Source organism: Lactuca sativa, chromosome 8, assembly GCF_002870075.4.
Source record: "Lactuca sativa cultivar Salinas chromosome 8, Lsat_Salinas_v11, whole genome shotgun sequence".
Taxonomy (NCBI): Eukaryota; Viridiplantae; Streptophyta; class Magnoliopsida; order Asterales; family Asteraceae; genus Lactuca; species Lactuca sativa.
This window is the reverse complement of record NC_056630.2, coordinates 44,811,504-44,883,592: the sequence shown is the minus strand read 5'-3', so window position 1 is coordinate 44,883,592 and position 72,089 is coordinate 44,811,504. Positions and strand designations below refer to the sequence as shown.

Here is a 72,089-nt window from a genome sequence, read left to right as displayed (position 1 = left end):
TCGGCAACGGGTAACGGTTCTTGACCGTCAGCTTGTTCAACTCCCGGTAATCAATACACATCCGGTGTGAACCATCCTTCTTCTTGACAAACAGAATAGGCGCTCCCCACGGCGAGCTGCTCGGCCGAATAAATCCCTTCCCCAGCAACTCCTGAAGCTGCGAGGATAACTCTTGCATCTCTGGAGGTGCAAGACGATAAGGCACCTTAGCTATAGGCGCAGCCCCCGGAACTAAATCAATACCAAACTCTACTTGCCTCACAGGAGGTAATCCCGGCAGCTCCTCGGGAAAGACGTCTGGAAACTCACATACCACCGGTACTTCCCCAACTGAACTCGGTCTCTCGGAAGTCGCTCGCGTATCCATCACATACGCCACAAAACCCTCACAGCCCTGCTGAAGACACTGTCTCGCCCTGGCGGCCGAACAAAAGGCTGATCCCGAACGGGTACCCTCACCGTACACCGAAAGAACTCCCCCACTAGGGTCTCGTATAGTCACCAGCTGACGCTCACAGTCGATAATCGCGCCGAATCGGCTCAACCAGTCCATGCCCACAATGACACAAACATCGCCCATCGCAATAGGAATCAGATCAATCGGAAACTCAACCCCGAAGATCTCTAACACACATCCCCGGAAAACCTCTGTGGCACAAATCACTCTATCATCAGCTATGGAGACTCTCAGAGGCCGACTCAGTGCCTCACGACTAGCACTGATATACTGGCTAAAGGCCAAAGATACAAAAGACCGACTCGCACCCGAGTCAAATAACACTAAAGCAGGTACGGAATTCACAAGAAAAGTACCTACACATAACATAATATAAGCATAACATCATATATCAAAATAAATACACGAAAGGAAACATACCAGCCACAACATCGGGCGCGGCGCGGACCTCCTCCGCAGTCAACTGGAAAGCTCTCCCTCGAGCTCTCGGCGTCTCGGCCTTCACAGGCCGACTCTCTGTAACTCTGGTGGCGGCAGGAGCAGACCCCTGAGATGCTCCGCGCAACTGCGGACACTCGGCCTTCCGGTGTCCAGTCTGGTTGCAGTGAAAGCACACTGCAAACCCCTTGGGGCAGTCCTTGGCCATGTGCCCCTCCTTGCCACATTTGTAGCAAGACCCTGCTCGGCAGACTCCGTCATGACCCTTGCCGCACCTTCCGCAAGTGCGACCCTTCAGGCTCCCTGGTCGGGGATCAGCAGGCTTGGCCCGCTTGGCGGCCGGCTGCGACAATGCCGGTCGCCGATCCCTCCCCTGAGACTCCGCCTCCTCCCTGGCCTGAGTCTCAAGCTCAATCTCCCTCTTCCGGGCATTTGCCTGAAGCTCGGCAAATGTCCGGTACGAGGAGTTTGCAGCGAACTCCCGAATATCCCTCCTCAAGATGCTCAAGTAGCGGCTCATACGTGCCTGCTCCGTGGACACGTGCTCAGGGCAGAACATCGCCCTCTCGTGGAACATCCTCGTGATCGCTGTAACAGACTCAGTACCCTGCTTGAGGGTCAGAAACTCCTGTGCTAAACGCTCCCTCTCCACCTGGGGAACGTACTCATCACGAAACATAGTGGTGAACCTCTCCCAGGTCACCGCAGAAAGCTCAGCAGGCGAATAATGCGCTGTCACAAACTTCCACCAGTCCTTCGCTCCCAAGCGAAGCTGGTTCAGCGCGAACCGTACCTTCAAATGCTCAGGAGACGAGCAAGTGAAGAAACACCCCTCAATATCAGATATCCACCTCATAGCTGCCACCGGATCCTGAGTACCATCGAACTCCGGTGGTTTCGTGTTGCTGAACTCACGGAACAGCAACGCATCCCCACCCTGCGGCCTCGCAGCAGCAATCGCTGCGGTAGCCGCTGCAGCAGCGGCCTCAGAAAGAGCGGCATAGCGCTCATCAAACGTCTCAATCAAGGTGGTCTTTATAGACCCAAACATCTCTGGTATCTCTGCCCTGATGGCCGCAGCCACCTCCTCCTGAATGATCCGGCGGATCTCCTCCTCACTGGTACCACTGCTCTCGGGCATCAAACGTGTCCTCACCATGATCTACCTCTGAAATACAACATACGATAAATTAGAATCCACACGAGTATGCTCTCACTCGACAACTCTTTCTCCTTGATTCTTGGCATTCCAAAGATTCTGACTTGGGCTGCACACCGCTCCGGTGCTTCCAGTAGTACGGAAATTACCGACTGAGTCTGTTAGTCATAACACCGAGCATGTGGCACATAAAAACATCGGATGCTCTGATACCAACTTGTAACACCGAAAATTCTAAAAATTTATTTTTCACAATTCATAAAAACATTACTCTTTTAATTTAATAAAACATCAATTTCAATTTCCAATATGTATCATACAAATCCCAAGATCACATAATTATATCAAATTCCTCCACGTGTGTACAGATCAAGCCGGCGCCTTCCCACGGTCATCGCTAGTACCTGAAACAACAACACTAACACTGTAAGCACAAAGCTTAGTGAGTTCCCCAAAATACCACACATAAAACACATATTAGCCACTCGAGGCCATAACTCTATGGGTCCGTGCACCCAACTCTGTGAACCCTCAGGTTCTAACTCTATGAACCTTCCGGTTCCAACTCTATAAACATGCACAGCATAGATCACATAGAAATAATGCAGTACAACACATAACATACACATAACACACATACACTAACACATAACTCTGATTACCGACTCAAGGTAAAGTATAGTGAGAAGACTCACCTCGTGTGTCTCGGTATCTCACAATCCCTGGAAATCCCTCGTGCTCGATCCTCCGAGCTCTAATCCTCCTATAACATCACAAGGCTCTAATTAACACTTTTTATCTATAAGGTTGACTACCCCTAAAAAGTCAACACAGGTCAACGGTCAACGGTCAACTTTGACCGGACTCGGCGAGTGCATACGGCAACTCGGCGAGTCTAGACGTTCTCACCAACTCTCTAGGATTCCCTTTCTACACGTCGAGTACTCCCCCCCCCTGACTCGACGAGTTACACCTGGAAGAATCGCGGGGCCACCCCGACTCAACTCGCCGAGTCTCAAGAACGACTCGGCGAGTCCCAGCTCGATTCAGACCTCATGACAATCCTTTCCAACTCGCCCTGACTCACTGGGTCAACTCCTGACTCGTCTGGACCACTCACTGGCCGGTCCAAGGCAATCTTCAAACTACTCGCCGAGTCTGCTCATCGGACTCGGCGAGTCCATTCCATGCAATCACTCAAACTTGCTTCTAAGGTCAGATCTACTCTAACAATTCATAGATCTGGCCCTCCTAGACTGATTCATCACGTAAAGTCCCAGTCTTGATGCATGAACAACCTTTATATGACTAATTATGAAGAATCTTCAACAAATCTCACTATACAAGGTCATGACCTCCATTGCTCTCTAAAAAGCTTGAAGGATGAGGCTCTCTGGACCTCTATGGATCCAGATCCGAAGTCTCATCACTAGCATGGGACTATTTGGCCATCAAATCAACTCAACAAAGCCACAAGAAACCCTAAAATCGATTATACTTCACAAAACAGGAGATGGGTCGAAATTATACCTTTAGATTGAAGGGTCGAGCTTCCAATCCACCAAATAGCAGTCCCCTTTGCCTCTTCTTGGCTAGAGCCTCTTTCTCCTTTGCTAAACAACACACAAATGTCAAGAAATGCCTCCTTTCACTCTCAAATCGCTAAAGCACTTTTAGGGTATCTCTCTATGAAATGATGGATGCAAAAGACGGCCATAAGGCCATTTAAATAGGTCCCAAACCCGAAAAATTAGGGTTTCATTAAACAGCGTGGACTCGCCGAGTCCATATCCTGGACTCGCCGAGTCCGAACGAATCCCGCGTCCAGAATCGCGACCCTACTCGGCGAGTCTGAGCTCCAACTCGCCGAGTCCCTTCTCAAAACTCAAAATATTAAAACAATAAAATACCTGGAGATCCGGGCTGTTACAATTCTCCCCCACTAGGATTAGACTTCGCCCTCGAAGTCTCGCTCTAAAATAACTCCGGGTGCTGAGCCCGCATCTCGCGCTCCGGCTCCCAGGTCATCTCTGATCCCTTCCGGTGTTGCCACTGAACCAACACCAAAGGTACCTCCTTGTTCCTCAGAACCTTGATCTTCCGATCTCTGATGGCTACTGGTCTCTCGGCATAATTCAGGCTCGCATCCACCTGAATATCCCCCAATGGAACTACTGCCGACTCATCGGCAATACATTTCCTCAATTGCGACACATGAAAAGTGTCATGGATTTGCCCCAACTCCGCTGGCAACTCCAAACGATAGGCCACCCGGCCTACCCTCGCAATCACGCGAAATGGCCCAATATACCGGGGCCCCAACTTGCCCCTCTTCCTGAATCGTATCACTCCTTTCCAAGGAGAGACCTTCAGGAGAACGAAGTCGCCGACCTGAAACTCAAGCTCGGACCGGCGTCTGTCTGCATAACTCTTCTGTCGACTCTGGGCGGTCAATAACCTCTGTCTGACCTGCTGAATCTGCTCTGTCGTACGAAGCACAATCTCGGTACTGCCCATCACTCTCTGCCCAACTTCTCCCCAGCAAATGGGGGTCCGACACCTCCTACCATACAACAGCTCAAAGGGTGGCATACCAATGCTCGAATGATGGCTGTTGTTGTAGGAAAACTCTGCCAAGGGTAGATACGCATCCCAGCTACCCCCAAAATCCAACACACATGCTCGAAGCATGTCCTCAAGCGTCTGAATCGTCCGCTCACTCTGACCGTCTGTCTGGGGATGATATGCGGTACTAAAATGCAATCTAGTACCCAACTCCTCATGAAATTTCTTCCAGAATCTGGAAGTAAAGCGCACATCACGGTCTGAAACAATCGAGATCGGCACCCCATGCCGAGATACCACTTCTCTCACATATAACTCTGCCAACTTCTCTGCTGAAGAACTCTCACTGATGGCAAGGAAGTGAGCGCTCTTCGTCAGCCTATCCACAATCACCCAAATTGCATCAACTCCTCTGGCAGTTCTCGGCAATTTGGTGATGAAATCCATAGTGATCTGTTCCCATTTCCATTCGGGAACCTCCAATGGCTGCAACTTGCCATGCGGTCTCTGGTGCTCGGCCTTAACCCTACGACAGGTCAAGCACCTCTCAACAAACCATGCGACGTCCCTCTTCATACAGGGCCACCAATACTCTCTCCTCAAATCCAAATACATCTTCGTAGCCCCCGGATGGATCGAAAATTTCGACCGATGTGCCTCCTCCATCAAGGAAGTGCGCGAACCACCCACAAACGGTACCCAAATCCGACCCTGAAAAGTCATAAGCCCTCGCCCATCCGTAACGAATCTCGAAACCAAACCAACGACCCGTTCTCTCTTCTGCATCTCCGGCTGCACAGCCTCGGCCTGTGCCCCACGGATGGCATCCAATACCGGAGCTATCAGGGTCAACCTCAAACATACATCTCGTAATGGAGTGCTCTCCGCCCTGCGGCTCAACGCATCGGCCACCACGTTGGCCTTGCCCGGGTGGTACCGGATCTCACAATCATAATCCTTGACCACATCTAACCACCTCCTTTGACGCATGTTTAGATTGTGCTGATCCATCAAGTACTTCAGGCTCTTATGGTCCGTGTATATCGTACACCGAACCCCATATAAGTAGTGGCGCCAAATCTTGAGGGCAAACACTACTGCCCCCAACTCTAGATCATGCGTGGGATATCTCGTCTCATGAGGCTTCAGCTGCCTCGATGCATATGCTATCACATGACCCCTCTGCATCAACACCGCACCCAACCCTAAAATCGATGCATCACAATATACTACAAAATCCTCCATCCCTTCCGGGAGAGCTAATACTGGGGCTTCGCACAACCTCTGGCGAAGTGTCTCAAAGGAGGTCTGCTGCTCGGGACCCCAAGAGAATGCAACACCCTTCCGGGTCAACCTGGTGAGCGGCACTGCGATCTTGGAGAAATCCTTGATAAATCTCCGATAATACCCTGCTAATCCAAGGAAGCTCCTGATCTCAGAGGGTGATTTTGGCACCTCCCAACCCATCACCGCCTCAACCTTGGCCGGATCGACCAGAATCCCTTCCTGGTTAACGAGATGTCCTAGGAACTGGACCTCCCGTAACCAGAAATCACACTTGGAGGACTTTGCATAAAGCTTCTCCGATCTCAGTACCCCAAGGACCTCCCTCAAATGTTCCTCATGCTGCTCCCTAGATCTCGAATACACTAGAATATCATCGATAAATACAATCACCGACCGATCCAACATCGGCCTACATACCCTGTTCATGAGATCCATGAACACTGCCGGGGCATTGGTGAGCCCAAAAGGCATCACCACAAACTCATAATGCCCATAACGCGTCCTGAACGCTGTCTTCTGAACGTCCTCATCTCGCACCCTCACCTGATGATATCCCGACCTCAAATCGATCTTGGAAAACCAAGATGCTCCCTGCAACTGATCAAATAAATCGTCGATCCTCGGCAACGGGTAACGGTTCTTGACCGTCAGCTTGTTCAACTCCCGGTAATCAATACACATCCGGTGTGAACCATCCTTCTTCTTGACAAACAGAATAGGCGCTCCCCACGGCGAGCTGCTCGGCCGAATAAATCCCTTCCCCAGCAACTCCTGAAGCTGCGAGGATAACTCTTGCATCTCTGGAGGTGCAAGACGATAAGGCACCTTAGCTATAGGCGCAGCCCCCGGAACTAAATCAATACCAAACTCTACTTGCCTCACAGGAGGTAATCCCGGCAGCTCCTCGGGAAAGACGTCTGGAAACTCACATACCACCGGTACTTCCCCAACTGAACTCGGTCTCTCGGAAGTCGCTCGCGTATCCATCACATACGCCACAAAACCCTCACAGCCCTGCTGAAGACACTGTCTCGCCCTGGCGGCCGAACAAAAGGCTGATCCCGAACGGGTACCCTCACCGTACACCGAAAGAACTCCCCCACTAGGGTCTCGTATAGTCACCAGCTGACGCTCACAGTCGATAATCGCGCCGAATCGGCTCAACCAGTCCATGCCCACAATGACACAAACATCGCCCATCGCAATAGGAATCAGATCAATCGGAAACTCAACCCCGAAGATCTCTAACACACATCCCCGGAAAACCTCTGTGGCACAAATCACTCTATCATCAGCTATGGAGACTCTCAGAGGCCGACTCAGTGCCTCACGACTAGCACTGATATACTGGCTAAAGGCCAAAGATACAAAAGACCGACTCGCACCCGAGTCAAATAACACTAAAGCAGGTACGGAATTCACAAGAAAAGTACCTACACATAACATAATATAAGCATAACATCATATATCAAAATAAATACACGAAAGGAAACATACCAGCCACAACATCGGGCGCGGCGCGGACCTCCTCCGCAGTCAACTGGAAAGCTCTCCCTCGAGCTCTCGGCGTCTCGGCCTTCACAGGCCGACTCTCTGTAACTCTGGTGGCGGCAGGAGCAGACCCCTGAGATGCTCCGCGCAACTGCGGACACTCGGCCTTCCGGTGTCCAGTCTGGTTGCAGTGAAAGCACACTGCAAACCCCTTGGGGCAGTCCTTGGCCATGTGCCCCTCCTTGCCACATTTGTAGCAAGACCCTGCTCGGCAGACTCCGTCATGACCCTTGCCGCACCTTCCGCAAGTGCGACCCTTCAGGCTCCCTGGTCGGGGATCAGCAGGCTTGGCCCGCTTGGCGGCCGGCTGCGACAATGCCGGTCGCCGATCCCTCCCCTGAGACTCCGCCTCCTCCCTGGCCTGAGTCTCAAGCTCAATCTCCCTCTTCCGGGCATTTGCCTGAAGCTCGGCAAATGTCCGGTACGAGGAGTTTGCAGCGAACTCCCGAATATCCCTCCTCAAGATGCTCAAGTAGCGGCTCATACGTGCCTGCTCCGTGGACACGTGCTCAGGGCAGAACATCGCCCTCTCGTGGAACATCCTCGTGATCGCTGTAACAGACTCAGTACCCTGCTTGAGGGTCAGAAACTCCTGTGCTAAACGCTCCCTCTCCACCTGGGGAACGTACTCATCACGAAACATAGTGGTGAACCTCTCCCAGGTCACCGCAGAAAGCTCAGCAGGCGAATAATGCGCTGTCACAAACTTCCACCAGTCCTTCGCTCCCAAGCGAAGCTGGTTCAGCGCGAACCGTACCTTCAAATGCTCAGGAGACGAGCAAGTGAAGAAACACCCCTCAATATCAGATATCCACCTCATAGCTGCCACCGGATCCTGAGTACCATCGAACTCCGGTGGTTTCGTGTTGCTGAACTCACGGAACAGCAACGCATCCCCACCCTGCGGCCTCGCAGCAGCAATCGCTGCGGTAGCCGCTGCAGCAGCGGCCTCAGAAAGAGCGGCATAGCGCTCATCAAACGTCTCAATCAAGGTGGTCTTTATAGACCCAAACATCTCTGGTATCTCTGCCCTGATGGCCGCAGCCACCTCCTCCTGAATGATCCGGCGGATCTCCTCCTCACTGGTACCACTGCTCTCGGGCATCAAACGTGTCCTCACCATGATCTACCTCTGAAATACAACATACGATAAATTAGAATCCACACGAGTATGCTCTCACTCGACATGCTTCGAGCATGTGTGTTGGATTTTGGGGGTAGCTGGGATGCGTATCTACCCTTGGCAGAGTTTTCCTACAACAACAGCCATCATTCGAGCATTGGTATGCCACCCTTTGAGCTGTTGTATGGTAGGAGGTGTCGGACCCCCATTTGCTGGGGAGAAGTTGGGCAGAGAGTGATGGGCAGTACCGAGATTGTGCTTCGTACGACAGAGCAGATTCAGCAGGTCAGACAGAGGTTATTGACCGCCCAGAGTCGACAGAAGAGTTATGCAGACAGACGCCGGTCCGAGCTTGAGTTTCAGGTCGGCGACTTCGTTCTCCTGAAGGTCTCTCCTTGGAAAGGAGTGATACGATTCAGGAAGAGGGGCAAGTTGGGGCCCCGGTATATTGGGCCATTTCGCGTGATTGCGAGGGTAGGCCGGGTGGCCTATCGTTTGGAGTTGCCAGCGGAGTTGGGGCAAATCCATGACACTTTTCATGTGTCGCAATTGAGGAAATGTATTGCCGATGAGTCGGCAGTAGTTCCATTGGGGGATATTCAGGTGGATGCGAGCCTGAATTATGCCGAGAGACCAGTAGCCATCAGAGATCGGAAGATCAAGGTTCTGAGGAACAAGGAGGTACCTTTGGTGTTGGTTCAGTGGCAACACCGGAAGGGATCAGAGATGACCTGGGAGCCGGAGCGCGAGATGCGGGCTCAGCACCCGGAGTTATTTTAGAGCGAGACTTCGAGGGCGAAGTCTAATCCTAGTGGGGGAGAATTGTAACAGCCCGGATCTCCAGGTATTTTATTGTTTTAATATTTTGAGTTTTGAGAAGGGACTCGGCGAGTTGGAGCTCAGACTCGCCGAGTAGGGTCGCGATTCTGGACGCGGGATTCGTTCGGACTCGGCGAGTCCAGGATATGGACTCGGCGAGTCCACGCTGTTTAATGAAACCCTAATTTTTCGGGTTTGGGACCTATTTAAATGGCCTTATGGCCGTCTTTTGCATCCATCATTTCATAGAGAGATACCCTAAAAGTGCTTTAGCGATTTGAGAGTGAAAGGAGGCATTTCTTGACATTTGTGTGTTGTTTAGCAAAGGAGAAAGAGGCTCTAGCCAAGAAGAGGCAAAGGGGACTGCTATTTGGTGGATTGGAAGCTCGACCCTTCAATCTAAAGGTATAATTTCGACCCATCTCCTGTTTTGTGAAGTATAATCGATTTTAGGGTTTCTTGTGGCTTTGTTGAGTTGATTTGATGGCCAAATAGTCCCATGCTAGTGATGAGACTTCGGATCTGGATCCATAGAGGTCCAGAGAGCCTCATCCTTCAAGATTTTTAGAGAGCAATGGAGGTCATGACCTTGTATAGTGAGATTTGTTGAAGATTCTTCATAATTAGTCATATAAAGGTTGTTCATGCATCAAGACTGGGACTTTACGTGATGAATCAGTCTAGGAGGGCCAGATCTATGAATTGTTAGAGTAGATCTGACCTTAGAAGCAAGTTTGAGTGATTGCATGGAATGGACTCGCCGAGTCCGATGAGCAGACTCGGCGAGTAGTTTGAAGATTGCCTTGGACCGGCCAGTGAGTGGTCCAGACGAGTCAGGAGTTGACCCAGTGAGTCAGGGCGAGTTGGAAAGGATTGTCATGAGGTCTGAATCGAGCTGGGACTCGCCGAGTCGTTCTTGAGACTCGGCGAGTTGAGTCGGGGTGGCCCCGCGATTCTTCCAGGTGTAACTCGTCGAGTCAGGGGGGGGGAGTACTCGACGTGTAGAAAGGGAATCCTAGAGAGTTGGTGAGAACGTCTAGACTCGCCGAGTTGCCGTATGCACTCGCCGAGTCCGGTCAAAGTTGACCGTTGACCGTTGACCTGTGTTGACTTTTTAGGGGTAGTCAACCTTATAGATAAAAAGTGTTAATTAGAGCCTTGTGATGTTATAGGAGGATTAGAGCTCGGAGGATCGAGCACGAGGGATTTCCAGGGATTGTGAGATACCGAGACACACGAGGTGAGTCTTCTCACTATACTTTACCTTGAGTCGGTAATCAGAGTTATGTGTTAGTGTATGTGTGTTATGTGTATGTTATGTGTTGTACTGCATTATTTCTATGTGATCTATGCTGTGCATGTTTATAGAGTTGGAACCGGAAGGTTCATAGAGTTAGAACCTGAGGGTTCACAGAGTTGGGTGCACGGACCCATAGAGTTATGGCCTCGAGTGGCTAATATGTGTTTTATGTGTGGTATTTTGGGGAACTCACTAAGCTTTGTGCTTACAGTGTTAGTGTTGTTGTTTCAGGTACTAGCGATGACCGTGGGAAGGCGCCGGCTTGATCTGTACACACGTGGAGGAATTTGATATAATTATGTGATCTTGGGATTTGTATGATACATATTGGAAATTGAAATTGATGTTTTATTAAATTAAAAGAGTAATGTTTTTATGAATTGTGAAAAATAAATTTTTAGAATTTTCGGTGTTACAAGTTGGTAATCAATACACATCCGGTGTGAACCATCCTTCTTCTTGACAAACAGAATAGGCGCTCCCCACGGCGAGCTGCTCGGCCGAATAAATCCCTTCCCCAGCAACTCCTGAAGCTGCGAGGATAACTCTTGCATCTCTGGAGGTGCAAGACGATAAGGCACCTTAGCTATAGGCGCAGCCCCCGGAACTAAATCAATACCAAACTCTACTTGCCTCACAGGAGGTAATCCCGGCAGCTCCTCGGGAAAGACGTCTGGAAACTCACATACCACCGGTACTTCCCCAACTGAACTCGGTCTCTCGGAAGGGATGGAGGATTTTGTAGTATATTGTGATGCATCGATTTTAGGGTTGGGTGCGGTGTTGATGCAGAGGGGTCATGTGATAGCATATGCATCGAGGCAGCTGAAGCCTCATGAGACGAGATATCCCACGCATGATCTAGAGTTGGGGGCAGTAGTGTTTGCCCTCAAGATTTGGCGCCACTACTTATATGGGGTTCGGTGTACGATATACACGGACCATAAGAGCCTGAAGTACTTGATGGATCAGCACAATCTAAACATGCGTCAAAGGAGGTGGTTAGATGTGGTCAAGGATTATGATTGTGAGATCCGGTACCACCCGGGCAAGGCCAACGTGGTGGCCGATGCGTTGAGCCGCAGGGCGGAGAGCACTCCATTACGAGATGTATGTTTGAGGTTGACCCTGATAGCTCCGGTATTGGATGCCATCCGTGGGGCACAGGCCGAGGCTGTGCAGCCGGAGATGCAGAAGAGAGAACGGGTCGTTGGTTTGGTTTCGAGATTCGTTACGGATGGGCGAGGGCTTATGACTTTTCAGGGTCGGATTTGGGTACCGTTTGTGGGTGGTTCGCGCACTTCCTTGATGGAGGAGGCACATCGGTCGAAATTTTCGATCCATCCGGGGGCTACGAAGATGTATTTGGATTTGAGGAGAGAGTATTGGTGGCCCTGTATGAAGAGGGACGTCGCATGGTTTGTTGAGAGGTGCTTGACCTGTCGTAGGGTTAAGGCCGAGCACCAGAGACCGCATGGCAAGTTGCAGCCATTGGAGGTTCCCGAATGGAAATGGGAACAGATCACTATGGATTTCATCACCAAATTGCCGAGAACTGCCAGAGGAGTTGATGCAATTTGGGTGATTGTGGATAGGCTGACGAAGAGCGCTCACTTCCTTGCCATCAGTGAGAGTTCTTCAGCAGAGAAGTTGGCAGAGTTATATGTGAGAGAAGTGGTATCTCGGCATGGGGTGCCGATCTCGATTGTTTCAGACCGTGATGTGCGCTTTACTTCCAGATTCTGGAAGAAATTTCATGAGGAGTTGGGTACTAGATTGCATTTTAGTACCGCATATCATCCCCAGACAGACGGTCAGAGTGAGCGGACGATTCAGACGCTTGAGGACATGCTTCGAGCATGTGTGTTGGATTTTGGGGGTAGCTGGGATGCGTATCTACCCTTGGCAGAGTTTTCCTACAACAACAGCCATCATTCGAGCATTGGTATGCCACCCTTTGAGCTGTTGTATGGTAGGAGGTGTCGGACCCCCATTTGCTGGGGAGAAGTTGGGCAGAGAGTGATGGGCAGTACCGAGATTGTGCTTCGTACGACAGAGCAGATTCAGCAGGTCAGACAGAGGTTATTGACCGCCCAGAGTCGACAGAAGAGTTATGCAGACAGACGCCGGTCCGAGCTTGAGTTTCAGGTCGGCGACTTCGTTCTCCTGAAGGTCTCTCCTTGGAAAGGAGTGATACGATTCAGGAAGAGGGGCAAGTTGGGGCCCCGGTATATTGGGCCATTTCGCGTGATTGCGAGGGTAGGCCGGGTGGCCTATCGTTTGGAGTTGCCAGCGGAGTTGGGGCAAATCCATGACACTTTTCATGTGTCGCAATTGAGGAAATGTATTGCCGATGAGTCGGCAGTAGTTCCATTGGGGGATATTCAGGTGGATGCGAGCCTGAATTATGCCGAGAGACCAGTAGCCATCAGAGATCGGAAGATCAAGGTTCTGAGGAACAAGGAGGTACCTTTGGTGTTGGTTCAGTGGCAACTCCGGAAGGGATCAGAGATGACCTGGGAGCCGGAGCGCGAGATGCGGGCTCAGCACCCGGAGTTATTTTAGAGCGAGACTTCGAGGGCGAAGTCTAATCCTAGTGGGGGAGAATTGTAACAGCCCGGATCTCCAGGTATTTTATTGTTTTAATATTTTGAGTTTTGAGAAGGGACTCGGCGAGTTGGAGCTCAGACTCGCCGAGTAGGGTCGCGATTCTGGACGCGGGATTCGTTCGGACTCGGCGAGTCCAGGATATGGACTCGGCGAGTCCACGCTGTTTAATGAAACCCTAATTTTTCGGGTTTGGGACCTATTTAAATGGCCTTATGGCCGTCTTTTGCATCCATCATTTCATAGAGAGATACCCTAAAAGTGCTTTAGCGATTTGAGAGTGAAGGGAGGCATTTCTTGACATTTGTGTGTTGTTTAGCAAAGGAGAAAGAGGCTCTAGCCAAGAAGAGGCAAAGGGGACTGCTATTTGGTGGATTGGAAGCTCGACCCTTCAATCTAAAGGTATAATTTCGACCCATCTCCTGTTTTGTGAAGTATAATCGATTTTAGGGTTTCTTGTGGCTTTGTTGAGTTGATTTGATGGCCAAATAGTCCCATGCTAGTGATGAGACTTCGGATCTGGATCCATAGAGGTCCAGAGAGCCTCATCCTTCAAGCTTTTTAGAGAGCAATGGAGGTCATGACCTTGTATAGTGAGATTTGTTGAAGATTCTTCATAATTAGTCATATAAAGGTTGTTCATGCATCAAGACTGGGACTTTACGTGATGAATCAGTCTAGGAGGGCCAGATCTATGAATTGTTAGAGTAGATCTGACCTTAGAAGCAAGTTTGAGTGATTGCATGGAATGGACTCGCCGAGTCCGATGAGCAGACTCGGCGAGTAGTTTGAAGATTGCCTTGGACCGGCCAGTGAGTGGTCCAGACGAGTCAGGAGTTGACCCAGTGAGTCAGGGCGAGTTGGAAAGGATTGTCATGAGGTCTGAATCGAGCTGGGACTCGCCGAGTCGTTCTTGAGACTCGGCGAGTTGAGTCGGGGTGGCCCCGCGATTCTTCCAGGTGTAACTCGTCGAGTCAGGGGGGGGGAGTACTCGACGTGTAGAAAGGGAATCCTAGAGAGTTGGTGAGAACGTCTAGACTCGCCGAGTTGCCGTATGCACTCGCCGAGTCCGGTCAAAGTTGACCGTTGACCGTTGACCTGTGTTGACTTTTTAGGGGTAGTCAACCTTATAGATAAAAAGTGTTAATTAGAGCCTTGTGATGTTATAGGAGGATTAGAGCTCGGAGGATCGAGCACGAGGGATTTCCAGGGATTGTGAGATACCGAGACACACGAGGTGAGTCTTCTCACTATACTTTACCTTGAGTCGGTAATCAGAGTTATGTGTTAGTGTATGTGTGTTATGTGTATGTTATGTGTTGTACTGCATTATTTCTATGTGATCTATGCTGTGCATGTTTATAGAGATGGAACCGGAAGGTTCATAGAGTTAGAACCTGAGGGTTCACAGAGTTGGGTGCACGGACCCATAGAGTTATGGCCTCGAGTGGCTAATATGTGTTTTATGTGTGGTATTTTGGGGAACTCACTAAGCTTTGTGCTTACAGTGTTAGTGTTGTTGTTTCAGGTACTAGCGATGACCGTGGGAAGGCGCCGGCTTGATCTGTACACACGTGGAGGAATTTGATATAATTATGTGATCTTGGGATTTGTATGATACATATTGGAAATTGAAATTGATGTTTTATTAAATTAAAAGAGTAATGTTTTTATGAATTGTGAAAAATAAATTTTTAGAATTTTCGGTGTTACATCTGAGGTTGGGGAGGCTCATATGGGAGCTAAGGATGAAACCATTATGTCCTTTATATAGTGCTCAATCCAAAATTAGGGTTTCATAACTTTTTGCGTACGCCTTGGACATCCGCTACCAAGTTGCTCCATTACGCTGGGCATAACCCAGCTTACGTTGGGCGTACCCACGCGTGTTCCAAACATGCATGCATGACCTTCCATGCAAAGTTTTCTCCATAAGGGCTATTATGTGAATATCTTCAAAGTGTCATAACTCCTTCATTCTAAATCCGTTTCTGATGAACTTTATATCCACAAAAAGGTGGAGAGAAGCCCTACGCTTTTAGCAGCACAACTCAGCCCCACAAACTTCTCAAAATAAACTCCCACCCAAAAATGACCAAAACGCCCCTAGCTTTGGTTTTTGAAATCCGCGAACGAATACTTTTAGAGCAGGGCGTTACAACTCTCCCCCACTTAAACTAAACTTCGTCCTCGAAGTTTCTCTACTGCTAACCGCCCTGAATCTGCTTCCAACACTCTGCTTAATAGACTTAACACCCGTTGATTTCCTTTGTTGGCCTTCCGCCCGGTCATTCTGACTATCATTAACCCTTGCGATTAATATTCTCGGGTTCATCCTAACCCTGACCATCCTAGGAACCCAACCTACTCAACTGACAATCCTTTTGGTACTCCCCGAGTACTTATGCTAGACATCCTAGGGGTTCACCCCTTTTTACCCTTCGTTGCCATTGGCCTTCCCGACGTGTCGTTCCAAGATCATCAAACCTTTCCATACTTCATCAGGGATAAATCTCCCGCTGAAACTGCAATCCTGACCACTCCTTATGCCGAACACGTCACTAACCGAAAATCTGTTGTCCCTTATCTGCCTTCCAGATGAATCGGGACCACCATGGTCCCTACTAATCTATCAACATCAGGGTTACCGGCTCCGACCGGTCGCTAGCCCCAACACAAACTCTTAGTCGCTCCCAGCGACTTTCGGAAAAACTTAGGCTACCTAATACTGCCCCCTCTACTCTGCCATTCTGACGCTACAATCCTGGGATCCTCGATCCCCTATCTTGACCCTAAGGTCCTTACTAGGTCTCACCTATGCTACTAAACTCACGGGCCTCGCCCATGGGTCTCACCTGACTATACTACCAAGCAACCCTGGCCTCACCTATACTGCTACTCACATACGGACCTCGCCCATGGGTCTCACCCAACTACATCCTGGAGTGGCCTCTCCCAAGGTCTCACCTCTCTAGGGCTATGCAGGCAAGCCCCATACTATTCTCATCAACTACCCATTCCTGATCTTTACCTTGATCACTAGGAGATAAGGCCCTCGCCCAAATTCCGCTAACTAAGAGATACGGGCCTCCGCCCACTCTCCACTAACTAAGCTACTAGGGAATGCTACGGCTTACCCACAGTCTTACAACACTTTCCACCTCTGATTGCTGCCGAAGAAAGCTGCGGCTTTCCTGCCGCTCTACCATGCTCTACCTGCTGTCTTTGCTACTGATTACTAACATGAAAGCACCTCGTGCTAACCGTTCTCAAGATTCTCATTCCAACTGTCTCGAGTCCTACATGCGATCCTCCAACCCGAATTCCATACCAGATACTAACCATCTCGATTACATGAACTAACTGTTGGGAAGTTTCTCAAACTCCCAACGCTGAACTTCTCAATCCATCAATCACTATGCTACTCCCTTTCCTTCTCATAGGCCGCGTACTCATTCTGGATCTGCGTGCTCTTACCTTTGTACACTCGGAGAGTTCTCCCTCACTTTGACCCTGCTTATACCTCACTGCTCCATTCTTGAGAAGTATTCCCAATCTTCTCTACTATACCACAATCAATCTGCTGAAGAATCCAAGCTCGCCACAGCTAGAAATCTAACCAACCCATTTCCCAATAACACCTTCCTGAATCAAGCGGGACACTACTGAGTCCCACATAAGCATGTTATAGTTACTGCATCCTAAGTAACCTGCTTCCATAGGGCATGACCGCTAACTACCATTTTAATATCCAAGGTATGTAGATGGCATATAACTAAATCACAAGCAAACCACACAATTCTAAAATACTTATACCAATAATGATGCAGAATCATAACCATATAATCATGAATAAAGAAAACAAAACAAAAGTCGTATACCTGCAACGTCCGGTGCTGCTCGCGTCTCCATGGTAGTCATCTAAAAAGCCCTGCCTCCTAGCGTAGGCGCCTCTGCTCGACCCTGACGGCCGTCTGTGATCCTTAAAGTTGTAGGGGCAGGTGTCATCACCCGTCCTGCCGAAAGCAAACTGGGACACTGGGCCTTCTTGTGGCCCCGCTGACTGCAGTGAAAACATATCAAGTCTGACCCCTGAGTGGTGGTAGCAGTACAATCCCTGCTGAAATGACCAGTCCGACCGCACTTGAAGCGGCCCGAATCTCCACCACTACCACTCCTGCACGCACCCTCGTGCATCCTACCGCACTTCCCGCATCGGCCGCGACTTTGGTAATCCCTCGATCTCGAATCTGACCCCTTGGGCCTTTTGCCTGAACCCGTGGCTACTTGAACCTCGTCCGACTTCCTCTTCCGGACCTACTCCAAATCAATCGCCCTCTCTCTAGCCCGAGCGATCATATCCTCCAACGTTTTACAGTCGGACCTGCTCACAAACTCCCTGATGTCAGCCCTCAGCATCTCCTGATATCGAGACTTCTTCATTTCCTCATCCGCGACATACTGCAGAACAAGGAGGGCCCTCTCTCTGAACTTGGCGGTGATCTCCGTCACCGTCTCAGTCGTCTGCTGCTCCTCAATAATCGGTGAAAACTCAGCCCTGAACCTGGCCGACAAATCGCTCCATGTCATCGCGTCCAACGCGGCATCATCACCAATAGCATGACCAATCTCCTCCTACCAATCCCTCGCTCTGTCCTTCAGAAGACAGGAGGCGAGTATGACCTTGTCCCCCTCAGGACACCGGCTCGTAAGGAATGCGTTGGCGACATCGGCCAACCACCTGCTGCTGGCGATGGGGTCCCTAGCCCTATGATAATCTGGTGCTTCACAAGCTCTAAAGTCTCGGAATGTCATAGTACGCGCTCCCATCAAAGCCATTATCTCGGTACGGAAGGCTCCCAGCCTCTCATCCAAGATCTCCAGTATACCCTCCTTGACCGTGCCAAAGATCACAGGAGTCTGATCTAGGATACTGCGCATAACCTCAGCTGATATCAACTCCCTCATCCGTTCCTCGAGCTGCTCGGCCCCTGAATCCGAGCCTGATCCCTCTCCGGCGCTTGATCCGCCCGTTGGCCTCTCTCGCAATGTCACCATACTGAAAACATAATACAACGACTATCAGAATACTCATCACTGCTGAGGGATCATGCACACACACTACAAGTTTCCCGGTCTCATCTCGGCCTTTCCCAAATCGAGTACGGATCCTCTGCTTTCAGTAGTACGAGCCCATACTACCTTCCACATCTATCCGTACTTTCCTCAAGAACTGCTTCGACTCCACCAGATCTTTTTTTTTCTACTACTACTGCTCCCAACACTACCTCATCCTAGGCTTACCCTAGGGAAACCTCTGACTCAACCCAAATCAGTCCTTAGCTGCTGAAGGCCTCCTTGTAATGCCAATTAGCCATCACCTGAATACCATCACATGTGACGAGGCTCAGATAATCCTTCGAGTAAAAGACTCGTCCCTACAACGGTTAGACTCAAACAAGAGTTGCGCAATATGGCCAAATCCATCACTCTGAGATTATTCAACCCTGATCACATGTGACGTGACGTATTCACCTAATAGCTAACTCCCATCACTCAGAATCCCACAATGCACAAAGCAAGCAGCATTCAGACAAGGGAAATTCTAACCATCACATACTCAAGCAATCATAATCTCATATCAAGAATTTGTACTAGAATGCAGCATAATCTCACATACTCAGACATAACCTAAACGGACTACCCTACTACTGTCTAACCAGTGCTATCATGCAGCTCAAAAGCACATAGAACATGCACATAAGGCATCCTCCTTAGATCCTTAGTCCTAATCTAGCATGTTGTTCTACTAACTAATAATCATAGTATAAACTTGTATGGGTATATTGGGGTACTTACTTGAGCTTGGATGATTGCATGCACCACACCCTTTTCTCTTATCAAAATTCTTTTCTTTTTGAATTCTTTTTGCTTTTCTAAAACTGTTTTCTTTCCCAAATTCTTTTTACAAAATTGTATTTTAAAAAAATTTTGTACCAATCCCTTAGTTTGAGTCCAGACACACCCGAGGGTATGTCCGAATCCCTCAAACCAAGGCTCTGATACCAACTTGTAACGTCCCGAAAATCACGATTAATTTTTTTTCTTTAAATCATTACTAAAACCATATTCATAAAAACATATCATAAACCATAACATAATTCAGAGTATTAGTTTCCAAAACATACTTTTATTATCAGAGTAAAACATCTCAGGCTGACTAATCAATGATGTGTGCCATGCAATCACCCCGAACTCTCCCTCCGCTACCGGAAGTACCTGAAACCAAAACTGAAAATCGTAAGCACGAAGCTTAGTGAGTTCCCCAACCTACCACATACCATACACATACACATACTGAAAATACTAGGCCTCGCCCACTACTCCGGGCCTCGTCCGCTACAACAGGCCCCGCCTTGCTTCAAGCCCCACTCGGTGTACAGATCTGTTTCCCTTAGGCCTCGCCTGTCTCTGGGCCCCGCCGCTAGCATATACTAACATACAATAATATCATAACACATAAACTGGACATATACTACTGCATTCCTGTCCTTAGGCCTCGCCTATCTTGGGCCCCGCCCATGTCCTGTTACTGATGAGTCATGGAACCCCGTCCACGCTCCTACTGATAGTGAGATATGGGCCTAACCCACACTCACTCCCTTCCTACCTTGGGCCTCACCCCTGCGTTGCTGTTAATGAGATGTGGAACACCGTCCACACTCTGCAATTAGTGAGATACGGGACCTCACCCACACTCACCTCCCTACCAAGCACATACATGTATCACACAGACAACAAGTATAAACTATCATACAAATCATTCCTTGGGCACCCGACCGACATCGGACCTTGGTCCTGAATATCATACTAGCAAACAATGCCTAGGGCTAACCCCCGGGTCTTCCTACTCATAACTACATGGGTCGGCATTGTGGCCGTAAGCCCATTCACACAAAGGGAAACTCACCTGCGCTGCTGAACTTTGCTGATAACCCTCCGGTTGCTGACTGGAATTTCCCGATTGCTGCTTCTTCGGCTCCCCGAATTACCAAGATCACAATATCACTTAGCCCAATATCATAATCGCTCTCAGGGTAAAATTACCATTTTACCCCTACCCTATAATGGTCCACAACTAGAGCCCAAAACATACTATAAAAAGATCCAACATTAAGTAGGCTTCCCAAGCCCACCATTGACCCATAAATGGCCCAATTTGCTACATTGGGCCCAATCCCATTATTGGGCCTTAACTTATGCCCAATACATATACTTGGCCCCTAAACACTGACTCCTGATGGCCCACTAAGGCCTAAAGACCTATAGTCCAAAACACAACCCACACCGAGGCCCAAAAGCTCAAGGCCCAAATCTGACAACGTACGCGGGGCGTACTCCTAGGTACGCTGAGCGTACTGGCTGATGGCTTGTACGTCGTGCGTACCTCCTTGTACGCCCAGCGTACAGCCTCATTAAGTCAACTTTCCAAGAAGTGCTTAATACCTTGATTCAGAAGCTACAAACTCAGATCCAAGTCTTATTCCATGTATTAAGCCATAAAGTCACTGACTTGGTGACTTTATATGGCCCAAACCAACCCAAACTCTCAAAACACTTCTACTTCCATAAAGGGGCCTAGATCTCATGCATGGACTTAATAGGACCATAAAGGTTGGAACTTTACTGCTCGCGCGACTCATATGACTCTAAGGAAGGCAACCCTGGTCTTAGAAACGTGCTTAGGGCTCAAAGACCCAATCTTGGGACCAAAAAGTCCATAAACTTGAACTAAAGGAGATCTAAGAGATTAATCATCAAGCTCAAAACTTTTTACCTTGAAGAGGTCCGAAATGAGGCACTTATCCCAGATCTACAAGCTCTAGCTTCCAAGGTTCCTCCTTGCCAACCTTCTTCTTTTCTCTTCCAAGCTTTAAACCACCAAAGTGGGTTCTCCAAGGTCAAGATCTCACCAAATGAGGGTATGAACGTTCTAGGGTTTCTTCTGAGGTTGGGGAGGCTCATATGGGGGCTAAGGATGAAACCATTATGTCCTTTATATAGTGCTCAATCCATAACTTTTAGCGTACATTGGGCGTACCTCCACGTACGCTGGGGTATACCTTGGACATCGCGACCAAGTTGCCCCATTACGTCGGGCGTAACCCAGCTTACGCTGGGCATACCCACGCGTGTTCCAAACATGCATGCATGGCCTTCCATGCAAACTTTTCTCCATAAGGGCTATTATGTCAATATCTTCAAGCTGTCATAACTCCTTCATTCTAAATCCGTTTCTGATGAACTTTATATCCACGGAAAGGTGGCGAGAAGCCCTACGCTTCTAGCAGCACAACTAAGACCCACAACCTTCTCAAAATAAACTCCCACCCAAAAATGACCAAAACGCCCCTAGCTTTGGTTTCTGAAATCCGCGAACGAATACTTTTAGAGCAGGGTGTTACACCAAATCTCAGATCCATCGACCAAATATGCCATGGGACCGTAAAGTTCCAGACCTTATCACTTTGGACATCTAGAAGGTCCTTACTCATGGTCTTAACCCATTAAGACCTTCTCATTTCATGCATGGGACAAACCTAACTGTTGGGAACTTATTTTTATCACTCAAGACCTCTCCTAAGGTCTAAAAGGACAACTCATTTCGTCTAAGGCATCACATGCACCATCTTGGGGATTATTGGGACAATAAGACTTTCATAAAGTTAAATGTCTAGATCTATAACTAATAATCACAAAGCTTCAAGCTTTTTTACCTTCTGGAGCTTCAATGGCACAATATAACCTCAGATCTATGGCCTAGCTTTCCTTCTCTAGCTCTTTGGTGCAAGTCTTCACTTTCCAAGGTTCAAAATGCACACCAACTCACACTTTACACACACACACTAGGGTTTGGGACATTTTTCTGAGGTATGGAGGCTGAGGGTAAGCAAAAGAATGATCCACAAGGATGCTTATATAGTCCCTAACCCCAAATATTAGGGTTTCCATCGGACATAAGTACGCCCAGCGAACATGAGTGTAGGCCCAGCGTACTAGGGTGCGCCTAGTATGCTTAGCGTACCCTTATGTACGCTTAGCGTACTCTTCCTAGTCCCAAAGTTGCAACTTTAGTCCTTATACTTCTCGCGACCCAACACAACCAACTCCAAGGACCAACAATGACAACTTATAAAAGGAAGAAGGGTTTTCAAGATATACCTGCAAGGTTCGGGGCATTACAACAAACCTCTGCTTTTTCACGAGGATCTGCAAGCTTAGAAATGTACTTCCATTTATCATGAGGGGAGGATCATCATGCCGGACCCTTCCATTTTGTACTGGAAGAACCTGAAACCATAAACAAATCCGCAAGCACAAGACTTAGTGGGTTTCCCTAAAAAATCACATACATCATACATATAATATTACAACATGTGACTGTGTGTCAGGTCCGTATCAACCGCAAATGACAGCAAATGGTTGTGTCGGGTCTGTATCAACCCCCCGAGTCCATAATGACTCTGAGCCTAGATTGTATATATGCATATATCATTTAATCACATCAGTAAAAGTCATACAATAGCATACATTCTACACAAACAATATAGTAGGTCGACGTTGGTGCCTTCGACCCACTAAGATGGTAAGAAAACTCACCTTACAACCTGAAAAGATAGCAGAAAAGAATGTTGCACCAACTGTCACCTCTACATGTCACAAGAGTCCAGAAGATGTACAACAAGATGATAAGAAGAGTTGCTAGATGAATCCAAGACCAAAAGTCACCTTCTTTTTCGTCTCGGGATCCGGATGTTACATCTCCAATAAAATCTCAATATTTTGGATTTGTTTACGGTTTAATCCTAAATTTTATTTTTTTGAACAAATTCCTGATTATTTTAAATTTTGTCCTAATTAATGAAACAATACTTTTTTTTCAACATAAAATGACAGATTATCGTATAAAATTAGATAATCGGGACTTTTCTGTTCAAAATATAAATGTTGGGAGTAAATTGTAAACTGACCCAAAATATTGAATTTTTTTTGGAGATTTCCCTAAATATTTATGGTAAGTGTTATATATATATATATATATATATATATATATATATATATATGTGTGTGTGTGTGTGTGTGCGCTATATGTAATGTATTAACTTTTGATGGTTATATTCAATGATGTGCAATATACCATATACGGTGCCTTTGGTATTATCTATGTATAAGGTGCAAAAGAGATTGGATATTTCTTAAGTGTAATGTATTTTATGGCGTAATACATGATATTCATTTTATGCTATTAATTGGTGAAAAGTTTACGTCACATAGGGGTATCATGTGACTAATTTGGGTGTATTAGTGAGCCTTATAACAAGTGTCTCAAGGCAATATCTATTTAGTGTATGAGTTTCATTGATGCTAACTAATATTAATATTGGATTGTTGATAAATAGTTAGTGAAGTTATTTAATAATTTGGTGTAGTAGACAATTGTGTCTAATTGATACTAGATTAACAAGCAGTAGTGTTTGATATACTAAGGCTTAATAGACCATAGAGTCTAATAGCTACCGGTGCGATGAATATTTGTATTTATCATATTGATTTGTTGGAAATTAATGATGATAGATAGATTGGGTGTTAGTATTCAGTATTGAGACGATAGAACGGGAAACATATATGTGATTTTTATTGCGATATCCAATGCAGGTGGCAACGAATATTTATTTGGTGATTTGTCGGTGTGATATTCAATGCACATAGTAACATATATCTCTTTGGTATATATCTCTTTGGTGATTTGTCGGTACGATTCCAATGCATGTGAATATATATATATATATATATATATATATATATATATATATATATATATATATGGTTATTTAATAATGGCAATGCCCATGTGGTGTCTGTATCTTAGCCATATGTTATTTACTCTTGCATTATGGGTGAATCATAAGTTGAGTACCTGGTGATAGTTAAGCATATTAATTATAGAGTAGGTTACTAACTACATTCTTTGTAGCTTACCATTTTGTTCTTATATACCTTTTAGGTAAACTTACTAAAGAAGCAAGGAACTACAGAAGAGAAGGAAAAAAAAGTAGTAATGCCTAGCTCGGCTCTTTATCGTGATTTACTGTATTTGATCTTTGATGATAACAAGTTGTATTTAAGGTGGTGTTTGTTTTTTGTCCGCAGATCTTCCTAGGCTCTTCTGCCTATGAGGCGCAGACCACGCGTAGACATTAGCCTTCGCAGACTGTTTGTTTTTTTGAAGACTGCAGACCTAAAAATATCTGTGCGTCCTCTTCTTGGCGCGGATGTGGACCAAAATCTTCTAACATCTTCAGACATCTTCTAGCCTAAAAAAACACATATACTTTATTTTTTTCTTTAATTTTTTTGAATTTATATTTATTCCAACTTTATTAGTGATAAAAAATTTGAAAAAAAAATTACAATACTTAAAAAAAAGTTCAACGACACAAACATTATATTTTTTTGACAAATTTATAAATAAATGTTTATTACAATAACGGTCGTTGAAGTATAAATATGAAAATATATATATATATATATATATATATATATATATATATATATATATATATATATATATATATATATATATATATATATATATTCTTATATTTTTATGCCAAATTTTATAAAACATTGTTTAATAAAACACCATCAATTTCTTAGAAAAAATATTTATGACACGTTTTTAATTAATTTAATTGAAAAAATTGAAGTTTATTTCCATTCATTTATATATCAAATTTTTTGATTCTTAATTACAATGCATAACTTACCGACCAAAATTATTGGCTTTTATCAAATATATACGTTAATTTATACCATTTTTATTTTCATTTTTTATACAATAATACATAAATTTTGATTTAGATTTGTTAATTATTTATAACAAAGTCATAAATATATTAAAAATCACTTTGTAGTTTAAAAAACTAAGTTTATTTAGATTTTAGTTTATTTTAGTAGCCTGCAAATTTTAAAAAAACAAACAATCTTTTTTTTTTTTTTTTTTCAGAATGCAGACGTTTGGTCCACCTCTTCTGCTGCAGAGGTCTACAGATGTGGTCCACAGACTGCAGACATTTTGCATCAGAAAAAACAAACAACCAGCACCTAACTGTTTTATAAATTAGCAAGTAAACCAAAATCCAAAATCAATTCCTTCTTGTATTGAATGAGTTCGATTTCAAGGCAAAATATAAATAATACACAAATCAAGAAAACAAACAAAAATTTTGCAAATCACACTCAAGCCCAAAATCTCAACTTACAATAAATAATATGTTTATACAACAATTTTTTACATCAAGATTCCCTTTTATTGAAATAAATATAGCAAACAACTCAAAAAAAAAACACTCTCACACTGCATGATAATGACAACTATGAAACACCTGGGAAGGATAGTCTATCCCTGAGAGTATCAAAAAGTGATGAAGCTGTTGAATCTTGTAATGTGTTTCTCAGACGCCCCAACAACTCCCCATCTTTACTCTGTGATGCAGCATCTGCAGCTTCCTTTCCCATGCCTATTCGAGCATACGCCTGCCATTTGTCAACAACACACACAAACATATTTTATTTTTTTTAACTCCAAATCCACATATTTGAATTATATTCCAAAAATATAAAGAAATATATACAAACCTCTGCTTTTTCACGAGGATCTGCAAGCTTAGAAATGTACTTCACAGCTTCACCTTTTTCCTCAGCATCAATGCATGCCTCCACAAACGGCCTAAAACCTATCTCACCAAATATTATAAAATTCAATTACTTCCCATACAAAATTTATATATAAAAAAAATAAAAAAATAAAAAACTTTGACAAAATGATTATATACCAACTGGAGGCCTTTTTTCCTTTGAAAATTTTTCTAAGGCATCCCAGTCTCTGATTGTTGCCAAGGCAAAAACTTTGAGCCAATACCATCTTTTCTCTGAAACCTGATTCAAGATTTTGGAATTATACCATAATATAAGTCCATTGCTTAAATTAAATCAAACATTCATAAAATTCAGTTAGTGAGTGACTCATCTTTGACCTTGAATTCTGTTTTGACTCTGAGTGCAGCCCGATGATTGCCCAATACTATGCATGTCCTGATTGTGTCACTGATACTTGAATCAACAAATATTGGTTGTTTTGTGCTTACTTCTAGCTCATGTTGCATCCTGCAATAAATTTATTATTATTATAAATTATAAATTATAATACTCCAAAATCCAGTTCTTTAAATTTTCAAAACATGTCATAATCATAATACCTTAATAATCTAGCATGTTCTTCAGCAGCCTTGGACTCAAAAACATGCTCCTTAGTTTCAGCAAAAAGGTTTTGAGCTTTTTCAATGAGTTTCATACGTGGAGTATGAAGTGGAGATCCTCTACTTGCCATTGGATTCTTTGCTAATTCCCATGATTCTTTCCACAACAAGTAGGCAACATCCTACATACAACATTCAACAACACTTAACTTCTACTTTTGTTTTACCAAATCAAAAATATCAGTGTTTATCCCAAAACATAACCAATTACATGAAGTTGACCAGTAGAAAGAAAGAAATCCTTGAGAAACTCATGCTTATAGCACCTGAAATAATAGACACATCCATCAAAAAAAAAAAAATCTTCATATTCTCATATGAAATTAAATAGAAAAAACTTATGACAATCTCCTTTTACCTTGCATAACGTATGAATAGATCACGTGCAATAGGTCTAGCTTGTATCATTCCAAATAACTCCAATGCTGGTCTCTATACAAGTCAATAATTTGAGAAATTAATTTTAGTATTATATTTATAATTAATCAAATAAAAAAACAATAAATACCTTCTGCCATATATGAAAGAGAACAAGATAAACAAGATCAGTATCGCCACTTTCAGTTGCCTTAGTCAGAGCTGTATCTTCTTCCCCAATGCCTAGTAACAGAGGAACCTGAAAAGTTGATATGGATCATATCATATATCATTCATTAAATTTTTCATATCTTGTATTTTTGAACTAAGTAATAAACCCTAAACCTGCTTTGAGGAGAGAGGTTCATGTTCAACAAGCATAGCAGCTAATTTCCTCCTGCCACTCTGATCTGCATGAGCAGCAACTGCAGCATAAGAAATGCTTCTGCACAATTTTAACTGAAATTTCCCAAAAAGTCAGTAATCATTGAAATTGTAACAAAATTATAAACCATATAATAAAACTTAGCAGTTAGCACAACCTTATCAAGTAAAATTTCAAGGAGAGTAACATCAGGAACTGCTGATGATACTGTAAGCTTTGAACAAGCCCAGTGCATGATAACCACTTCCTGGATAAAAAAACCTCAAAAAGAATCAATCCACCAATCAAAACTGAACAAGTCATATCATATATTATACATCATAATGATTGGTGAAGAACAATACATAAAACTTACTTGGTTCATTCCAAGGTAATCTGATATCCTGAGTGCCAGGAGATGTTGGTGGGCATTAACCAATCGACCAATCAGAACTGATGGTGTAAGCAACTAAAGTACAGATTAAAAGCATTAATGTAATAAAGAATAATTGTGAAAGTGAATTATGTTTAGGTGTTAAAAAAAAAAGACCTTGTATTGATGTATGCTTAGTGGAATCCCTGTTTCTGGGCTTCTAACAGCATTTAGAACACGCAATGTTTTACTCATCTCCTGAATGCTCTCACGTTGAAATTGGCTGCCAAAGCCAACTGGATATCACTATCGTTAACAAAAATCAGAAAAACTTAAAACTTAAAACCACCACCACCATTTATAAGCTTAACATTATCAGCTTCTCTCATTTCTTAAAGAAAGCTTAACATTATGGCAAAAGGATGATTACTAGTTTTAGACCAACATACGTTACATGAAAGACTTCACTTGCATTCAATAAAGTTATTCCAAGCCTTCAAACATCAAGTGGACAAATCAAATATATATAGATGATTGTTCACCATATCCACTATTATCACAATATATATATATATATATATATATATATATATATATATATATATATATATATATCTTCTACCAACAGATGAAAAACTTACCTACAAAACGCTTGCCCATAGCTTGCAGCTCTCAGTAGTGTCTGTTGTAGTGAAGGATCAAACTCATGTCCTGCAGCATCTACACAGGCTTCAACAGCCTCAGGCAACGATGTTTTTATCAGCCTCAAATTTTCATCAGCCTGGAATGGAATAAATCAACATTACAACTTAGAAAGAAAGAAAGAAATGTAAAGTCTAATTCAAATTTCAAAGATCAAAATGACACCCTACCTTTGCACTCCTCCTGTCAAAATGATCCAAAGCATCATACAATAAAGCTGCTGGTTCTGTGCTCCCAATCTTGAAGATAGATTCAGTAGAAGCTGGGACCCGTTGAAGAAACTCCATGTTTAAGTTAGACAATATCCTAGCTCCATCACACTCTGGGATAAGGATAATGGGTTCATCATAAAGATAGCGAACTGGATCTCCATATGGGCCCACCATCAGAAGCATATCATCCCAATACAGCAACACACTGTCCATTCCACACCAAACAAGTTGCTCTGGAGCTAGGGTAGACTGTACATAACAGGATGTTAATGGCATCCCATACATAATACAAGATAAATATGGTTTTTTGTATCAACAAGAGTGTCATAAAACCAACCTCACAACTGTACTCAAAGATGATGCTTGAGAAGTCAGTGGGCATCACAAGAAGCTGACCATCGTGAGTGAATGACGCCATTAACTTGCCATTATGTGAGATAACCATCTTCTGCAGAGTTCCTAATCCATCACCTACAGTCTGAACTCCATCTTCCTCTACCAACAACACATGATCTCCAACTCCGAGCAACACCTCCACATTCCCGGACATAGTATACTGCGGCTCAATCACCGCCATACAAAGGGGGAATTCCTCTAACCCCGTATCAGCGAGCTTACAGGGTTTAGGGTTTTTCAAATCAGGAATACAGAACAACTGAAAAGCCTCATTGATACACACAACCCCATTGCCCCAAAACACACACTCAACCACACTGTGTTCGAAACACTCCGTACCCATGCTAACATTTGATTCAATTATCTTACAGTGGATGTCATACCTATAAACGGTGCCATCTTGTGTCACACAGACTAATACTTGCTCCTCGGTCCACGACAATCCGATCAAACGTCCGCCGGGGTTTCTCCAGACAGTTTCGGAGATTTGGCGGCCGCAGGAGTTGAATATTCGGAGTTTACGAAGGGCGGATTCGGCGTAGAGCTGGACGATCTTGGATTCGTCTCGAATGACGGCAATTGGACCACCGAATGGGGCGCAGGCGACCTTGTTTCGAGCAAGATCGATGTTTTTCCATCGTAATTGGTAGAGCTCTGGTTTTCGGTAGTACTTGTCGCCGAGAAGTTGCCATTCTGCGGCGATGGAGACGCCTGCCATGTAGTGATCGGCGGTGACCTTCAACCGATTGGTTGTGAGATGAACTGTCCTATAATGAAAAACCAAATTATTTTCTTTATGAATTGTGACATCTTAAAATAATTGGAAAATATATTGAAATTTATCCAAAAATAGTTATAGTTTATCTATGTTCTATCCATATTAACATCAAAATTATTATTATTACATGATTATTTAGGAACAAAAATATAAATATGATTAAAATTTTACGAATAACGCAATATGAAAACTTGTTATTGCTTTGAATAGAGATAATAATGTTTTGCATGAGATGATGCGAGACATGTTAAGCAATGTTTTTAGTAAGGTATGGTGTTTGGTCCTTCTTTAAAATAATCAAAATTAAAATAGTTATAAGTTTTAAACTATAAATACATTTTTATTTATCGGTTTACAAGTTGTATAAAAAGTTGGTAACATGGAACATGGTGATAAGCTTTAAGTAATGCATAATATTTAAATCTAACTATCAAATATAATTATACATTGACAAATGATATACTATTAATATCATTGTCCCCTTCTATGGTACACTTATTTTCTTTTATAAAGTTTTATACAAGGTGCAATGAAAACAAAAGACAACGTATAAAAAAGTTGTCATCCATCATATAACTAGGGACGTGTAAAAAAACGATCCAATTCAAACCGACTGACACATATTAGATATCCAATCACAGTTGAATTTAATATTAGACGCATATTGGATCAGTTTCGAAATTTCAATATCCCATTGAATCGGTTCAGTTATTGTATGGCAATGAAAATCCATTTACTATAATATTCATCCGATTATAATACAATTAATATCTAATATCAATTATTAAAATTATTAATAAAGATAAATTTGATAATTTATAAATCGGCTAAAATTTGGATGGATCCAATTGGATAAAACTGGATAGATTCCAATTTCATGAGATATCAAATAGATAAAACTAATCCATTCCAATTTGCAATTTCTAATTTGATCGGATCGGCCAAATTTGTCTGTCGATTAGAATGGTTGTCATTATCCAATATCCAACAGAATGATTAGATTGAATCGATTGTGTAAATAACCATTGGATATCCAAAGATGAACACCCCCATATAAATGAGACAACTCACCGAGTTTTGAGGCCTTCATCCAGTACGTGATGTCGAGCTCAATGGACAAAACTTTAGACGCGATTTCGAGTAGATATGAGAAATGTTGAAGACTACATGTTGGATAATTGAACTAACATGTGAGATTAAGTTTCTAGTATTAGTAAAAACATTTAGAGTTTACAAATATAGGCACTACAAAACCCCAAAAAAAAAGGTGAGATCCATCTTAAGTCCAAATCTTGCTACATAACCGATAATATTTTTATCCACATTGTTTTTGGCTTGTAGGATCGTAGGATCAATCCTAAAATCAAAATCCTGATTTTGACAATAACCCTCCTCGATTGGTTAATTTTTATGGCAAAAAAGCAGGCCGGCATTAAGGAGGTATAAACATTTCCTTTTCCATCACTGAAACAAATGTTAACCGATGAAAGCCACTATACAAAATTGAGTATTCAACTCTTCCCACGTCCCATACATAACAATACGTTTTCACTATGCACAAAAACGTATAGGCAATAACATCCATCATGGTATGACCTACAAAATAATTGAATTATGTACTCCTCCTATATATACCCTTTGCTTTCAAGGCCGATATATTTTAATTGTCTTTGAAACTTGCAACCGACAAAACGGACACCGAGAAACCGCAGACGAGCATCGACGACATAACACGTGTCCACATGGAACCAATGTGATATCAATCTCATTACTCAAACATATTCTACATAGCCATGCTGCTTTCGCTGTGTCTGCTTCTTTTATCGCCATATCCGATTTTTCCTATAAATATTCCCCACAAAAACACTTATTTACACATCAGCGTTTGACCGGTCAACACAATGCAATGCGGCTATTTAATTTATATAGTAAAACACATATGCATACCTGTTCCAGCAAAAGTGTGGCTTGAGATTCCTTCAACCGTTCTTGGAGTGACAACGTTGTTTGGAGCAGCGACTGCTTCTCTGTGTCCATTCGGATTCCGGCGGCTGACAGCATTTCTTGTACCGCTTGTACCAACTCTTCAGGCGACACACGCCCGTGTTCCAGTTCTTTAATCGGTTGTTTCTGTTTCTTTAAAAAAATCAAAAAAATAATATAAACTTTATATAATTCTATAACTTTGGGTAACAAACTAATTTCACAAACCTGATTCCTCGAACTAGAACTCTCTGGTTTCTCAACATGCTTATGTGTAGTATCAACCACATTGTTACTATTATCTTCATGGATCATATTATTATTATTGTTCCCGATTGATAAACTTCTGAAAGAGAAGACATGTGAAGAAAGAACAGCTTCCAATTTCCCTGGAGACATTTCAAGATTGAATCTATAAAGTGCTTGTCCTGCTGAAGGCCTTACATCTTCCGGAATCTTCCCGTATTTCAACTTTTCTCCATTTTGACTCCTCCACGCCACTATCTCCCCTTTGTAAAAAGGTCTTAATGGGTGCAGCTGCACTTGCATTGCATCTTGTGGAAGTATCTCCCGCCCAAGAAACCCACCAACGCCACCTGTCACCCTTACATCGGACGAAAGTTTAAGGATGTTCACAAGTGCGGTTTCGGAACCTTCCGGAGAGAGAAACAAGGAAGCGATCGGAAGCGGGACCGGTGACCTTAAAACATGGCTCACGACAATTGAAACGAGGTCAAGGACTGAAATGTAACTTGGTGGGTCCGCGATTAGTAACCGGGTGTTTGACCGGTCAACATAGTAAAGTGATCGATGACTGGATCTGGATCCGGATTCCCATTCTGGGATTATGGAATCTTTTGATGAACGTGTGATGTCTTGGGATTTTGTAAGGAGCCAAAAACGTGTGTAGATGGATTGAACAAATTGTAGTTTTTTAGCAATGGATTCGAGTGATTGTTGTAAAGTCTGCAAATCTGGAGTTTTGGAAGTGGTTAAAGGTACACTGCTGAGAACACTTAATATGGCAACCTGAAATGATGTGCTTAACAGCTTTATCCTGATGGATGCCAATGAAATGGACCCGATTTCTTCAAGGGTATGCAAGTTTTCAACTTGATCAAGCTCCTGGAAAATAAATGAACCATGTTTATATATAAACAAAAAAAGAAATAGAGAAAAAAGATAAAGTTTGATTGGTTTTAGACTTTTAGTAGTTTAGTACTACCTCAACAACAACATCTGAAAGCTTTCGAATGCTGAATGCTAAACATAACTTTTCTGAAACATCGTGGTGAACGAATCTAAGCCTTGAAGAATCGATATACTTCACATACCGGGACCCGTATGGATCGATGTAAACGCATGAATTTGCATGAACAAGTCTGCAGCCATCATCAGGGACAATCAGCTCTGATTCCCATTTAGATCTATCTGATTTCTGGAGCTCTAAGGTTTCATTACAGAGGAAATGTAGTATTTCCATCACTGCACGGAGTTCATTTGGATTCAGACGTTGATATCCACAAGATTTTTGAAGATCTGAAAGAAGATCCATTGCACAAGAGATTGATAACGTGTCTTGAAGTCCAAGTTCTTTTAGAATCTTCACAAATGGGAGGTAACGTGAAGGAAGTTCGAACGCAAATGGTGAAAGGTTTATTGTCAAACGGGCAAAAAGAGAACTTGAAGTCACTAAACGGGTCCCGTTAGCAGCTGGAATGAATGCCACTCGCTTCAACTCTGATAAATCTGACAACATTCAAGAAGAAAAGATAATAAAGTTATTCTCTTGTTTCTTTTTGACTTAATGGAGACATGACTTATTACCTGAGGAAGACAGTGTCCCCCAAATCTTGTCAAGATACTTAAAAACCTCAAAAGAAGCTTCCTCAACAGTTATTAATCCTGATTCATTAGGCCAATGAGCCAGAGTGTCTTCGCCAAAATTTCTTCCAATAGCCTGTTATGATATCATCATTGCTTCATTAGCTTGATTGATTAATAATATCTTAATCCATTAAACCCTATAATATCAAAAAGAAAGAGAAGATTCATAACCTGAAGGTGTTTTAAAACTGTAGTAAAAGGAGGAGGGGTTTTCAGCTGAAGAGATCCCCACGCATACTCTGGTGGAACCACACTTTGTTTGGAAAGAATGGGAGCAACACTCCATCCAAGGGGCCAATCTTTCAACACAAGGGCTTCACTGTAAGAACACAGCACTCTTTTACCACCTTTCTTTCCACTTATAGAAGGGAACCCTTTTTCTGCAGGAATGCATGCAATCTTTCCAAGTGTATTGCAGAAATTGTTGCCATAAAGAACAGCAAAATTAGCAAATATTGCACTCACTAGAGTCTCAGCTAATGACCAAATCTCTAAAGAAACTTCCATTCTCGTGTCTGAAAAATCCTCCTCAAAATCATCAACAAATCCAGAAGGTTTCATACTTTCAGCTCCAAGAAACTCGACTCTTCTAGCACATTCTAGAACAATATCCGGATCACTCGTGTTTTGAAGCCCGGTTTTTCTTAACACATTAAGCCATCCATCTGAAACAAATCTCTCCCCTGGAAACTTCTGAACCTCACTGGAAAAAACCGATTTTAGCAACGAATCACCAGGGTCAAATAAGTCTTTTGGTTTGTGTAAATCTCCCGATTGTTCATCAGCACTTCTTACAAATTTGGTCTCTTTTAATGCTTCAATGACTAAAGAATCTTGTTGGAGTTCTTGCCAATTCATGTAAAGATATATCAATATATCTTCCTGTTCTGAATGAGGCTTCTCTTCAAAACCGGGTAACCCGAATCTAACCAATATCTGTTTATCTTGCAACTCGGATACTCCAAGAGCTCGAAGCAATCCACTCTCGAAAGCCTCCGAGTTGTACCACATGCAATGTTCGTTGTACGGTTTGAGAAACGTATTTGATCCGATCATACATGTTTCCTGGATATTCAGCTTTCTGTATGTTCCAATAACAGTTTTGTAAATCGGTAGATCACGAAGAACTTCAAGATCTTGTTGTGTGTATTCGGATCCATTTGATGAAAAATCAGAAGCCAAAAGGGAGAACAGGCTGTTGCAATCGGAAGGTGGAAAGGAGGTGAGCTCCGGGAGATAACCGGCGGCTTTTCCGGCAACAAGCTTGGCGGCTATGGCTTGGCCCAATGAGATTCCAGCCACCGGAAAATAGTTGCGTGGAGGAGCAAATTCCATGAAAGCAGTGTCCACTATCGGTATGTTGCATTGGTTAAGCAAAGAGTACAACCACGGGTGTTTTTTATCAGTGACTTTATATGCTAACATATATGGCCGAATCTCTTCAGGCAACGAATCCAAACATGCCACATCATCATCTTCAAGACCCGGATTTTCCAATTCTGAATCGGGTAACTGGGGCGGGATGAATACCAGATTACAATGTTTGACCCGGCATAAAACGGGTCGACCCAAAAATACAGGAACTAGTGGCCATTGAGAGAAGAGAGGTAGATCTTCCGAATTACTAAAACTTCTCCAAAAGAGTTTTATCCAATCAGGAGATGGCCCACCTTCACGTGTATTTTCCCATGAAAACCAAGGAGCTACACTCGAGTTGATAACATGATTCACCCAATTTTCATGAAAAAGTGACCTCATGTTATCAGCTAGCAAACGAGGCGAAAAGATTTTCAGTTTAAGTAATGATAATAAATTATCATTTGTAAAGATTTGGGCCAAAATCGGTCTTTCCAAAATATTCGGATGAACAAATTTCGAACCCAAACGGGCCATTAACGATTGCTGCTGTTTGTTTCCAACCCAAAGCTCGGTTACACCCAATTTAGAAAGATGACTTATTGCAGTAGGACATGGTAACCCTTTAAGCTCAGATGCTACTTTTACAAACCTACGGTCCAGGCCTCTAATGGGCCCACCAAGGCCCAGGCCCGTGTTGTACCTTTCCGTTCCCCGACCCATGTCTTCAACAACCCCTCGCCCGAAATCAAACAAAGCCTTTCCTAAACTCGCGAGTGTTTCTATCGGGTCACCTGGGTTAGGTGAAGTAGAACCCGATGGGCCCGGAGCCCGACCCAGATCCAGTCCGGGTCCTGAATTGTGATCCGGATCCTCAGATGGGTCAAGAAGCTGAATATCTGACAAACAATACTCAAGAACATCCACGTAAGTATCGATTGATGGAATAGCAATTGGTGTTGAAGACATTCTAAGAAGATCACGAACCATTTTCGGTTTGATTTCTCGTATATTGAACCCGATTGCTTGAATTTCAGACACGAGTTTCCATGGGACTGAAAAAACCGGATGGTGTTCTTTAACAAAAGAACAAACAGTTGCAGGTAATATGTTTCCACCCATTCGACTTCCAGGCTGTGAAAGAAACATCCCCTCTTCAGCTTTGACTAAATTCCCAGAGTAAAGCTGCCAAACAGGAAGGTCAACAAGGCGAGAGTAAAACGGTCTGATGACTTGGTCAACCACACAAGTCCAGTCAGCTTTTAGGGTTTTTGACTTTGTCCCATTTGCATCTTCAGTGTCAATAGAAGTAGGCCAAAACGAATATATCTGAGTGCCACATGCGTTCAATGCCATGTGAATCGCGTGTGTTGCTCTTGATTCCAATGTTGAAGTGGATGGATCTCTTCTTATTTTAAACATTTCCAACACTAATCTAACATAGGAATCACGGACGCATGTCATGAGTTCCCGATTCCAGGCTTCAATCAGCTGATTCCCTGCATCTGGTTGTGATTCTGAATCTTGATACATGAAAAGGTAACGACCTCGGTTGTGGCGTACTAGGAAACAACCTAGGACAGTTACAGGCATGGTGATGCTATCAGAGAGAGGGAGAGGGGACATGATGGAGTAAAATGATTGTGCTTCAGAAAGATGTCCGTTTCTTAAAATGTGTATAGCTACTCCAGCGACAGGTGTCAGATTATAAGCTAGGTATCGCCTATCAAGAGCCATGTTTCTTGTTTGTCCAGAACCTAAGCTAAGTACAACAAGCCACCTGTCCACCACCATTGTTCCATTTTGATGCAAATTTATGTCTACAACATGTAATTTGACTGCAGAACTTGAGGTACCAAATAAATTTGATAGCTGGAACTTCTTCCATTTCTTTTCTGAGAACGGATTCCTTAATGCTGCATGTGATGAGTCCACATAGATTAAAAAATCTTGTGAAGATTGTGGTTCCTTTTCTTCCCATGTTGATAAAGACACCTGATTCAAAGAAAATGTTAAATTTTATAAGCAATAACTAGATGTCTGAAATATAAGTTCTTGTTACCTCAGAAACAGACTTCAGAAATACAAGTGTTCTAGAGGCATGCTTAATGAAATTTTCAAATATCAGTTTTATTTCTGTCCACTCAGACTCACTTCCATCTTCAATGAACTTTGATGAAATAGGCATTCGTATAACTGTAGAGTCTGATGACCATGGAACTTTTTGACCAATAAACATGGGACTAAACTGATCACGGAATCGCTCAGTCAAATTGGTACCTGTAATTAACAGAATCATAACAGAATACTAACCTGATTAACAGAAAGATAACGGAATTATTACTAATATAATATATACCTGTCAAAGTAAACATCTTTGCAGCTGGAGAATGACTTGATGAAGGTAGAGTAAAAGCTTTACCACAAGGATCAAACATATATAAAAAGCCACCAGAGACAACTGAAGGAAGATCAGTTATAGAATAACAGCTCATTAACCCTAATCCATAATTAAGCATGTCACCCCTTAAACCCCATGGAGGAAGAAACTGGAGGCTAGATATTTCCTCTCTACTCAAACTTGCTCCTTCCAATACAGCAACAATGGCAGGCCCTTGAAAATCTCCTGTAAAAAAATTTATTTTAAATTTTTTAAATTCAATTGGCTATTAAGTAAAAGTAAATAGCCTGATAACTTTGTACCTAAATTTTGTTGCAGCAATGATTGTGATGGATGTTGGCGTTTGTCAAAAATTATATGAAGCTTTTTGGCTTTACAGCAGTCTGCAAGCTCAATAAGATCATATAACAAGAAATCTTTCCCTCCATATAATTCAAGAAGATCATGGATTTTTGCATAGTCCATACAGGGTAAATCTTTTGTCATTTCCTCACTGACTAAAGAGATGGAACGAAGGGATTGAATCCCTAGCCTGTTAGCCAGATCATGACTGATACTCGAGTGTATGATATGTTTTCCCAGAGGGGTATTATTGTCCAACCAAGGTGCATCATTATACATCACATCCCTTGCAGCCATGAGAAGCCCTCGAGAATCAGGCACCAACAATGGAGTGTTGGAAGACTCAAACATTGATCTCTCTGATTGACAATCTGAAACAGCTTCTAGAACGCAAAGGACAAAACTCAACTGATCTTCTGAAAGTGGTGACCCTTTCACATCTTTTTGTAACCGAAGTAGAACATGAGCATAGTCAAAAAGGTCAAAAGAAAGCCGGACTCCAAGAGCAAGAAGCAAATCTCTGAAAACAGATAATTCAGATGGGACAACATACAAGTATGGACTGTATTTTACAGGTGAATCAAAAGCAAGAGCTTCAACAGTTACAAAATCATCTCCAATCCAAACCCATGGAACATTATTGAGAGAAGCTTTAAGAAGGTCAAACTCATCAGTGCCAACGTATTCTTGCAGATTTGAGTAAAGAACTGGCATATGCTCTTGTAGAGAAGCTTCAAATTCAGGGTCTGACTTAACTTCAGCATAGGATTTAGATAGACCAATGAGTTGACTGGTCAAAGTTTTTATATGTAACCGATCTGTCCACCCAAGCTTACGTTGTAAAAACATGGAGTTACATTCACCATCAAGTACATGCATCATGGATGAAGCGAGCCACATCTGTGATTTAGGTCTGACAGTATCCGGTGCTGCAATTTGCTGAGCTGGCATTAACCATGGAAGTCCGGTCAAAGGTGGGTCAACAGAAACAGGACACCATCTGATGGCTTTTAGTTCAGACCAAAACTCGTCCCCTGGCATTTCATCGAACAGCTTGCCTACATAATCTTCATGAAACGCCTCAGGAGTGTTTCTTGAGTAGTTATCTGCTTCATCATCTGGCCCAAACTCATTAAAACTGAATTCCACTTCCTCAGTTGAAAACTTGAGTGCCAATGCATCTAAACAACCAAGTAGTCTCTTTCCATTTACAACAGCCTCTGGTTCCATTTTATCATGCAACATAGACACCGATTTAGCAGAATCAAGCAAACCCTGGATGCCTAGGGTTTGCTTTAGTCCAAGGGTAACTAGCATCTCCAAAGTTTCAGGATCAGAGAATTTGTCAGAAGGGAAGAACAAATCCTTGTGCAGAAATTTTTCTAGCTCGGGTATACGAGGATCATATAGCCTGTAAAAGATAGAAGATAAATCACATTTACACTAGAATCAAACACTAAACTGTATTATATATATATATATATATATATATATATATATATATATATATAACAGAAATGTATTTAGAATATACCTTTGTGGTTCTTGCAAAGATCCAGTATTGGTAAGAACAAAGGGAGTCATCATAAGTTCTTTCTTGAAGGAGCTATCTTCCTTAATCAAAACACGAATTTCATCAAAAATAGCCAAGAGAATCTCAGGCTCAGAGACAAGTTCTGGAATGCGATTGAACACATAGCCTTTATAAAATTGGACTCGAGAAGGTTCTCTGATGTCTAGATACTTTTTCAATAGCTTTCTTTCTTTCTCTGAATCAATGCGAATAAAGTCATCATCCAAAAGACCTTCTAGAATGCCATCTGGTTTAAGCCATTTAGTAGGTTTAGTTAAAGAAACCAGCTTTCTACTCTTGAAGGACTCAAACATTGGAATCTGTTTGATGATGTTGATATGTGATGCATTAAGTAAGCCACCAGAGAACCATTTGGATTGAAGAATGAAACTTCTAAACTCATGCAGCTCACCCTCTGATGCATTATCAAAAAGATCACCTATTTTCCCTGGTTCACAAATTGCTGATAATGCATTTAGAACACCACTTGCTGATGGAGACTGCACGTATTTGTTCAACTGTGGGTGTTCTAATTGAATGTCATGTCTCAATAACAGACACCCTATTTTGAGCAATAATGATGACATGTTTTCACTCCACCCATCATCTTCAATCACATATGAATTCTCAACAAGCTGTAACAGATGATTGTTTCCAACTGGTAAAATCGGCCATTTACAAAACACAGAAAGATCATCACAATTTGAATTTAGGTAATTCCATAACAACCTCATCCATTCCAAAGTAGGTTGCCCTTGATGCCCAGGGACCCACATCACCTCCTTCATGTGCATCCATTCTGTTGGAAGTAACCTCATAAACAACTTCTCAAGCAAATGACAACTCAGAAACGAAACATTGAAACTTTCACTTCTTGCCATATCACATAACTTTTCATAAACAGCATCCGGAATTTCAGAATCCACAAGGTGGTTTGGAACAGAATCTTTCAAAAGATTATAAGCATCTCCACGTGTAACATAAACTCTATCGCTCGATCCTCTCTTCTCAAACACAGTAAACAAACCATTTGAAAGGGGCAAAAGTGGCAAACCATAAAAGTTGTCAGATTGAATCGGGGTTGTTAGATCAAGCAAACAATACTCAAGTGCCAAGATCATTCCATTCCTATCCCGGAATTCACGTTTCCGGCGAACTAACAAAGTTCTTAGCAACTGAGGAGTCAGAAAATGCAGAGTCGGACAAAACTCCATGAATTTTTCCACATGAGGTTTAGGAATTGTTGTCATGGGTAATCCTGCATCGGATAATGCATCAACAAGAAAGTTTGACTTGTCAAAGGTAAAATCAGGGAAAATGGCTTGTTTGGTTGGAATCCATTGACCACCTCTTGCTTTAGTGTATAACACACGAAGACCGGAATCAGAAACAAATTTGTAAAGCTTTTCCACCATTGACACCCAAGGTCCTGATGTTGCTGTTGTTGGCCAAAAGGAATAGAATGAATCAGAATTGTTGATTTCTGATGTGAGTTTTTCAAGTAAGTGACCATAAGCTGGAGCTGCAACTTCTTCTAGAAGATAAAGATTCCAATCTGAACGTTTTTTCCCTCCACCTGCCATGTCATTCCCAAACCATATATCTCTTCGATTAGATGATAGTTCAAAATATGCATTCACATGAACAGGAAGACCCGTATTTATTGGAAGTGGTAGAAAACAAAACGCCTGCCCTTCAAAATTCTTTTCAACTTCCATATTGTTCAAACATGATGCCACACAAGCCCATGGAATAGACTTATGAGATTTGTTGTTTCTTTTACTTTGGCGACCATCGAAGCATTCACTAGTCAACCATACATTTGACTTTTCTTCAGATTGACTTTTCTCAGTCAACAAAAGCTTCTGACTTTTCCAAGGCAACCCCGTGTCATTCGGTCTTTTCAATTTATCAAAAAAATGATTCTTCTCTGACCCTTCTTTATGTTCATGCATGAAATTAACCATAAGCTGAAACGTGTTGGATTCAGCTTCACGTTCAGGTTCACCAATACTATCCTTATGGACTCTATGAACTAACTGCATCTCACTACCAACTCCTTCTTTCATATATATGGAGATAGTCTTCACGTTTCTCAAAAAAAGCAATGTCTTTGAGACAACTTCTGAGAAAGATGTCAATAGTGATGTAACATCTTGAGGGGAGTATGCTTCTTTTTTAATTTGACTCTTTGAAGCAGCTTTAGCATTTCTTAATGGAAACCGAAAGAGAGTTCCAGGAAATGAGTTCTGCATGTCACATCCGAAATGAAGAAATGGAGAAAATTGATCAGGAAATTGTTCCAATATTTTCCTTCCAGAAAATTTAATTCTTAACCCAGGATGTGAAGGAGATATTCCAGGTAAGTGACATGCATGAGGATCAAAAAGGACGATATTCTCCCCGGATACAAAAGTGGGAATGTCAGTGAAGTGATAAACACAATTAAACCCTAAACCGAATCTTCCAATTGCAAATGGTTTTTCCAGTTTACTTTCTTGACCAATTCTTGATATTGCATACAAATCTTGTGGGCTGAAAACCGAGTCATTGAAACAATACAAAGCGGGCCCTTGCCAGTCTGACATTTCGGGTGAAAGAACAGATGAAGTCCCGTAATGCGTGTTGTCCAAAAGAAACGCCACCTCAGAAGCTTTTGCATCTTCTGCATTTTGCACTAGCTCAAACAGAGTTCCAGGCCCATCTGCATACATTTCAAGAATATGTTTAAGTCTGGTGGTCAAAGCTTCATGTTGACCAAATGCTTCAGCAGCTCCAGATAAACTCAAATTCATGGAATCAGCACTTTCAGCAAGCAACATACGCCTAAGTGAATGAACACCAAGCTTTTCTGCAACATCATTCGAGATATTTCCATGCACAAATTTATGAACAGTTCTTTTCATATTCAGTGCCATTGATGGATTTCCAAATGAGGCCTCGTTTTCTGAACCAATCAACCATGGAGCATCATTGTATACCAAATCAGTAGCATCAACCAAGAAACACGAAACATCTGGTAAAAAGATCTTGATTTGTTCTTCATACAGCTGAACTTCAGCCAGATGTTGTGAGATTAGTAAAGCTGCACGAAGCTCCTGTGAATTTAAAGGAGTTGAGCCTTTAATTCTAGCCATTCTCCCCAAAATCTGAGCATAATCTTTCGGCTTTAAAAACTCCCGAATCCCAAGCTCTAGAAATAAAGCTTTAAAAACTGCTAAATCAACAGGTATGACACGTAGATAAGGAGCCAAATGAAGAGAACCAGAGATCACAACTTCTTCTGGTGTTGCAAATCCATCACCAACCCAAATCCATCTAGAACCTTCTAGAACAGCCTTCACAATATCCATTTCATCTGTATTCAACATGTTCATTAAAATCGCATATATCCTAGGCATTGCTAAAGCCAATTCTTGGCGAAGAACAGGATCTGTTACAGTTTCATTGTTTTTTCCAAGTTCTAGAAGCTGTGCAGCAATGACACTTCCTGAAGGAGGAGATGACCACCCGAGGTAATGAGATAATGAAGTTGAAGAACATTCTCCATCTAATATCCTCATACTTGCTGAAACAAGCCATAGATCTGAAAAAAGTCTCACAAGTTTTGGAGGTGCAACCATAGATGACACTATTGGCCATGGTAATGATTCAAATGGAGATGAAACAAGAACAGGACACCATGAAATCAGTCTTAGATCAATCCAGAACTTCTCCAAATCAGATTTTAGATTTCTTGACCTAAATGCACTTGCAGCTCGTGAAAACATCCTGTTCATTGTTCCTTGATCAGAAACATCAGGTGACCATTTTAATGCGTTTACTTCAAGATAAGAAAGAAGAACTTTTCCTCTAGAATGAGCCCTTTGTTGATCACTCTGCATTAACAATTCCACCTGGCGTGCACTTTGTATGACAGCTTCAGGAGACACAGATGTTTTCAAACCCAAACCTTGTAGCTTGTCTAGAATTCCAGATTCCTCAAAAACACCATGAGGGAAACAATCAGAATCTTCCAACAATGCGTATAATTCTTCATTCCTAGGATCATAAAGCACTGTTGGACATTTCAAAGAACCACTAGCAGTTGGAACAAATTCAAGATTTGCTAAATGCCCTTTAATCGTTGGATCCTCAGTGGATAAATGTGGTAACTCCTGTAAAACTGACATCATGATGATGTCACGAAACTCGGGTGCCAATTCTTTAACCTTATTGAACACGTATTGTTTATAAAATATAGCCTTCCCCATTCGCTCAATCCCATAGTATTTATTCAAGATTTCATCTTCAATGCCAGATGAGCTTTTAACAAAGTCATTACAGAGTAAGGACTTGTGACAATCAAATGGAGGTAAAAACTTTTGTTCTTCTAATCCAGAGTAGCTATAGTTTTCTTCCTCACTATACACCATAAAGATTGGAAGTCTCATACATGCCCTTCTTTCAGTATCAGACATATTGTTCCCAATATACCATTTTGGGTCAAGAAAAAAATGACGAAGCTCGTCCCTGTCTACAGCTTCTAGGGTTTGAAGAAAAAGGTGTTTAATGTCATCATTTGAAGAGACAACATCAAAGATTGACTTCAAGACACCATCACCATCAGCTTCACGTACATAGTTGACCAAATCAGGGTGGTCAACACCATGGCTGCTGTTAAGAATCCTGCACCCCACTTTACCGAGTATACCCTTCATCTTGTCAGACAACTTATCCACATTCAACAGCTTCACCTGTCTTGATGGTCTGTAAAGATGACCAGAAACCGAGGGCAAAATAGGCCAATCACCAAAAGTCAACAGGCTTTCACAGTTGCCATGAAGATACTTCCAGAATAGATGAAACCATGTTGAGCTAGGATGATTAGGGTTTGATTCTGGATCCCAGGAAACTGGAGTTTTGTATTTCCAATCAGGAGGGATGATTTTGGGGAATAATTGGAGAAAGGAATTAACATCAAAAAGAAGTATGTTTGCTGAAGGGATCTTAGCAATTGATGTAAGTCTGGTTAGTATGTTTTCAGGTATATTTTGATCAATTACTCTATCTGGTATCTTTTGTAAGAGCTTGTATTCCAATTCATTGCAGACAAAATAAGATACACCTTTTTCAGAAAATGACCCGAATTCACCACTTGCTAAAGGAACCAAAGGTAGATCATATGCATGTGTAACAACATCATCATCAATCAAGTCTTCAAGACAATACTCCAACAACACTAGCTTCAAATCTCTGCTTATTTTATTAACACCTTTCGATTTCCTTAAAAAATTCCTTACTGAATCAGGAGTGACTACTTTCAAACTAGATGCAAATTTCAAAAGCATGTCCCTCAAGGCAATAGGCAAATGAACAATAGGCAATCCTAGCTGTACAAGAGCTTTCCCAAGTTCATTACTTTTACAAAACTCATTATCATGAAGAAAAGCTTCGATTACTGAAACCCATTTCCCACCATTAAGATCTGAATGCAAGACACGTGAATCACCAATGTTTTTATAAATATGCTCCACCATAATGCTCCATGGCTCCTCGAATGAACCAATAGGCCATAAAGAATAATACGAGTTTGTGGGACCCAGTATATGTTGGACTTGAAGCAGTAACTTAACAAAAGAAGAAGCAACAACATCTTCTAGAAGAAGCCTGTTCCAAAGAGACCGGATTCTTCCACTTCTGTCCATGTCAGCACCATACCAAATGCCACGTCTGTTTGATGACACCTCAAAGTATCCATTAATTTGCACTGTCATTCCAGTTTTTAAAGGTAAAGGCAGGAAACAAAATGCACGACCATCTTTCAAAACATCACCCTGTAAAACATAAAAAAGATTAAAAACAAATCAAATTCCAGTAACAAGAAATAGTTAGAAACACACACACACACATACTCTGGAAGAATTGTCTGAGATGCAAGCTGCTACAGCTGCCCAAGGTAGGAGATGAATGTCATAATCTTTAGACATACTTTTAGCAAATGAACCTATTCTACTAGATGATGATGCCATTGTCTGCACTATGTAAAAGGTATCCACCCTCTTGTCTCCATTTATATCTTCACTCAAGAAGTCTAAAGAAAATCCATCAGTTTTATCATCTGAAGAGTTCATAGACTTGGATAATCTCAGAAGTGTCTGTCTATGCCAAACCGTATCTTTATCCTTCAATCTAATGGAACACGAATAAGTTTTTTTAGGTTCAGACATCCCAGTATCCCATACATACATCTCGATAGAAACTACACTCTTTAAGAACAGAAGTGTGAAAACTGCTTCCTCGTATAGCTGTTCAAACATTGAAGAAATATCATCTGGCAAATAGGCTTGCTTTGAGAGCTTACTACTTGCTGCTTGAGACTCATTTCTTAAAGGGAAACGAAATATAGTTCCAGGGAAAGAAGTTTTCATGTTGCAACCGAAGGCACAGAATGGAGAAAGCTGATCTTGGTATCGAGAGATGGCTGATGAGGTGACATAATCTATTCTTTTTCCAGGATTTAATGTGGAAATGTTTGGAAGGAAATCACCCTGAGGATCAAACAGGACTACATATTTGTCACTGACGAAAGATGGCAAATCAGTCAGATGATACACTGAGTTGAAGCCAACCCTAAACAGATAACAAAACAACACAACAATCACATAATCGATTATGAATGATGTATGGAGAGAGTGAGATGTTGTAGTAAAAGTTGTGGATAGAAAAATCACCCGAAACGACCAGTCTTCCAAGCTTGACTTTGCTTGCCACTCCCACCAATCCTGGAAATACTAGCGAAATCGTCTTCAGTGAAGACAGCATTGTTATACGCTAACAAAGCAGGGCCTTGCCACTGGGCGAGTTTAGGGGACAAGAGGGAGGTGGTGGGATGAGACCTTCGGTCTAAGCAAAGGCAGACCTTGGTGGCGCCGGCGTCGTCAGCATTCTGTATCAGTTCCTTTAGAACCGTGGTCCCTTCAGGGTAATTCAACAAAACCTCTCTGATTCTCCTGGTAAGATCCACCTTCTGACCAAAATCCTCCAAGAGGAGTGATCTTGATGATGATGATTCTTCCTCCATAATTGATGGGCAAACGCAAAGTCAAACCATGAGATTCTTAATCATGGATTGTGAAGAAATTGAGAGAAGATAGAGGGGTTGAGAGGAGGGTTTTCTTTTCTTGCTTTGAAAAGCAACAGCTGGTCTTATAAATGGGTTTTGGTTTATGAAAGACTTGAGAATTGGGGAAGCATCCGCTTGTTCAATAAGATCTTAAAACCATTTACTCGATGGAGAGATTGGATGTTTGTTTAATCAAATCCAAGACCAATTCTTTTGGTCTTTGATATGAATTTTCTTCTTTTTCTTTGGGACTAAGAAAGGAAATATACACACATTTTGTTTAGAATTGTTTTATAAAGAATATAATGTCTTTTTCAAAGTTATATCTACCCGTTCGTAATTATTTATTTTTATTATTGAAAGCCATTAAAGTTAATAGGATTTTTATAACAAATTGCATAGACCAAACTTTGGTATTTTCAAAAAAATATTTAAAAATAATCATTAACTAGTGAAGTACCCCATTTTACATTTGATATGCATTTGACTATTTGCAAAATAAACATAAGATTGACATTTTATTTATTCATATATTGATATGGAAGTCATTATAGTAGGCATTTTTTCTACTCATCATATGCATATTTGATGATACATTTATATTTTTCAATCCTTTTGTGGATTGATCCAAGCATGAAGGATATACTTCTTAAATGCAAGGATATACATTTATATTTTTCAGACGCATATTGTCTTCCATGGAGAGGTCGTCAGCTTTGGCGTCTGTCGTCAGCTTTGGCGTCTTTAAGGATGGTTTTTAGGATATTTTAATTTGGGTCTTCTTGTTGTGTGGAGATGATTTTGTAAGAGTCGTCTTCCATTGTGAAGCCTTCTTAAAGTTTGGTTTGAGTTGCTTTTATGAGATCGTCTACCTCTCAGATGTAAGCAATGAGTGACAGGAAAACGTTTTGAAGGGCTTGATTGTTCATTTTTTGGTTTTTTGTATCTTCCTTTATGTATGAAGTTTGGAGGTTGGGGTTCTTATATAGTAATGTAAAATTTGAGTTTGGTTTTGGCTATTGACGTGGAGACATGTAGGCTTCTTTGTGTGTCATTGTTTTTTTGTAATAGGTTTTTACAAATTGCATTGATTACTATTTAGATGATGTGGTGGCTTGTTTTGTAATTGTAGTAAAAGTTCCTATGCTAGCCTATAGTAGTTATGGTTTCAATAAAATTATAGGTGTGTATCGTCTATCGGATCGAATGGTTTGTTTATTTTTTATTTGTAATCACATTTATCTATTTAAACGGAAAATAGGTAAGAGTTTTGTAACGTATTCTGTTTTTTTTTTTTTTTTGCGTGTGTATATATTGTAAATAGTTTAAATTTAACGTTATAACATATTTATTCTATGAATGTAATGTATATTTCTATAAATGTAGGTTTGTTTTCATATTTTGTAGTAAGATAGCATTTTCTTATTAACATGTGCATGAATGGTTGAAGTTTATCTAGAGGAAAAAACAACGTATAAAATACTTATATATTGCATAACAATAGCTGATAATGACATAGAGGATAATTTAACACCAAATACATTAAGGAAAGCATATGGAGTCGCACATCCTAAATCAAAACGCAAAAAATCCATCCATGCAAACCTTGGAACGGCTACATATACAGTCGGTTGTCTTCCGAAAGGTTCTTGATGCTTTTCTTCAAATCATGTATCAGCTTTGTTATCTTTTTCTACATGGTGTGAACAGTTTCTATCATTTTCGCCACCTCATGGTTGGTGTCGAACAGGATTTTGTCTATCTGCAGATAGTTGTTGTACTTGGGACTGCTATCCATTTCACCCATGATCTTCGCTTTTATTTTATGATGTTCCCAGTATTCGTCTTCAATGTCATTAAGCGAAAGTTTCTCGCTTTCCAATTGTTGGATGAGGATCTCAAGAATGTTCTCCATTTCTTGTGGCTTCATTTTTTAGTTGTTGGTTGAATTTGATTGAAGGTGTAGATGATGAAGGGATAGTGAAGGGGTAATGGTCATCTTAAGTAAATGGATGGGGTTTGGTGAGGTTTAATACGGTAGTTATGGGATACTTAATGTGCTCATTAAGTTCGAAGTGATTATGATAGATGCGACTGATAGAATGTATAGTTGCATTTAAGAAGTATAATCGTCTAAACGTTGCAGCATACGTTATGGTTTCTTGTAGTATTTGCTTTATTAAGATATTTTTTCCTTTTTTATTTAGGTGATTGTTCCACTTAAATATAAATGTTAGAATAGATGTTACCTTTGGATATTTTATTGACTATTTTGTTAAAAATTGTTACGCAAATAATATGTAAACAAAAAAAAAAATATTAATACGAATTATTCAAAGAATGATAAAAGTTATTGTAAAATCAAAAGGTTTGATAGTGTATCATGTTTTTGAACATCAAGAAAGCAGTTGTGGAAGTATGCCAAAGTGTTATGTTTCTGAACGTCAACTTATGCATCAAGTTTTTGCATTTCTTTTAAATGAACATTTTGTAGGCGTATATAATTAATTTACCATCCACTTTTTAATCTAGTTTATTATCATTCGTAATGATGCGCATACGAAAATAATTGTTTTATGGGGCTTTTGTAGTTGTAGTTGGCGAGGATAATAATATGTATATGTGATATATGTTTCTTTTTGTATACCAATGCGGATGATTTTTTTAGTTATGTAAATGTGGAATAGACATTAAATGCGAAAAGCATAATATATTACTTTTTGAGGTCATACATAGAAAATTGGAAATTTTGCATGGATGATATTATATGAAAGTTATGGAGCAAAAGGGTTGCAACGTTGTCATCTAGATGTGGGGAAGGTCTTTGAAGATCTTTGCGTAGGCCTCCACTAGTGTTAATAACTTTTTTTGCATAGCTTCGAAGTTGTCCATCATCAGAGTTGTGTCATTGTCTGCTTCTTTGATGAGGTCACTTGTGATTGTGTAGTGGGTGTATGTGAGAAATGTTGGTGAGTGTTGGAGTATTTGTTGTCTCGTATCATAGAGGGTGGTGTATGTGTTTTGGACTGCATCGAGAGCTTGCTACATTGTGTTCACCTGGTCGGTGAGCTCTTGCATGACAGTCTCCATTTTAGATCTTATGAGCTTTTCGTTTGTGATGGTTTCTGTTGATGTGCAAACTGAAATGTTCTTTATATAGGAAATGTATTGTATATTAATTATGGTGGTTGGTTGATGTGTATTGATTGTGGGGTTGTATAGAATATGTCTATAGCGGTTTCATAGTCTATGAGGTTGGTGGACTATAATACATGTACATGATAACCTATCTATATTTGGTAATAAATGTACATAGGTATTACGTGTTTTTGTGGAAAACGGTGATGACTTGGTCAGGTGGTAATTCATTGGTCTTCATGCATGGCCTTAATTGGTATGTCAAATTTTGTCACCCTTTTTAATATTTACATTTATGATATGGAGCAAGGTAGGTGATAAGGTTTGTATTTTTTTTTTATGTATTGGTGGTGTGATATTGATTTTAATGAGTGTTTTTCTAAATTAGTGTTATCAAAAAATGTTATTTGATAATAAATGTGCATAGCTGTTTAAGTGTTTTTTTGGCAAACGATTTCTTTGGTCTTCATGAATTGCCTGAATTGGTGTGTCAATATTTTTTTTCACCTCTTTTAATATTTACATTCATGATAAGGAGCATGGTAGGTGATAAGCTTTGTATTTTTTTTTGTTTATGTCTTTGTGGTGTGATATTGATTTTAATGAGTGTTTTTTTTTTCTGAATTAGTATTATAAGAAAACGTGGTTTGATTTATTTGGTGGTGATCAGTGTCGCAAATAATCATATTTTTTCATTTAGTCTGGAGTATTGATGATTAAAGAAATGTTTGTTTTTTTTCTTTCTTATTAATATAGTAATTTCTTTCAAAATTGTAAAAAAGGTACATTCTCCTAATGTATATTTTCATTGTTTTTGTGGTGATTTAGTTAACTTGTAATGAGTTCCTATATTCTTAATTTAATGAATTATTATGGAGTATTACGAAGTGTATGTACATTTCTTTTTTGTAGTGATGTTAATTATTGTTGATGTGTATTGATGTTTGTGTGATGTAGACCATAATTGTTGTTTGAAGTATTTGTATGGCTATTACTTACAATACCAAAAGTATTTCACGTGAAATGTTATCAAAAGAGAAAATAGTGTTTCTAGTTGGATTTATGTCTAGTGCTTACAACAATAAAGGTGTTCCAAGTGAAATGTTACTTGTCTTGTAACATGCAAAAAGAGGTGGTTAAAGGTTATGGTTTGGGATGATGGTGTTGTCTATGTTGAATTATATGTACGTTTTTGTTGTTTTCGAGGTGAAGGCTCACATGCACATTAATAAAAGGGCATTAGATGTTGGTGTTTTATTGCAAATGAAAAAGATATGTATCTACGTGTGATTTTGTATGACAAACTTCTTGCTTCATGTGACAGTTATGAAGTTGTTGATGATGCCGGGTGGGTATGATTGAGGTTGTTGATTTTGGAGTATGTTAGGGGTGTTGGGTTGCTGGGATTGCTGATTGGCTGAGGGTGGTAATGTCTACCATATCCAGAATTAGGAAGCAAATAGTATCAGAGGTTGATGTTCTTAACAGCTGAATTCACATGGTTTTTAGTGATCCTTTGCAGTCACCGATGATGGAAGGCAAAGTTCTTATGTTAAGTCGGCGATCATCGGATATAAGCTTTTATGGACTGGGTCCAATTATTTTTTCGAGTTGCATTATCAGTAATGGATGTATATATGGTGGAGGTAGGATATGTGATGGTTGCAGTTAATCTATAACTGCATAAATGTTTCTTCAATTGGTATCCGACAATGCTATTTTTTTGTATATATATGTACAAGGAACTAGACTTACAGGAATGTTGGTGAGTCGACTGCTCCATGGGCACTGCAAAACATGCCTATTCCTTTTTCAAAATTGGATCTTTGCAAACAGGACATGTTACTTGACACCAGTAGTCTTTGAATAATATTTCTATGAGTGATGTGTGGAGATATTATGAATATGTGTAATACCAAATGTTGAGCACGGGTTTTCCTTGTGATGTTATCCAAGGTTATTGGAATCCCTTAGGTACACAGGTGGGTCTCGGAGGGCCAGTAAATCTGCAAATTGTTTTGGGATAATATAGTGTGATGATTTTTGGTTGAGCTGTTAGAAATTGGTTAAAGTGTTATTTACCTGTCAATCAGTAGTGTTGTATCCGAAAGTGGTGGGTTGACATAGAGATGAGTTGCACTCGATGATCCATACCTTAGTGTTCTTGCAAGATATGCAGAACAAATGTGATGTTGTTTTTTACTTGGTTTTAAAGTGAGCATATGACATGTAACTATTTTGATTATGATGTGGTGTTTTATTATTGTTACCATTTGTTGTTGAAGTTTTTAGGTTTGTGACTACAACAACTGTTGTTGCAGAGGGTGGTATGAGATGCTCACACCTAAACTTTTTGGGATAACTCATGTATTCTTCCCATAAGTTGATTGGACGTTCATTACCGCAAATGTTGGTTTATAAGACAGAGGTTAGTGGCAGTGAACGTACATGAAGGAAAACATGGTTTTAACCATGTTTTGTTTACTTTTCATCAGTAAGTATCAAAAGGACAAAAGTTTATTCATTTTTTTTGCAGTCTCAGATTTTTGTAATGACACCAATGAAATATGTGTGTCAAAAAGCAAGTAAGATGTGATCAGTTATGTATTCAACGAGTAATGGATAATTGCCAAATATTAGGGTTTTCACACTTGATGGTGATTTCCTGATGCGATTGGAAAAAATATTGAAAATAGTGTGATATTGTTTAAAAGAAATAAGGGTTGGACTAGATATTTAATATATTGCCAAGTGTTTGTGTAGATACCTGGGCAATATGGTGGGTGTTCTCCAAAGTCCAATAGTTGTGCCTTAGAAACGAACTAAAACCAAGTTGTATACAGAACGGTTGTGACTAGAATCAGTGTAATTATAGAAGCAATACCAACATTTATGTAGATATCATTCTCTAGAACTTTATAGTATCCATCCAGTAGAGGACATGTGTATTCAACTATCGTATAGCACTTGGATACAACAAGGATAGACTCTGTATAGTCTTGGTTCGTTCTTTGACCTAAAATTTGTTTGGCACCCCCCCTAATGTGTTTTATACAATGGGAAGTCAATGTTTGATAACAAAGATAATATAGGACAAAACTTCATATCATAAGTACTTACATATTTGTCAACACCAAGGAACCATATTTCATGGCAACGGTATTATGGTTTCCATTTACACAGTATCTGTACTTGCAAAGCTTCTCCAACACACGCATATTTTAGTTCTGATATGGTTATCATGTCTCTAATGGTGTCTTTGCTGAAGGCAAAAGAGGAATAGTTGTTAGTAATCATATGATATTTTTAGTATGTTATAGACATGTAAAAGTGATAATATTTAGAATCATGTGAATACGAGAGAAGTGGGCAAATGTTTTTAGTGATTATATGAACCTCATTTATTTTCACCATGCCTAATAAATCTTTAAACACAACATTTTTTGTTAGGTTATATGCATTGTGTTCATTGGTGTTTATGAGGACTTTGATGGAATCAAGAGATGTTGCTCTATATAAGGCGACATAAAGTTGACCATGTGTGAAAACAGGTGGGGTAAATAAACTCTAATTTTTTTAGTGATTATCCCTGACTTTTGTTTATAGTCATAGCATAACATACTTTAATCGGAAATTGCTTCCATAAGAATGAAAATGGTAGGCCCGATGGGCTGCGAATAAACTTTGTGTGAGGTATGTACACCCGTTTTCCAATACGTGTTCCAGTGATGATAGTTGTTTCAATGATAGTGACATGGATAATCATAAAATGCCTTAGGTGACATGGGATGCAGTTATTGCCGATAGAAAAAATGGTGGTCTTGATGATATTGGAAGCCTTAGTGCTCTTAACTTAACTTTTCTCAAAAAACGGCGATTGAGATTCTTGAATAATGGAAATCTGATTTGGGTGAAAGTGATTAAGGAATTATATGGTTTGAATGCTGGATTTGGTAGATCTCGTAATCTTGGGGCTAGACCATGGGCTCGCATTTTGACTTTGTCACACCCCCAAACCAGAATGGCGGAAACATTCGGGGGTGGGTGACTTCACGTAGTACCATAACAGTTGAATATCGTAAAGAAAGTAACACAACCATCATATATATAATAAAAACGTACATTGTTGCGTTATACATGTTTCCAAAAGAATATTACAATAAGATGGTTTTAAATGTTTGATAATAAACGCCATAGCGTTCCTTCTTCAAAAGCTGGTAGTTACCTGTATTACCGATTCCATGAGAAATACAAGTGGTTTCGAAAAAGTGTCAACAATAAAGTTTGTGAGTTCATAATATTTTCCACATTTAGTTTGAATAGTTCCCCAAAGTTGGAGTGCGTTAGTATTTTTCGTACTTGAATGATAAAGATAAACTTTGTGCTCAAAATAATGTAAATACTGAATGCATATATGAGTCTCGTAAACCAGTCTTGTTTTTATACTTTCGTGTGAGTTTTATAACCATTCTATTGACACAGACTGCCTGTAACAACATTCTTCAGGTGTTGTAGTGTTATGACATTTGTAACCCCAGACCTGTCGGTCTAACTGTAGCTAACAGTTTAGGTGCGGGGTTGTCAATCCCATATAGATCTATATACAAGTATCACGTTATCCCTCCAAGAGATTATGGCTTATAATACAGGACTTGAAATGCATACATGAAAGTACGTTGAAGTTGAATGTCTCACATCACTTAGTATAAAATAGATTTACGATAAGAAAGTCTTTATTTCGGTTTAGATGAAAGTATTTCGTTTTTCCAATATGTATACGTAAAAGTATATGAATAACTCGTAAACTATACCCATTATAGTTTTTCTGAAAATGTATTCCATTTGGTTGAAAATAACCGGGTGAATTACTAACCTTTTGTGTAAAGCAAAATGCTGATACGGAATAATGATAAGATAGAAGTTGTATTATATTTATATAAATCGATATCTTTCTTGTATTGTACTTGTATTTCCCCCCCTAAAACATGAAAAGACTTGAAAAGTAGGGATATGAACTCACTTGTTCGGATTTAGGAGAGTGGGACTAGCGTTGAGCAGAACTTCAACTGTGGAAAGTTGCGTCTCCGTGCTTCTCGGGGATCTCGGTAGCATAGAACCTTCGTTGGGCTTGGGCGCGAAAATCGAGGGTGTCGGGACGGCTTCTAGTGCTTGCAAGAGTGTGAGAGTAAGTGTGAGTTTGAGATTGTGTGCCAAAAACCCGGAGCTTATGCCTTCTATTTATAGGGTTGGAAAGGCGAGTACGCTTGGCGTACTAGCGGAGTACGTTGGGCGTACGCGTTACGCTGGGCGTAACTTCGCGTCATGGCTTACGACTCCGGTCTAGCTAGGCGTAGAGCTGCAGCCGATGGGACTCGACCCTGCACCTGAGTACGCTGGGCGTAATTCTGGCTCCCATCTTCTAAATTTCGTAACTTTCGCATACGGGATCCGTTTTTCATGTTCTTTATATCCACGCGTAGGTGAGATTATGCTCTACAACTTTCATTTAGACTCCGTCGGCTAGTTTTGAATTTATTTTTAATGCTATGTTTTTAATAGGCCGGGACTGCTAAAGTTCGTTAAAAATTCATAGTTTCTTTATCCGACGTCAGTTTTCGTTTGTCTTTTTATCATCTTACTCCTATTGTGGAGATCTTCAACTCTCGTTTAGGCCGCGTTAGCTAAATATCGTTCGATCTTCAATTCGAGTTTTTAGTTCTCTACTACCGTTACGAAACTTTGAAAATTCGTAACTTCTTCATACGAAGTCCAATTTAGGCGATCTTTTTATGCACGTTCACCGTTTAACGAAATCTATGACTTTTGTTAGATACTTAAGGCTAAAATGTATTTTATTGAAGTTTCTTATTTTACATCTAATAATGACGTACCAGGTGTGTCGTGAATATTTGAGTAGTCGAAACCTTTTCATTATAACTTGGTTTTGAATGTTCTTTATGTTTTTTGAAACCTTGGCACGATATCTATCACTTGGTGTATCCCAACTTTAGATTTTGAACATTTTATTTTTTTTAGGCTAATTTCGTTGATTCTAAATAGTTTTGTTGTATTAAACTTTTGAGTGTTACATTGCTTTGGAAGAACATCGGGTTGTCACAAACTTCTATCTCTAGACTATAAAATTGAGAGGTTGTGGTGGATTCCTTAATCAAAAGAAAAATTGGTAATGGGATCGATACAAAGTTTTGGAAGGATAAATGGCATGGAGATATTTTGGCAAATAGATTCCCTAGATTATTCGAGCTTGAGTTGGATAGGGAGTGTTCTGTGGCAGATAAAAGCTCTAACGACAGTTGGCCATGGTCTTGACAACATGTCATTCAAAAGGGTGAAGAATTGGTTCAATTCTCAGATATGTTGGATTGTATTCAAGATGTTAGCCTGATTAATATATGGTTATGGGATATTGGTACAAATGGCTCTTTCATAGTTGGAGAAACTAGGAGATGGATTGATGATGTGATTCTGTCTACATTGGGTCTCAAAACAATATGAAATACTTTTGTGCCTAGAAAGGTAAATATTTTGATTTTGTGTGTGTTGTTGGATAGACTTCCTTCCCCGATTAATCTAGCTAACAAATCCTTGGATATTCCAACGGTTTTGTGTCCTATTTGTCAACTTGAAGTGTAACAACTTCACCATTGATGGCGTGTCGTTGGCACGAACAAAGATTTGCTCCCAGATGTGCCAGAGAATTCCCCAAGGCACGTCGCACCTAGAGCAGGGCGCCCGCAGAGAAGGCACGACCTTGCCAAAGGCGCCTTCTACTCCGCGACAAAAGTATAATGGCTCTAGGCGACAAGGAAGATGATCATAGCATTACCATCTGAACCAATCGTCGACTCTGACAGATTAAGGAGCACGATTATCCAATCAACGTCCCTGATCCTGTCGGGTTTGACGCCCTTGTCCTATACGGACTAGCAGAGGGGTTCAGTATAAAAGGCCACTTTTGGTGCCTTGGAATGTAAGAAGCTCTCTCCCAATTCACCCTAGATACACCCACGTCTGTCTACCAACTTGACCGTCAGAGCGTTTTCCCGGGAGCCTCCTCCTGGAGAACAACTAACAGTTTTCTCTCGTTGTGACCTCGCAGGCTCATCGGAATCATCAAAGGCATAAGGAGTAAACGCCTGGTGGCCAATTCACATCATTTTGCGTCATCCACTGTGTGACGAACAACAAACCAAAAGCACACTCCTCAACGCTTGAATATGGCATCCGACGACACCGACGGAACTGGTGGGACACCGAAAAGCCCCATTAGACCTATGATGTTGTTGGAACCAGTTATCTCCCTAATTCTCACACCAGTAACCGGTGAAACATCACAAGATTGCGGCTAGATGATACCCACTGCTCCAACAAACAAGTTATGGGGGTCGATTGTCGAAGGACCAGTTTCCTCTGTCGTCGTAATGACACAAAGCGCCTCCGCCAAACACCACAGTTGACAGTGATCTCAAGCAGCATAACACCACCAACGGTGGACAACATCAATGGTATACCAGTTTTCTCGGAAACACCACCGTTATACAAAATGCCGGGAGAACAACCAGTGGTTTTCCAAACACCGCTGCTGAACCAAATGGTGAGAGAACAAACAATGGCTTTCTAAACATCTCCGTTGTGACAAACATGCCTTTCAACACCACAATCTCACAGCATCAACCATTCATGTCTAACAACTCAATCATACATAACCCACCCCTCTTGTTAACCCAAACATTAACCTTCCCGTTTCAATAACAACCCTTTTATGGACCATACCATGGGCACCTCTCAGCATATAATGGCATGTTAATGCAACCTTGCCTCACCACCCAACTGTATAACCCACATGGTGCTTTATCCATTCCAGACCAAGATTGTCTATCGAGAAGTGTAACATCTCCGTTCGCCAAGGAGATTTTAGATTACGAAATTCCAAACACAACAAGTTTACCACACCTCAATACCTACAATGGAACCACAGATCTGAATAGCCACATTGATACTTACGAGTGGACGATAACCTCTGTAACGACCGCAAATTCAGGTACTCAATTTAGAGATAATAAGCATTAAAAATGAATTTTTGATAGAAGATTATTTAGAATAAATAATCTTAACCAAATTATAGTATATGTCACAAGGATTCTGTGCATATAAAGAACGCTGAAATCCGACTTAGAACAAAGAAGTTATGACCCGTCGAAGTTTTGCGACAAAACCGACACGACGTCACGTATCGTAAAAACTAAATTTTTGACAAAATACATTTTGGCCTTATCGATCTAAACAAAAGTCATAGTATACATTAAACCGAGAACGTACATAAAAAGAACGTCCAAATCTGACTTCGTTAGAGAAAATTATGATTTTTCTAAGATTTAGCATAGCGATACACAACCCGAAAATCGAATTTTAGATCGATTGATTATTAGCCGACACAACCTAAAATATAATTTAATATCTCATTAATAGGAGCTCAACGATATAAAGACAGTCGAAAATGTGTCGGATGACAAATTTATGAATATTTAAAGGACTTTAACTGTCTAAGCCTGTTAAAATATAACTTTAAAAATAAATTCAAAATTAGCCGAAGGAGTCTAAAATAAAGTTGTAGATCCCGTCGATACCTACACGTGAATATAAATAACGTCAAAAACGGAGATCGGATGCGAGAGTTATGTATTTTAGAAGATAATTAGTTTTTGGAGGAACCAGCGAGTGACACGTGGCAAGATCTGGGTCGTCCCTTCCTTCCCACGGCTTGGAGCGAGATTGCGACACTTGTACATAGTACGCACAGAGTAACTCGATGTACGCCCAACGTACTGTTGTTTTGGCCTTTACGACCAGCATACCAATGCATACGCCCAGCGTACACGGCTACTGGCAGCCTATAAATAGAAGGCGTTTTCACTCATTTTTCTCACATCTTCCCATCCAACTCTCTCCCAAACATACCCAAAACTTCTATTATTTCTCCTAGAACCATCTAGATATTAGAAGTGAGTCCCAGAATGCCGGAAAGCCTCGAGAAGAAGAGCTTTCGGCTCAGAAGTTTTGCCCGCGCAGAGCCTGGTTCTTCGCTAAACTCCCTTGTTAGTGAGTTATGTTTGCCCTACTTTAAGTATAATTTATGTTTAAGTTCATTATTGTTATTATGGACCTTTAAACAAGATTTATCAGTGATTCCAAATCGTTATACTGATTGATCTACTTACGGGGATGATGTCTAGGTTGTCATTTAGTGAGGTGTTTAAAGTGGGATTTCCAAACAGTATACTTCGTATACCAAACAGACCCTACCTCCGATATGATCCTACTTGGTTGTTACTTACTTGATAGATCTTAGGCTATGTTTGGCACGCCACAACTAGCTTATTTTTTGAGCTTTTTTATGTTGTCGTGTTTGGCAAGCCAAAAAGTAGCTTATAAGCTAGCTTTTTGAAAAGCTACTTAGACTAGCTTTTTAGGAGCTTTTTTAAAAAATTCCAAATACACCCCTTAATTAATTATAGAAACATATATTCTTACATGTCCTTTTATGTAATTTTATATATTTCAGCTAGTTTAACCAAATATTATTTTTTATCAGCTAGCTTTTTATTTAACAGCTAGCTTTTCAACTATCAGCTAGCTTTTCAGCTAACAGCTAGCTTTTCAGCTGACAACCAGTTTTTCAGATAGTACGCCAAACATAGCCTTAAAGTAGACTTTGATTTAATTATGAATCTAGACTAATAATTTTTCGCAATAAATATTAGACTAAAATCTAGTAATAATGATGTTAGGTTGCGTCAAAGGAAAAGACTGTTGCTAGAAGCGAAGTGCTGCCTGGATTTCGAGTCGTCATTTTAATAAGTGAGTGCATAGTCTCTTTCATAAATATGATTTTAATACATGTATTAATAAAAGTATTAAATATATGTTGAAAGTTTATATGGGATTTATATGCTTATTGTTTGGAAATATGTGTTATATGTATATTTTATGATATACGTTATGCGAACCAGACATGGTTCTCTATGTGTTAAGATGTATTTACATGATAATGATAATGGAAGTAGTATAAACCAGAAGATAAACGTATATTAATACTTAATACTCTGTATAAAATATTACACTAAATTAAGATAGTGTTGTCGTAACAAAGTTAGTATTGAAAGTTGATTATAAGCATTATAGGCTTGCTTAGTGACGAAGTAAGACTTAAAAGAGATGCCTAGTTCAATTAAGTTTGAATATTAGGTAATATCTTGTTAAGGGTACGTGTGTGATCGAAATAGAGAGTAGAAACTCTGTTCGAGGAGATTGATGATCGATGGAGTATGTCCTACGTACAAAAGTAATTTTGAAGTACCGAGTCTTTTTCAAAGCTTTGTGTCTTAGTTGTTGCTTGTGTCGAGGTATTATTATGTTCTAGGGTACGAGTCATACTCATAACAGGGTACTATAATGTGCCAAAAGTACTATCATGTACAAAGTCCTTCTTTTTTACACTATTGCGTGTCGGGGTACGGGAGCGTACGAGAGTACTTTGTCAATATTTCCCCATACTTTTTATTTTGAAGAGCTTTGGAGTCATCGTCTCTTTTATGAAGTAATCGGATGAGCTTCATGTGTCAGCGTTTCCTTTCACGAATTAATTGAGGGAACTTCGTAGACTGCCTAATAGAGTGTGTCAGTAATAGACCACTACCAGGTATGCTTGATGTTGTATTGTCAGATAGGGTGAGTTTGGGGGTAAAATACATCATGGTATCAGTCCACTGCTAGGCAAAGTTTGATGTTATATTTTCGGATAGGGTGATTATAGGGGTGAAATATCTCACGATGTCAGACCACTGCTAGGCACAGTTATCTAGATAACTACCCTTAACTTAATTGTCTTGTTGTTTTTACGAACGAAGGTTTGTGGTGAAACTTATTCCATTTCCCTCTGTAACGACCCAATTTTCATGACCAAAAATTTTGTTTTAAAACATTACTTTAGAAAATATTAATAACTAAAAACATTGTTGATCAAACCATAACACAACGTGAACCATGTCTAAAAGCCAAATCATACAACCAATCAAAATATCATAGTACAAATCCCAGTGAAGCTCGTAAATGCGGAAACCAGAGAGTGTGTGTGTGACATGGTGTTACCGCGCCGGCTCCTTTCCCCTAGCTGAGGAGGTACCTGAAACCAAAACTAAAAACCGTAAGCACAAAGCTTAGTGAGTTCCCCCATCGTACCACATACCATACAAACACATAACATACATACTACCAGGCCATTCTGGGGTGCCTGACTACCCGGTACGGCCATTCTGGGGTGCCGTCCTACCCGTGTCAAGCTATTTTGGGGTGCTGACTACCCATCGGTCCTAACAACCAATCCTCGGGGACTAGTCCCCTCTTACTACCTTTATCGCATATAACATAACAAGCCAGCATGCAAACATATAATCACGTACTATCAGACATATCTGGGGTGTCTAACCTACCCTTCGGTCCTAACAACCGAACTCTACAACTATCACATATACATATCATGCCAGCATATAACATATCAGGTAGTAGCAAACCTAGATGATATCACAAAGACAATCATCTAACATACAACTCCTACCGGTGGGCCGGCATTGTGGTCGTAGACCTAGGGGTGTGCGAAAAAACCGGAAAACCGAAAAACCGAGCCGATCCGGCCAACTCGAAACCGAAAAAAAACCGAATCCGAAAAAACCGAAACCGAAAAAAACCGAAACCGAAAAAACCGAGTACCTACGGGTCGGTTTCGGTTTGGATATTTAGATATCCGCGGATACCCGAACCAAACCATTATATATATATATATATATATATATATATATATATATATATATATATATATATATATATATATATATGAGATTCTGTTATATTAATATATTTGATTGTAATTTATACATCAAAGAATTAACTTTTTTTTACTGTAATTCGAATATATTGTGTTTTGTTATGCGTAAATCTAGAAGTGAAGTTGGTTTTATGATATCAAATTAATTATCCTTTGTAACCAAAGAATTAGTTTGACGCCACATGCAAAAAAACAATAATTAATAAATATCAAATATCAATATATCAAAGAATTGATTATTGATTTTATAATATTAAAGAGTTGGTTTATTAGCAAGCATTGATTTTTTTTTTCTTAAGTTTGTGAGTTTTTTATTTTTAGAAAAGAATTGTTTAAAATGGAGTTTGTAGTTTTGATTGATTATTATCTTTTATATTTAATGGATACCCGTGAACCGAACCGTGGTTACCCGCGTTTATACGGTTCGGTTCGGTTCGGTTCGGGTTTTTTAACAATTCGGTTCGGTTGCGGTTAGTGCTACCAAGGTACCCGCCCCGTTGTCACGGATTATAATTTTTTTACTATCCGATCCGAACCGCCCCGTAAACACCCCTACGTAGACCCACCGCTACTGGAAGGTAACTCACCTCGAAGTAATTGCTGATCTGATCGGGAACTGACTGTCTACTGCTGCTGCTGCTCCGGAAATCCTCCGGCTGCAATTCCCACAACGTACCCAATCAAACACTGCTAACTGTCCTTTGGGTAAAATGACCATTTTACCCCCGATCATGCCCTAAGTCACAGATAGAGTCAACTTTCAGTTGACCCGACTCGCCGAGTTGGCTTTCCAACTCGCCGAGTCCCTACCCAAACGATTGTCCTGGATCCCGTTTCTACTCGTCGAGTTAGGCAACGACTCGACGAGTTCTCCTTCTAAACTGATATTCAAGTCCTTCATCCTACTCGCCGAGTTGTACGAACAACTCGTTGAGTTCATCTTCATCCGATGAACACTTATGCTAAGTCTCGCAGAGTTGTATGAACGGCTCGCCGAGTCTGTTCTTGGTCTAAGGAGATTGCCTTGAACTCGCCGAGACAGGGCATTGACTCGCCGAGTACCTCCAAAGATGAGTTCAGCTTCCGATTCACTGAGTCACACCCCATGACTCACTGCTCACTCGACACTTCGAAAAGGGGACAAACTCGGAGACTCGCGAACAGACTCGCCGAGTCACATGAACAACTCGCCGAGTCGTTGTCATGCACCCACTAAATATACAGATTTGCTCGATTCCAGTCCATGCCATTCATAGATCTGGACTTCTAGGACACGAATCACATGTAAAGTTTCCAACTTTATGTGTAGATATTCACCAATATGGATTTTAGGTCTCAAAATGCCTCAAAAGGGTAGATCTAGGGTGGACAAGCAACATGGGGCCATAAAGCTAACAGATCTGAGCTCCTGGAGCTCAATCTTGCCTAGATCTAGAGGCCAATCGACTTATTGCAAACCCTCAAGCATGCACAATCTTGGAAATGGCTCAAAAAGGACTTTAATGGAGCTATAAGGGACAATAAGCTTAAAAACAGAGGGGAAATGAGCTATACCTTAGGGGAAACGTTGGAATGACACAGAGATGATTGGCCTCCTTCTCCTCTTCTTGATTCCCTTTTCTTTTCCTTCAAAGAAACTTCTAGAACACCACAAAACACTTCAAACTCACAAGGAAGCAAGGCTAGAGAGAGATACAAGGCTCTGAGGGTGAATGGGGGCGAGGTTGGGGCAGATAAGTTGTTTAAATAGGGTGCAAACCCCTGAAACTTAGGGTTTCATCCAACAACTGTGACTCGCCGAGTCCAGGATATGGACTTGCCGAGTCGCCAACTTAAACGTGTCCCGGTCCCGCATCCACTCAGCGAGTCGGACCTATGACTCGCCGAGTCCAAGGCTAAAAGAAGGGAAATACTCAAATAAGATTTACGTACCAGGAACCGGGTGCTACAAATCTCCCCCACTTATTTTAGACTGCGTCCTTGAAGTCTGCTGCTCGATCTCGAAATAGCTCGGGATAATGCTCCATCATCTCGTCTACCGGCTCCCAAGTCCATTCTGAACCCTTGCGGTGCTGCCATTGCACCTTCACTAATTCCACCCTCTTGTTCCTCAAATCCTTCGACTTCCTGTCGAGGATTGCGACTGGGCGCTCAATGTAATTCAGACTGTCATCAACCTGAATATCCTCCAAAGGCACTACTGCTGAATCGTCCACTAAGCACTTCCGCAACTGGGAAACATGGAAAGTGTTATGGATCTGGCTGAGCTCGGCTGGCAGATCCAGTCTATACGCCACCTTGCCCACCCGGGCTACGACCCTGAATGGTCCGATGAACCTCGTACCTAACTTGCCTCGCTTCCTGAATCGAATGACGCCCTTCCAAGGCGACACCTTCAAGAGGACCATATCCCCAACTTGGAATTCCAAGTCGGATCGACGCTTGTCGGCATAGCTTTTCTGCCGACTCTGAGCAGTCTGAAGCCTGCTCCGGACCTGCTGGATCCTCTCGGTCGTCTTGAGCACCACCTCGGTGCTCCCCATGACTCTCTGGCCAACCTCACCCCAGCATATCGGGGTTCTACACCTCCGACCGTACAACATCTCAAATGGGGAATGGTCAATACTCGCGTGGTAGCTGTTGTTGTAGGAGAACTCGGCCAGGGGAAGATAGGTATCCCAGCTACCACCGAAGTCTAGCACGCACGGCCGCAACATATCCTCCAGAGTCTGGATGGTCCGCTCGCTCTGACCATCCGTCTGCGGGTGGAAAGCAGTGCTAAAATGCAAACGAGTGCCCAACTCGTCATGAAATTTCTTCCAAAACCTGGAAGTAAAACGCACATCCCTATCCGAGATAACTGAAACTGGCACCCCGTGCCGCGCCACAATCTCCCTGGTATAGATGTCGGCCAATTTCTCGGCCGATATGCTCTCCTGAATCGGGATAAAGTGAGCACTCTTGGTCAATCGATCCACGATGACCCAAATCGAATCCACTCCACGCGCGGTCCTGGGAAGTTTCGTGATAAAGTCCATCGTGATATCCTCCCATTTCCACAGTGGAATATCCAACGGCTGCATCTTGCCATGCTGCCTCTGATGTTCGGCCTTGACCTTTCTGCAGGTCAAGCAGCGCTCAACGTACCATGCCACATCCCGCTTCATGCAGGGCCACCAATAATCTAGACGAAGATCCCTATACATCTTCGTCGCCCCGGGATGAATAGAGAATCGGGACTTGTGCGCCTCCTCCATCAAAATATGGCGCACGCCTCCGTGATACGGTACCCACACCCTACGGTGTAGTGTCAAAAGTCCTCGGCTATCATAATCAAAGGAGGAAACCTGACCCACAACACGCTCACTCTTCCGATGTTCCTCCTTGATAGCTTCCTGTTGGGACCCTCGAATCTGCTCCAACAGGGGAGTCACCACGGTCATCCTAATGCAAACGTCCCTGATCGGTGCCGCCTTGCGGCTAAGCGCATCGGCCACCACATTGGCCTTCCCCGGGTGGTAGAAGATCTCGCAATCATAATCTTTTACCACGTCCAACCACCAACGCTGCCTCATATTCAGATTCGGCTGATCCATGAGGTACCTCAAACTCTTGTGGTCCGTGTAGATGGTACACCGAACCCCGTAGAGGTAATGCCGCCAAATCTTGAGGGCAAAAACCACCGCCCCCAACTCCAAATCATGCGTCGGGTAGTTCGCCTCGTGAGGCTTGAGTTGCCTCGAAGCATAGGCAATGACATGCCCCCTCTGCATCAGTACCGCGCCCAACCTAGAAATGGACGCGTCGCAGTATACCAAAAAATCCTCCACGCCCTCTGGCAGGGCTAAGATCGGCGCCTCGCACAGTCTCTGTCTCAGCGTCTCAAACGCAGCCTGCTGCTCAGGTCCCCACCGAAAGACCACGACTTTCTTCGTCAGCCGCGTTAGGGGTACGGCTATCTTGGAGAAATCCTGAATAAATATCCGATAGTAGCCTGCTAATCCCAGGAAACTCCGAATCTCAGATGGAGACTTCGGAACCTCCCATCTCATCACGCCCTCGACCTTGGCCGGATCGACCAGGATTCCGTTCTGGTTGACAAGGTGTCCAAGAAATTGCACATCGCGCAACCAAAACTCACACTTGGAGAACTTGGCATACAAGCTCTCCCTCCTCAAGCTCTCCAACACCTCTCTCAGATGCTCCTCATGTTCCTCCCGAGTCTTGGAATAAACCAAGATGTCATCGATAAAGACTATCACAGATCGATCCAGCATCGGTCTGTATACGCGGTTCATGAGGTCCATGAATGCGGCAGGAGCATTGGTGAGCCCAAACGGCATCACCACAAACTCATAATGGCCATAGCGCGTCTGAAACGCGGTCTTCTGCATATCCTCCTCCCTGACCCTCATCTAATGATAACCCGAACGCAAATCAATCTTGGAGAACCAAGATGCTCCCTGAAGCTGGTCAAAGAGGTCATCAATCCTCGGGAGCGGGTAACGGTTCTTCACCGTTACCTTGTTCAGCTCCCGATAATCTATACACATCCGATGCGACCCGTCCTTTTTCTTCACGAACAAAATAGGGGCTCCCCAGGGTGAACTACTCGGTCGAATGAATCCCTTGTCTAGCATCTCCTGCAGCTGCGTAGACAACTCCTGCATCTCGGGAGGAGCCAACCGATACGGCGCCTTGGCTATCGGAGCCGCACCAGGAACAAGGTCAATCCTGAACTCCACCTGTCGCTCCGGAGGTATCCCAGGAAGCTCCTCCGGGAAAACATCTGCAAAGTCTCGAACCACCGGAACCTCGCTCACTGTCGCCTTACCCGCCTCCCGGGTACCCATCACATATGCGACATATCCTGCGCATCCCTGCTGAAGGTAGCGCCTCGCCCTCGCTGCTGAACATATTGCGGGTCCATACTGCGGCCTCTCGCCATGAATTACTAACTCTCCCCCACCTGGGGTCCTGACCCGCACTAGCTGTTGCGCGTAATCTATAACCGCCCCATTAGGGCTCAGCCAATCCATGCCTATAATCACCTTGTTCTCACGCAACGGAATGGGAACCAAATCTACCAAGTAGCGCTCCTCAAACAAACGCAGCACGCAATCTCGAAATACCATCGATGCTCGCACCAATCGATCATCAGCAATTTCCACCTCCAAAGGGCAATCTAACTCGCCTGATGACTCATGAAACTTCTTGTTAAGCGCAAGGGAAACGAATGATCGGGACGCACCCGAGTCGAACAACACCTGAACTGGAAGGTCGTTCACATGGAACGATCCTAAAGCATACATATACATACGGAGCACATATCAATAACATAACTTCATAAAAATTAAGATAGAGGGAAAGAATCATACCCGTCACCACATCGGGTGCGGCGCGTGCCTCCTCGGTAGTCAGCTGAAATGCTCGGCTCCTCACCACTGGAGCCTCTGCCTTGCCCTGCCGACCATCCGTGATCCGCAGGGTCGCTGGAGTTGGCGCCTTTACTGGCGCTGAAACTGTCAACTGGGGGCAATTGGCCTTCTTGTGGCCCCTCTGGTTGTAGTGGAAACACAACAACTCTGATGTCTGAATAACTGCTGCCGGAGCAGTGCAATCCCTGCTGATGTGCCCAATCTTGCCGCACTTGTAGGAGCCTGATGATCCCATCCTGGACGCCCCCTCGTGTGGCCTGTCGCATTTCCTACAGCGGCTCGGTCCTGACTGGCCTTTCGGCCTACCATCTGATCCCTTGGGCTTCTTCCCCGAAGCCCCTCCTGTCTGACCCTCCTCTGATTTTCGTTTCGGGATGTGCTCCAAATCTATCTCCCTCTCCCTTGCCCTGGCAATCATAGAGTCCAAGGTAGGGCAAGCTGAAAAGCTAACATGCTCCCGGATGTCAGCTCGTAGCATATCATGATAACGAGTCCTCCTCATGTTCTCGTCACCAGCATACTGGGGCACCAACAAATCCCTTTCCCGGAACTTGGCGGTGATCTCCGCCACAGTCTCCGTCGTCTGTCTCATGTCTAGAAACTCCTTGGCCAGCTGCTGAAGCTCGACAGCCGGCGCAAACTCTGCCCTGAACCTGGTCACAAAGTCCGACCAGGTCATAGCCTCGATAGGTGAGGCTCCCAACGAGTCACCCACTAACTCCCACCAATCCCGGGCTCGGTCCCATAAACACCCTGCTGCATATCTCACCTTCGACCCCTCGGGGCAGAAGCTAGTCAACTGTGCAGACTCGATGTCTGCAATCCATCGCCTGGCAGCAATGGGGTCCTTCACCCCATGGAAGTCCGGCGCACCACTGCCCCTGAAGTCTTTGAAGGACAGTGTGCGAGATCCCGACTGGCTAAATGCCATATCACTCCGCAATGCCCGAAGGCGATCCTCCATCAACTCCATGATCCCTTCCTTGATCGACCCAAAGAGGATGGGGGTCGACTCAAGGATGCCTCTGGTGATCTCTGACGCGATGAACTCGTGTAGTCCTTCATCAACCGGCTCGGAACCTGATCCCGAACCTGACCCCTCTCCTAAACCGCCATCTACCGGCCTCGATCGAAGTACCACCATTCTGCAATACATCACAACAAACATTAGAAATATTTATACTTCCTGAGGGATCACTGCTACTTACAAGTTCCCTGATCTTATCTTGGCCTTCCTTGGTTCGGGTACGGATCCTCTGCTTTCAGTAGTACGGGCCCATACTACCTTCCACATCTATCCGTACCTTCTTCAAGGAATGCCTCGACTCCACCAGATCCCTTTCACTACTGCCGATCACTTCTATACTCATCCTAGGCTCGCCCTAGGGAAATCTCTGATTCCACTCTATCCGGTCCTCAGCTGCTGCAGGCCTCCTTGTAATGTCAATTAGCCATTACCCGAATACCATCACATGTGACGAGGATCAGATAATCCTTCGAGTACCCGGCTCATCCCTACAATGGTTGGACTCAAACAAGAGCTGCGCAGTAGGATCAAACCCGACACTCTAAGATTATTCAACCCTACACACATGTGACGTGATGCATTCGCCTAATATCTAACTCCCACTAACCAGAGTTCTGCATAGCACGAAGCAAGCAGCATTCAGACAAGGGTAACAACCTCAATCAACTCTTTCTGCTTACAGGAACTAAGCTAGCATAAAGTGCTAAACTCATACTATCAGGCATAACCTAATCAGGCTATCCTACTTACTGTCTACTCAATATCTAGCATGCAATTCTCATACAACTGAAACACATAAAGCAGGCACATAAGGCATCACTCCTAGACCCTTAGTCCTATTCTAGCATGTTGTTCTACAAAAGCTGATAAACATAACATAAACTTGTATGGGTACTTTGGGGAATACTTACTTGAGCTCGGCCGGTCGCGCACATCACACACTTCGTTCTTTCTCGAAACTCTTTTCTCAATTTTTAGAATACATTTTCTTTTAGAAAATCTTTTAATCCCTCGATTTGAGTTCAGACACTCCCGAAGGTGTGTCCGAATCCCTCAAACCAGGGCTCTGATACCAACTTGTAACGACCCAATTTTCACGACCAAAAAGTTTGTTTTAAAACATTACTTTAGAAAATATTAATAACTAAAAACATTGTTGATCAAACCATAACACAACGTGAACCATGTCTAAAAGCCAAATCATACAACCAATCAAAATAGCAGAGTACAAATCCTAGTGAAGCTCGTAAATGCAGAAACCAGAGAGTGTGTGTGTGACATGCTGCTACCGCGCCGGCTCCTTTCCCCTAGCTGAGGAGGTACCTGAAACCAAAACTGAAAACCGTAAGCACAAAGCTTAGTGAGTTCCCCCATCGTACCACATACCATACAAACACATAACATACATACTGCCAGGCCATTATGGGGTGCCTGACTACCCGGTACGGCCATTCTGGGGTGCCGTCCTACCCGTGTCAAGCCATTATGGGGTGCTGACTACCCGTGTCAATCCATTCTGGGGTGCTGACTACCCATCGGTCCTAACAACCGATCCTCGGGGACTAGTCCCCTATTACTACCTTTAACGCATATAACATAACAAGCCAGCATGCAAACATATCATCATGTACTGTCAGACATATCTGGGGTGTCTGACCAACCCTTCGGTCCTAAAAACCGAACTCTACACCTATCACATATACATATCATGCCAGCATATAACATATCAGGTAGCAGCAAACCTAGATGATATAACAAAGACAATCATCTAACATACAAATCCTACCGGTGGGCCGACATTGTGGCCGTAGACCGACCGCTACTGGAAGGTAACTCACCTCGAAGTAGTTGCTGATCTGATCGGGAACTGACTGTCTACTGCTGCTGCTGCTCCGGAAATCCTCCGGCTGCAATTCCCACAACGTACCCAATCAAATACTGCTAACTGTCCTTTGGGTAAAATGACCATTTTACCCCCGATCATGCCCTAAGTCACAGACAGAGTCAACTTTCAGTTGACCCGACTCGCCGAGTTGGCTTTCCAACTCGCCGAGTCCCTACCCAAACGATTGTCCTGGATCCCGTTTCTACTCGTCGAGTTAGGCGACGACTCGACGAGTTCTCCTTCTAAACTGATATTCAAGTCCTTCATCCTACTCGCCGAGTTGTACGAACAACTCGTCGAGTTCATCTTCATCCGATGAACACTTATGCTAAGTCTCGCAGAGTTGTATGAACGGCTCGTCGAGTCTGTTCTTGGTCTAAGGAGATTGCCTTGAACTCGCCGAGTACCTCCAAAGATGAGTTCAGCTTCCGATTCACTGAGTCACACCCCATGACTCACTGCTCACTCGACACTACGAAAAGGGGACAGACTCGGAGACTCGCGAACAGACTCGCCGAGTCACATGAACGACTCGCCGAGTCGTTGTCATGCACCCACTAAATACACGGATTTGCTCGATTCCAATCCATGCCATTCACAGATCTAGACTTCTAGGACACGAATCACACGTAAAGTTTCCAACTCTACGTGTAGATATTCACCAATATGGATTTTAGGGCTCAAAATGCCTCAAAAGGGTAGATCTAGGGTGGACAAGCAACATGGGGCCATAAAGCTAACAGATCTGAGCTCCTGGAGCTCAATCTTGCCTAGATCTAGAGGCCAATAGATTTATTGCAAACCCTCAAGCATGCACAATCTTGGAAATGGCTCAAAAAGGACTTTAATGGAGCTATAAGGGACAATAAGCTTAAAAATAGAGGGGAAATGAGCTATACCTTAGGGGAAACGTTGGAATGACACAGAGATGCTTGGCCTCCTTCTCCTCTTCTTGATTCCCTCTTCTTTTCCTTCAAAGAAACTTCAAGAACACCACAAAACACTTCAAACTCACAAGGAAGCAAGGCTAGAGAGAGATACAAGGCTCTGAGGGTGAATGGGGGCGAGGTTAGGGTGGATAAGTTGTTTAAATAGGGTGCAAACCCCTGAAACTTAGGGTTTCATCCAACAGCTGTGACTCGCCGAGTCCAGGATATCGCCGAGTCGCCAACTTAAACGTGTCCCGGGTCCCGCATCCACTCGGCGAGTCGGACCTATGACTCGCCGAGTCCAAGGCTAAAAGAAGGGAAATACTCAAATAAGATTTACGTACCAGGAACCGGGTGCTACACCCTCACTTGATATATTTATTGATCCTCATTTGCTGCCGTGGAATTTATGAAGCAACGTCGTCAATTTGTTGTTTATATTGATCCTTTAGGCTAGCTCTTGTAAGATCGTTGTATAGGATCTATACATGGGAATCGACGAGATGGGGAAATTTGTTGTAGAGATATGATATATTTGTGTTCATGATAATAGTTGGATCTGCAGGTTTGAGATATACATTATTATCACATTGTGTGATTGAAATCCCTATGTACTCACCATGTTTTCCAACCTAACCCACTAAGTTTATTGTATCACAAGTGGCTATATGAAAGACACATACTGATGAGAGATTCAAGGAGTATTAGGCCACTAGTTTAATTATTGTAAGGCTTGTAATATTTCGTTATGCTTATGTTTATGTATTGGCGATGACATCCCAATGTATTAACATAAATAAAATACATTTATTCGGAAATGCTTTGATAATATCATTATCATGTTTTATGGGAACAAATTCCGCAATATTATTTTTCGAAAAGGATACTCTGATTTTTAAATAAGCATAAATAAATCGGTCTTTTCTGACCGTGAAAATGGGGATGTCACAACCTCACTCAAACTAGATGAGCGATTCTGGTGTACATATTTTCCGACAACCTTAGATGGCAACGTAGGAACGTGGTTCAAGATTCTACAATCAGGGAGCATCTACAATTTTGTCCAACTAAACTATCTCTTCCTGACGAATTTCATGCAATTGCATAAATACAAAGGAGATTCACACTCGATCGTTGGTTGCAAGTAGAAGGAAGGAGAGACGATGTGAGAATACTTTACCAGGTTCACTAACGCCACATTAGACGCCCAGGCCATGACGAAGGGTTAATAGCATGCGCTTTCATGTGGGGTGATA

At 42.1% G+C, this 72,089-nt stretch overlaps 2 protein-coding genes across 3 annotated transcripts; both read right to left on the bottom strand.

The window, feature by feature from the left end:
* Window positions 1-25,606: 25,606 nt before the first annotated feature.
* Window positions 25,607-29,891, bottom strand: LOC111906632 (protein VACUOLELESS1). The gene is made up of 15 exons (XM_023902404.3): window positions 29,031-29,891; window positions 28,652-28,942; window positions 28,421-28,560; window positions 27,957-28,062; window positions 27,783-27,875; window positions 27,585-27,674; window positions 27,388-27,501; window positions 27,194-27,301; window positions 27,044-27,117; window positions 26,897-26,951; window positions 26,626-26,807; window positions 26,404-26,533; window positions 26,203-26,305; window positions 26,006-26,103; window positions 25,607-25,903 (listed from the first exon to the last, which is right to left on the bottom strand). The coding sequence occupies exons 1-15, from the start codon at window positions 29,805-29,807 to the stop codon at window positions 25,742-25,744; spliced, it is 2,523 nt and encodes an 840-aa protein (XP_023758172.1). The 5' UTR covers window positions 29,808-29,891; the 3' UTR covers window positions 25,607-25,741.
* Window positions 29,892-31,299: 1,408 nt separating this feature from the next.
* Window positions 31,300-46,769, bottom strand: LOC111906634 (uncharacterized). 2 transcript variants are annotated; one of them, XM_023902406.2, is made up of 12 exons: window positions 46,123-46,769; window positions 45,304-46,021; window positions 39,371-45,225; window positions 37,797-39,247; window positions 37,453-37,719; window positions 37,156-37,373; window positions 33,909-37,088; window positions 33,678-33,810; window positions 33,076-33,599; window positions 32,079-32,975; window positions 31,815-32,003; window positions 31,300-31,709 (listed from the first exon to the last, which is right to left on the bottom strand). In XM_023902406.2, the coding sequence occupies exons 1-12, from the start codon at window positions 46,470-46,472 to the stop codon at window positions 31,512-31,514; spliced, it is 13,980 nt and encodes a 4,659-aa protein (XP_023758174.1). In that variant the 5' UTR covers window positions 46,473-46,769; the 3' UTR covers window positions 31,300-31,511. The 2 variants fall into 2 exon arrangements, with proteins under 2 accessions (XP_023758174.1, XP_023758175.1); XM_023902407.2 differs by having other exon boundaries at window positions 31,815-31,997.
* Between the last annotated feature and the right edge of the window lie 25,320 nt (window positions 46,770-72,089).

Coding starts and splice junctions, on each gene's coding strand:
- LOC111906634 (XM_023902406.2), bottom strand. CDS start 46,472: ATGGAGGAAGAATCATCATCATCAAGATCACTCCTCTTGGAGGATTTT. Junction 33,811..33,908: donor CAGTTTTAAAACACCTTCAG/GTTATGAATCTT, acceptor ATATCATAACAG/GCTATTGGAAGAAATTTTGG. Junction 33,600..33,677: donor GGGGACACTGTCTTCCTCAG/GTAATAAGTCAT, acceptor GAATGTTGTCAG/ATTTATCAGAGTTGAAGCGA.
- LOC111906632 (XM_023902404.3), bottom strand. CDS start 29,807: ATGGCAGGCGTCTCCATCGCCGCAGAATGGCAACTTCTCGGCGACAAG. Junction 26,306..26,403: donor GAGTCAAAACAGAATTCAAG/GTCAAAGATGAG, acceptor ATCTTGAATCAG/GTTTCAGAGAAAAGATGGTA. Junction 26,104..26,202: donor GGAAAAAAGGCCTCCAGTTG/GTATATAATCAT, acceptor TTGGTGAGATAG/GTTTTAGGCCGTTTGTGGAG.